Source organism: Mytilus trossulus, chromosome 5 (genome assembly GCF_036588685.1).
Source record: "Mytilus trossulus isolate FHL-02 chromosome 5, PNRI_Mtr1.1.1.hap1, whole genome shotgun sequence".
Classification (NCBI taxonomy): Eukaryota; Metazoa; Mollusca; class Bivalvia; order Mytilida; family Mytilidae; genus Mytilus; species Mytilus trossulus.
Genome location: NC_086377.1, coordinates 81919699 through 81991787, shown reverse-complemented (window position 1 = coordinate 81991787; position 72089 = coordinate 81919699). Strand labels below are relative to the sequence as shown.

Below are 72089 nucleotides of genomic sequence, written 5' to 3'. Positions count from 1 at the left end.
AAAAAAACAGTGTTCTTGAAAAGGGTAATTATAGACCAGTTAGTGTTTTACCTGCTATATCTAAAATTTTTGAAACAGCCATAGAAAATCAACTCACTAAATACTTTGATGATATTTTCGACCATTTTCTTGCGGCATTTCGAGCTGGTTATGGCTGCCAGTCAACATTACTCAAAATTTTGGAAGATTGGAAAAAGGCACTGGATAACAATAAATATTTAGCGGCTATATTAATGGACCTAAGTAAAGCCTTTGACTGTCTTCCACATGATTTACTTCTTTTGAAATTGGAAAAATATGGCCTTAGTCCATCTGCTCTGGAATTACTCAAAAGCTATCTGACTGCAAGAAAACAGTGTGTAAAAATAGGCCAGAGTATCAGTCAAATGCAAGATATATATAAAGGTGTTCCTCAGGGATCTATACTAGGCCCTGTATTATTTAATGTTTTTATAAATGATATTTTTCTTTTTGTCAAACACTGTGATTTATACAACTATGCTGATGATAACACCCTCTCAAAAACAGGTACTACTTAGGAATCAGTTATTAAACCCTTAGAGGAAGACAGTAATTCCCTAATCTCATGGTTCTCTTTCAACAAAATGCATGCAAACCCAGAAAAATTCCAGGCAATTTCCATAGGTAAAAAAACACACACTCAAAATATTACTTTCAACCTAAATGGATTCAACATAAAATGTGACGACGAAGTGAAACTTCTCGGTGTAACAATATACTTTAAACTGGATTTTAATACTCACATATCAAATATTTGCAAAAAAGCGGCACGACAACTAAACGTTCTAAAAAGAATTGGCACTCATCTCACCAGACTTTCAAAACTTACAATACACCACTCATTTATCATGTCAAACCTCAGCTACTGTCCTCTTACATGGCACTTCTGCAGTGAACAAAACACAAAGAAAATAGAAAAAAATACAAGAAAGAGCACTCAGATTTATTTATGACGACTACACAAATTCTTACGATACACTTCTTGAACAGTCTAAGCTACCAGCACTAAAAATCAGAAGATTGAGAACCATGGCATTAGAGACATATAAAATAATAAATAAAACAAGTCCAGAGTTCCTACATAATTTAGTAAATATTAAAGAAAATTCATATAACTTCAGGTACAAAGGCATAGCAGATATACCACGGCCAAAAACAACAAGGTATGGTAAGAAAAACTTTAGTTATGAGGCAGCAAAACTCTGGAACTCCTTGCCAAATGAGGCAAGGAGCTTATCAACTTTTGGCCAGTTCAAAATTTTTATCTCCACCTGGTGTTTTTCAGAAAAATGTACATGCAGTTCTTGTAAATAATGTACTTACTTGCTGCCCCATAACTTGATCTCGAAGCCTGCTGTTTGTTTGGGTTTTTTTTTAATGTTTTATTTTTTTTTTGCAGTTATTTTTATTTTTTATTTAGCCATTTATTTCTTTTGCTTATGCATTACCTTTGCTATAGCTGCATGCAGTCTTTCATTTGTGCTTAAAGTGTTTAAGTTTGCATGTGCTACTGTTATATAAATACTATGTGCTACTGTATATGTGCTGATATTAGACATCTGTTTTAATCTATCTTGCTTAGCTTTTATTCTGCATGTGCTATCTATGTATTTATATATATATGTGCTGTCTGTTTGCATGTTTGTGTTGTATGTGTGTCTGATGTTATTACATGTATGTTTTGTTTATTAATATCAGTCGGTTAAAGAGCTCGCAAGAGCTCATGTTCATTGTTATTATGTATATATATGCAACCCGACTTTAAATAAAGATTACTTTACTTTACTATCATGTAATTGTTAACTCTGAAGACAGAGTCAGTCAATCGGGTGTTATTCCAATTGGACTTAGTGATCATTTTATTACATATTTTACTAGAAAATTTGAGAGAAAAACAATTTCAGATAGTGGAGAAAATTTAATCAAAATAAGATCCACCAAAAATTATAATAAAGAGGACTTCTGTAAAAAATTAAATGATGCTAATTGGTCTGAATTATATTTATGTAGAGAAGTGAATGGAACTCGGGCAAAAAAGATATTTTTACTTCTATTTTAAATGAAGCAGCTCCTAAAAGAGATATTAAAATAAAAAAAAACATACAGAGCCATGGATGACTTCTGAAATTATTGAACTTAATCAAAAAAAGATCTGCTTTTGAATATATATATAAAAACAAATAGTAAACATTTTTATTACGATTATTGTAAATGTAGAAATAAAACCCAGAGAGAGGTAAACAAAGCTAAGTCTTCATATTTTGAAAGAAAATAAAAATAATCCAAAAAATATCTGGAAACAGTTTAAAAGTATGGGTTACAGTACAAAACAGAAGGAGAAAAGTAAAGTTGTACTTAATATAGATATTGAGAACTGTCATGACTCAAATACAGTGGCTAACGATTTAAATAACTTTTTTACAACTATAGCTGATAACTTAGTATCAAAATTACCACCAGTTCCAAAAGTGTTTGATATTAAAACAGATATTCCTCATTAAAATTTGTATCATCTTTTGGCGTGGCTAGATTTTTATAATACTTGTCCAGGAATTCTCTTTGTTCATCTGGGCAAGTAATGTCTTTTTCTTCATGACTGATGACTAGGGTTACAGAAGTTTTGTTATTGCCTAGATTCCTTTTTATGAGTTGGAAAAAGGTTTTTGATGAGGGTTTCTGTTCTAATTGACTAAAAAAAGTTTTCCCTTTCCATAGCTCTTTCCTTCCGGAGCATTTTCCTGGCATTATATTTCGCTTCCTTAAGTTGTTTAAAGGAGTCATCTAAGCCTCTTTTTCGACCACCAATATCCCATATCCTGTGTTTTTGTTTACTGATGTTTAGCAAAATTTTGGTTTCGGCTGAGACCTTCAGTTTGGGGCCATTTAGTTTAATGATCCTTGACGGAATAGCAAATTTTTCTGCTTTTTTTAAACAGTATATTAAATTTCCAACCAGTTCAGTAGAGGTTAAATTTGGAGATTGGTTTTCTTGAAGTGTTTCTTTTAATTTTCCTTGGTACTTATTTAAATCTGCCCTATCCCATTCAATTTTAAACTTTTCCCCTGAATTAGAACTTTTTTTTAATGTTGTTAGATTGTATTTTAGCTGCCAGGACGCAGAAGACTGGAACATGAGTTGATAGATTGTTTCCACAAGTGTTTTCTATTATTTTATCTACTATATCCAAATCCTGAGTCAGTATATAGTCAATTGGAGATGAAGATAACCCATTGTGATGGAAAAAAGTATCGTTATCCAAATGATTGCCTGTATTTATCCATTTGCCTTGAGTTTTGAATGCTCTTAAAAGCTTATCATGGGGGGTTTTCCTTGATGTTTTGAGAGTTCCGTTCAAATCGCCACAGAGGATATGAGTAAGATCAGAATATTTTTCGGTTATATGTGACACTATGTCTAGATGTTCTCTATAGCCTATTTGTAAATTTTGTGCCAGGGTTGGCATGTATTCATTTATGAGATCTAGACATACTGTATGGTTTTCTAACTCTATCTTTATAGCTATTACTCTTGAATTACCATCTGGAAGTTTATGAATAAATTTATTAAGAGAAGAAGGCCACATGATTGCTGTACCTGCTTGTCCTCTGCGTGCTTTAAAATTAGGAATTGGATCATTGTCGTCATGGGAGCGTGAAAAAATGGTGTGTAGAGGAAAATGCTTTTCGAAGAAATTTGTTTCATATCCCCAAAGCCAGTGTTCTTGTAAACATATAATAAGATTATGGTCTTTAGCAAGGTCTTGGAGATAGTTAAAATTTGATTTTATCCCTTCAATGTTGAGAGTCATTATTCTAAGTCCCGGGTGCCTGTCCACTAGAACTGGTTTATATTTGGTGGTTTCTTCGATGGAGGAAGATATAAAAAAATGATGTGAAGGATCGGTATGAGCGACATCTTTCTCAGGAGACATATTTTGTATTGAATCATTAAGCAGATCTAATTCATTGACTGATTTTTGAATTACATTTGTTGTTATAGGATGACTGGTTGATGATTTGATTTGGTGGTAATTTTGGATATATTGGATATTGTGCTCTCAGTTGATGATTGAGTATGATGGTTAATTTGGGCCTCAGTCAGTTTAGCTTACCGTTATTCGTCTTTAACCTGCACCGTACGTGGAACACTACTCCAATATTTTTAGGAAAAACGACACATAAGAAACGTACAAATAAAACCACAGTGATCATAAAAATAACTATCAAACTTAAGAATAGTATGAACCAGGATTGAAAGCTATCGAACTAGCCATAGCAAAAAAAAAAATCAAAATCTTGTAGTTGGTTACTTATCAATTAAACATCGTCATCATACCACCATGAACCTGTACCAAGTGAACTTCATATAATATATATATAACCCCTCAATGCTTAATGCATTTTTGTGCTGCTCGTGATAAAAATAAGAAGATGCAGTATGAGTGACATGCAATTAGACAACTCTCAATCCAAGATAGTCTTAAGCAACTATAGTTTACGGTACTACCTTCAACACGGAGCTTTCGAGTGTGAACACAGTCATTCATTTCTGTAATTTATGAACTTCAAGGTTAAATAGTTAGAAATAATATTACGTTTGAAAAAAAAAAATCATTTGTATTTAATCGTTCATTCTGACAGGGACGTATATGTATTATAGGTCCCTGATTCTGATTATGATAATTTCTCACTCAGTTCAAGTTTCACCATGATCGAGTGCTTATTTTATAGAATCTGTAAGTTAATTTGTTATTTACTGAATTATCTCTTTAATTAAACGAGTGTATTACTTATCTAATGCATTTGATTAACTAGGGGGGCGAGGATGCAAATTAAAAAAAAGGCAGGACAGGAGTTTCGAGTGAAAAAAAAGGCAGGATGAGCAAATGGGCAGAAAAAAACCCCGGATAAAGTTGTAAGAAAAAGGCAGGACCAAACATAGTGAAAAATAAAAAAGGCAGGACCGAGATCACAACTAAAAAATATGCAGGACAAAATGTTTCATCCTAGCACTGAAACGACATATATGTCGCCTTGGCATTAAAGACCAAACAGCCTATTCATTTCTACCAGTGATTTTTCCTTAAAATTTTGTGTGAAGGTATTTTATGATTTGAGGAACAAAATATGATGAAAAAAATTGGGGGTCACCGACTTAGTTTTGTCACTATAGCAACCTCAGTTTCCTGTTTTCCCGAATATTAACATAATATTTGCTTGTTATCTAAACTCTCAAAAGCTGCTAAACTGATCTATGAATACGAGAAGTATTTTTTTTATCATAGGCTGTGTCGTGGACGTGGTTTGTTGATAGTTATTTCGTTCTTATTGACGATACTCTACTACATTTCTGGTTAAATATACCTTTTGTCTTGACAATACATCATTAGCGGATTTAGGGGGGTAGGGGGTTCAGAACCCCCCCCCCCCCCCCCCCCCCCGGTAGGAAATCTTAAAAATATTTTGACCAAAAATTTGTGAACTGACCGTATACCATCTTGGTCAAATATCAATTTCATTCAAATTTGATATCATGCAATAAATCTAATTCTAACATGACGTCCTTCAAACGCTTTGAGTACACACCCGTGGTAAAATATGAATATATTGGTTTGGCTGTTCCAATTGTACTCCCACGTCATGTGATTGTTTATGAATGAAGTACACGACGTCATAGAATGATGACGTAATAATTTAAGCATTTTACGGGAAAATACACGCTTCTAATACCGAAAATCATCACAACAAGGAAACGTAAACAAATGATGCTAAAATGTGGTATAAGCCCTTTTTTATATACATAGAAGATATATAAGTAAATTATCATTAAAATTAATCCAAATCTATCTAAACCTGTTATTGTAAATAGTTTTAGCATGTCACTTATTCTGTTTGCTCCGTTTTTTACTGCCAGTCTAAAAGTGCGTTATTTTATGGGAACGGCAAATGTTTGCCTCCACCTAGAGCGCTTCGATCCAAAAGAATTGCCGTATTTGTCTTATTAGAATCGAAATAATTCATGGGGGCTTGAATATATCTAGATTTTACCACGGGTTGTCCCTTTATGCCGATATTTTACCCCTCGCTATCGCTCAGGGTAAAATATTTGTCATAAAGGGCCAACCCGTGGTAAAATTACGATATATTCAAGCCCCCATGAATTATTTCTTAATTATCAAAGTGGCATGTTTTCACTAGACTCTGTTATATACACAAATATCATAATCACATTAAAAGAGGGACAGTCAAACTCGTAAATCTAAAACAAACTGACAACGCCATGGCTAAAAATGAAAAAGACAAACAGAAAACCCCGCTGTATACCTGTTTATCATTTTGGCTATCAGCCTGGCTACAAAGGACTAAATGAATATGTCATTATTCCGTTTTAGGTAATGAGGGTTTTTTTTAATACAAAGAAAAATAGGTAAAAATTTTTGTTAAAGTAAGTCAACATGATGAACAAATTGTGAAAATGTCTTTAAAGGGCAATAACTCCTTAAGGGGTCGATTGACAATTTTGGTCATTTGACTTATTTGTAGATCTTACTTTGCTTAACATTTTTGCTGTTATAGTTTATCTGTATCTATAATAATATTCAAGATAATAACCAAAAACTGCCAAATTTCTTTAAAATCATCAATTCAGGGGCAATAACTGAAAAACCAGTTACCCAATTTGGCTGAAAATTTCAGGAAAGGTAGACCTTGACCTAATTAATACTTTAACTTCTTGTCTTATTTGCTCTAAATGCTGGAGTTTTTGAGATATAAGCCAAAAACTGCATTTTACCCAGTGTTCTATTTTTAGCCATGACGGCCATGTTTTTTGACGAAATAAAAAACAAAATAAACAGTTTATTTTATACACCCTACTGATCATTCAGTTGAAGTTTGGTTGAATTTGGTTGAGTAGTTTCAGAGGAGAAAATTTTTGTAAGTTAGCAAATATGATGAACAAATTGTGCAAAATTGTCATTAAAGGACAATAACTCCTTAAGGGGTCAATTGACAATTTTGGTCATTTAACTTTTTTAAAGATCTTACTTTGCTGATCATTTTTGCTGTTTACAGTTTATCTTTATCTATAATAATATTCAAGATAATGACCAAAAACTGCAAAATTTCCTTAAAATTACCAATTAAGTGGCAGCAACCCAACAATGGGTTGTTTGATTCATCTGCAAATTTCAGGGCTAATAGACCTTAACCTAATGAACATGTTTACCTCATGTCAGATTTGCTCTAAATGCTTTAGTTTTTGAGATATAAGCCAAAAACTGCATTTTACCCCTATGTTCTATTTTTAGCCATGGCGGCCATGTTTTTTGACAAAATGGAAAGTAAAACACAAACTTTATTCTAGATACCCTATGGATCATTCAGCTAAAGTTTGGTTGTAATTGGTTCAGTAGTTTCAGAGGAGAAGATCTTTGAAATAATTTACGACGACGACGGACGCCAAGTGATGGCAAAAGCTCACATTTCCTTTTAGGAAAGGTGAGCTAAAAAGAGTAAACCAAAAGAAAGTTAAACATCAAATGCATGTTCATGTAACATAGGCAGGTGTTACCTGAAGAGCTCCCGAGGTTTTTTTTAAAAGAAACCTTTCATTCAACAATTGTCAATATTGTTAACAAAGGTTGGGAACAAATCCAGGGACAAACTACGTATCTTGGTGCGATTGAACCTTTGTGTCATAGTGCGAATTGCCAGAAGTGGTTTCTACAGTTAGTGAGTACATCCGGAATTGAAAAAAAAATCGTGTAAGTGCAGTAGCTACTTGACACTTTTTCCATAATATCCGGCTCCCTTTTGGAGCTTATGAACCTAGTATTGTCCTTACCACAATCCTCAGCTGGGCACAATAATTTACTTCTAATATAAGTTATAATTTTTATTTGTAAACACAAAACATGAAAAATATATAATACAGTATAAGGCACAATTCCCAAGAATTAAATAACACTTTTAAAGATGTATATATAACATAACAAGAGTGGATACACTGAAATGTCTTGCCTGTTCTAGTGTTCATAATATAATTTATGTTGAAAATTTAAAAAGAAGAATTATTTATGTTGAAAGTATATAAAAAAAGTTTATACCACAAACATTACAATAAATTAAATATAACATTAAATGACCAATGTACATGAGGTCAAGGTGAGATAATCCCTTTCAGACAGACAGTTAACCTATTGCTAAAAGTATCTCCAAAATCAACCTCATAAAAAAATTAACTTGACCAATGAACCATTAAGATTAGGTCAAGATCAACTACAAATTGTTAAACAGACATACACCTCATCCTACATTTATTCCCTACATCAAATGTAATTCTACTATCCCTAAAGTATCTGAAAATATACCAAATCAGAGAAATTTATTTTTGACCAATAACCATGAAAATGAGGTCAAGTTCAGATTATTATTACCAGACAGACATTTTCACCTAACAAACATTCCATATACTAAATATAATTGACTGGATGCTTATAGTATCTGAGAAATAGACCAAAACACAAAAAATTAACTTTGACCAATGAACTATGAATATGAGGTCAAGATCAGTTGATTATTGCCAGACAGACATGTACACCTTAAAACATTTCATACACCAAATATAATTGACTGGATGCTTATAGTTTCTGAGAAATAAAGCAAAACACAAAAACTACTTTGACCACTGAACCAGGGATATGAGGTCAAGGTCAAATGACACCTGTTGGGCAAGTACACCTTACAATCATTCCATACATCAAATATGGAAGACTTATTGCTTATAATTTCAGAGATATGGACCTAACCCTGTAAACTTAACCTTGTTCACTGATCCATGAAATGAGGTTGAGGTCAAGTGAAAACTGACAGACTGACATGAGGGCCTTGCAACATACGCACATACCAAATATAGCTATCTTATTACTTATAATAAGTGAGAAATTAACATTGCAAAAAAATTGAACTTTTTTGAAAATGAAGTCAAGGAAAATGGTCATATGACAGACGGAAAGTTCATAACAAAATGCATCTATATACAAAGTATGAGGTATCTGGGTCTTCTACCTTCTAAAATTTTAAGCTTTTAAGTCAAGAGCTAACACCGCCATCAACGCCTTCACCGCCTGATCACTATCTCTAAGTCTCGCTTTCTGCAACAGAAGTCCCAGGCGAGACAAATACTTACAGAACGCAAGAAAACATATTTAATTTGACTCTAGTAAATATAAACTAGAGGCTCATGAGAGCTTGAATCACTCACCTGGCTTTGATAAGATTAATTGAACATTTGTATGTATTAATTACCCTTAGGGTCCTATGTTAAACAAACTTCCCCTGCTGGCAGCCATCTTGTATGATGGATCGGCTACAAAGTAACAACACTTAGTCAGCACCTTATAATGATCATTCATGCCATGTTTGGTTTCCATTTAGTGGCTCTCTAAAAGAAGACAATTGTAATTTATTCCCATAGGGTCATATGATAAGCTTAGTCCCCTGCTGGTCACCATCTTGGGTGATGGATCAACAACAAAGTAGCAACACTTGGTCAGCAACTCATAAAAACATTCATTTCATGTTTGGTTTCAATTCCTGAAGCGGTTTTCTAAAAGAAGAAATTTGTAAGTATTTCCTATAGGTTCCTATGTTAAACTAAGTCACCCGCTGGATGCCATATTGGAGTATGGAATAGGCTACAAAGTAACAACACGTATTCAGCACTTTATAAGGAACAATCATGACATGTTTGGTTTCATTCCATTTAGTGGTTCTCTAAAAGAAGAATGTATGTATTTTCCATGGGATCCTATGTTAAACTAGGTTCCTGATGGCGGCCATATTGGGTGATGGATCAGATACAAATTAACACTTGGTCAGCACTTCATAAAGAACATTCATGCCATGTTTGGTTTCATTCCATTTGGTGCTTCTCTAAAAAGGAGATTTGCATGTATTTCCTATAGGTTCCTTTGTTAAACTAATTCCCATGCTGGCGGCCATCTTGGATTATGGAATCGACTACAAAGTAACAATACTTAGTCAGCACCTTATAAGGAACATTCATTATATGTTAGGTTTCATTCCATTTAGTGGTTCTGTAAAAGAAGACTGTATGCATTTTCCATGGGATCCTATGTTAAACTAGGTCCCTGATGGCGGCCAAATTGGGTGATCGATCAGATACAAAGTAACAACACTTGGTCAGCACCTCATAAGATAATTCATGTCATGTTTGGTTTCATTCAATTTGGTTGTTCTCTAACAGAAGACATTTGTATTTCCCATAGGGTCCTATGTTAAACTAAGCCCCCTCTGGTGGCCATCTTTGATGATGGATTGGCTACAAAGTAACAACACTTGGAACATTTATGCCATATTTGGTGTCATTCCATTCAGTGGTTCTCTAGAAGAAGTTAAAAATGAAAAAAAGTTAACGGAGGATGCACGCAAATTGATGAGAAAAGCTCACTTGACCTTTTAGGTCAGATGAGCTAAAATATAAAAATATATATGCAGGAAAGGATTCAAATGAACAAGTTTCAGACAACTTACTAAATTCTGGCTAATGACGCTAACAGCATAAGGAAAAAAACATCCGAAAATTTTTATTCAACCTTTTTTCATTAACTTAGAAAACTTATCTTTCTGACATTAAATTAATTTTTAGTAATAAAATCAAAACCATTTCTTGAATCTCAATCAAAATGAGTTCTGGTGTTACTTTCCACATTCTGGCTAATGACGCTAACAGCATGAGGAAAATTACATCCGAAATCATTCATAATATAAGAAAACTTATCTTTCTGACATTAAATCAATTTATAGTAAAAAAAATCAAAACCATTTCTTGAATTCAATCAAAATGATTCCTTGCCATGCATTATTATATCTATATTTAATCTTATTATGCAGTAGCATATTTTTTTCGTTGAATTTACAGAAAGTCAGTTCTGTGTATTTCTAGCTGTTTTGTTCTTCCTTCTTTTTGTAATTACCTAAAACAAACAAGAACAGATCTTACATAAATTGGGTATTAAAAAAAAACCAGAAAACATAGCCCAAACAATTTAAAACATGTAACATTTAAATCAAAAACAGGAATTAAGTGATTAAAATATGGGCACACCTCTTATATTATATGGTCCATGACATATTTGAATTCAACAATGATTAAGTTACATTTAAAGTAAAGAAAAATATCAGCTATTCACTATCAGTATTCATAAAAAAATATATGAAGATGTGGTATAATTGCCAATGAAACCACAATGAACAGACAGACAATCTGTTGGCATGAACAATACTATATAATATATATACCCTCTCATTCTAGTTACCTACAGGGATAATAATGAACCATCACTATCATTTACTATCAATATGTGGAAATATAAATGTTAAATTTTGATTGTGCTACTTGAATTAAAATCCATACCATATTGAATAAACACAACCATAACTTGTACCTTTACTTATTCCTATTAATATTGGAATTAAACTAGAGGCTCATGAGAGCCGGAATCGCTCACCTGGCTTTGATAAGATTATTTGAACAATTGTATGTATAACCCATAGTGTACTATGTTAAACAAAGTCCCACTGACAGCCATGGATGATGGATCTGCTACAAAGTAACAACACTTAGTCAGCACCTTCTAAGGATTATTCATGCCATATTTGGTTTCATTCTATTCAGTGATTCTCTAGAAGAAGACATTTGTATTTAATTCCCATCTTAATTTCTGCAAATAGGTGAAACATTTCTTTGTGTTAAAAGTTTTTTGACTATGAAGATTAGTCTCAGGCTAAAGCTGGAAAGTCAAACGCCGAGGAATTAGTTTGGCGCTGAAATTTAATTAGCGCTATAATTTAAAGTTTACCGCTGGGGTTGTATAGTATTGCTCTGAATATGTTGGGATCAGCGCTGAAGGATTATATAGTCTAGCTCTGACGATATTGAGATCAGAACTGACGATTTAATGTCCAGCGCTGATGATGGTAAGTCTTGCGCTGAAGATAAAACTGAAAACTCAAGCGCTGCAAATATAAAGTTGATCGCTGTAGATATATTTAAAATTCTGCAATGGATACGGATCGAAAGACTGGCGCTACAGATGTGAAATGCGCGGTGGAGATAAAGTTCAGCGTTAAAAATATAAACCCAAGGGCTGAAAATGTAAAGTATAGTACTGTAGATTTAAAAGTCTAGAGCTCGAAATAGGAGTATGGTGCTCTAAATGAAACGCAGTGGTGGATCCAAAGGGGGGGTCGGGAGTTGGACCCCCTTTTTTTTGGTACGATCATTGCATTTGAATGGGGACGTATGGTTGAAACCCCCTTTATCCTGTTGGGAACTTGGGACCCCCATCCCCCTTTTTAAAAAATACTGGATGACTGCCCCTGTAACTTCTAGCGCTCGGTGTTTAACTTTATGTTTTTTTAAACTGCAATGTATATTTAGTAATTATATAAAATCCACAGTGCTGTTTCGCCGATGTACAACCCACAAATTCTTTTATTTATATCTGCATTATGAACTAAATTGAAAGAAGTATTTTTATTATTCTAAAAAGGTCCTGTGTATGAGAGGTCACCTTTAACAAACAAGTTAATAAAGAAATGCAATTTTTAAAATACTTTAATTGTCAGATCAAGAGATTTAGTTATATAACGTGTTTTTGGATGGCATTTCCCAATACAAAGTCTTGTGTAAAACCCATATCTTTTACACCAACACGAAATTGTTCTCCCAATTATATTCACGTATACAAACACCTTGTTTTATTTTTAGACTAAGCGGGAAATATAACTGCTTTAACCCAACTAACATTATTTAGATGGTGTCGAAAATCGTTAAACGAGCGGGAAATATAACTGTAAGCTATATACATAATGCTGATTATGCATTTCTCACGGATATTTGATACAGCGAAGGTCGTTGTTTTATCATCACTCCTACATCATGTACATTCCATCCTCTAGTTTCCGCCGTAATTTATAATTTATCTGACAGTGCTCGACATCATTTTAAAGTCACTGCTACACCGACAAAGTAGTTTGTTGCATTTTAGATATGACATAAAAAAAAACATTTTGTCAATATGATATTTTATATATTAACTATTCTGAGACAACGACAATGGGACCATGACGTTTCTTAAAAATAAAAAAATCATATTTCTGAAGTGAATTGAAATAAATATAAATTGTTTCTATTAGAAACATAAATTGTTTCTATTAGAAACAAGAACATTGATTTAAAAAAAGTTTCATCCTGTGTGTTTTGGAAAAAGAAAGGTTTTTCCTTTATTTTTAATAGGAAAATAATGTTTGTCCCATGCAAGGATAACCATACCCCCTTAAACAGATGAACTGCCGGCCCAAAATTGTATTTGGCTTTCATTTATTTAATTTTAATCATGCCTTATGAAAAGGTGATTCAGCTTTTAGGCTCGGAGAAGATTAGCTCATAAATATTATTCCGTACTACAATCAGTATCTTCTAAGGAGGCTAATTAGCACCACACATTTTTTTTTTAAATTTCTTCCTAGGTTTGCGTTTCAATTCTTAATTTATTTTTGTATATGTTATTATCAGACACTATAATATTGGATTTACATTTACATTCATGATATAATTTTAAATTTTATAAATTTAACAAGACAATAGATATGGTACAGCCAATTCTTATTGAAAGAGACAAAATAACAAAAAGGACGCGGGTATAGTAGATTAGAGCAAAAATAATGACACTATAAGTCAAATAGAAACAATGATGTTTTTACTTTAAAATGAATTATTTAGAACAAAGATTTTTTTTAATTTTGATGTTAGAAAAAGTTTGTTGAAATTTCAGAATACGACAGATTCTTTGTTATTTCGAAAATGTCTGCGTTATTCCGCAAAAGTTTGCGTTATATCGCAAAGTTCTACGTTATATCTCGAATGTTTGCGTTATTTCACAAAGGTTTGCCGTTTAGCGCAAAGGTTTGCGTTCAAACGCAAACATACATGTAGGAAGAAATGTGAGGCGCTGATAGGCTTCTGTAATCTTCCGCCTATACATTAAATCTTTATTATAGGGAAATGAGTAGGTCCGGTAAGGGCCAGATTTGGCCTCAAATTTCAAGTTCATCTGACGAAAGATGTTGGACACTTTTTAAACACTTAAATGTCTATTTCAATTGATTCAATTATTTTTTTGTGAAAGATTTCAACTGATTCACTCATTAAAAACGCTCCTATTCAAGCTTAAATATGAAAATTCTATCAAATATGCCAAAACTGTCACTTTTCATATGGTTTTTGTCAAAAATTAAAGTGGCCGCATCTGTGTTCATCCTCGACCTTTATACATGTTAAGTATTATCATCAAACACAACTTCTATTTCAATATCTAGAATGAACACGAACGCGGCCAATTTCATTTAAGACGGAAACTGTCTAAAATTTAACTAAAATGCTGAAATTGTGAAGATTTCAGTAATTTAGTATGACTTAATGATGCAAGTACCCGTTATATGTGAATTGTCAAAAAAACAGCCCATATTTATGTAGCAGAGGCATTATACCTTCCCAAAAATAACTCAATGTTTACATTTAAACAATTTTGTAAAACTGCTATATTTTGGGGCCGAAAAGGGGTCTTACTGAACCTACTCCTTTCTCAACTGGACATTCAGTTTGATTTATTCCACTCCCAATTATTTTATTACCTTTTAGAATAAATAAATGTAGATTGTGCGCTTATCCCAGAGATTCGGACACAGATCCAGAGTAACCAACAGTTATAAATAATATAACGCTGCAATATACCAAAGTCGAAATATAAGGCGTGCCGAGCGACTTTAGAAAAAGAGTTCTTATATTCAGTCATTGGCTGAAAAAGTTCAACCCCGCTGATACTTTTTTTGCTCTACATATTTAAGCTTTGGTCTAAAGCATAAAATATTAGTAACACAAGCTTTACAAAATTAATTATTTTCATGACAGTATCGAATCGTTAATAAAAGGAGGACTTCTGTTCTATAATCCCTGAGAGTATCAAAACACATGTGTTTCGGTACTGACATACTTTTCACAATTTCGCCGATGATAAAACTTCGAAATTATTTTAATAGAAACTAGTGTTCTAACTCCATAAGGGATAGCTGAACTTACGTATATTTTTCTATTCTTTGTATGTTCCTTTTGGTCATAACGCTTAGCATATACCAATATATCTATACATTATAAAATTGAGAATGGTAATGGGGAACATGTCAAATAGATAACAACCAGACCAAAGAGCAGACATCAAAAGTGGCTTTGAACTAGCTGTCAGTAACTGTGAGTACTCTCAGATCTGTACTCAGTGTCTTTTTGTTGTTGGAATGTAAAAGTACACAGCAAAGTTCACTTGTATGTATAGTATTTGTATTTTTATCCATCTGATGAGTTAATAGATATAGGAAGACGTGGTGTGAGTGCCAATGAGACAACTCTCCATCCAAATAACAATTTATAAAAGTAAACCATGTTAGGCAATGTACGGCCTTCAATGCGTCCTAGCTTTGGCTCACACCGAACAAAAAGCTATAAAAGGCTCCAAAATTACTAGTGTACAACCATTTTACAGGGAAAACCAACGGTCTAATCTATATAAAAAACGAGAAACGAGAAACAAGTATAAATTCATTTACATAAATACACGACAACTACTGTACATCAGTAATCCATTTATAATTTTCAACTGATTTTTTATATTTGTTCTTATGTTGTACTGTTACACCACTGTCCCAGGTTAGGGGGATGGATGGGATCCCGCTAACATGTTTAACCCCGCCACATTCTCTATGTATGTGCCTGTTCTAAGCAAGGAGCCTGCAATTCAGTGATTGTCGTTTGTTTATGTGTTACATATTTGTTTTTCGTTCAATTATAGTACATAAATTAGCCGTTAGTTCTCTCGTTTGAATTATTTTACATTGTCATTTCGGGGTCTGTTATATATATAGCTGACTATGCGGTATGGGCTTTGTTCATTGTTGAAGGCCGTACGGTAACATAAAGTTGTTAATTTCTGTGTCATTTTGGTCTCTGGTGGAAATTTGTTTCATTGGCAATCATTCCACATCTGCTCTTTAATATCAGCCGAAGACCACCAATAGGTCTTAGTTTGCTTTCAAAGTTCTGGTTCTGGCCGTTCCTGATAAAAGTCATTGAAGTAAGGTGCTTCAGATGTAGACTTCTATTACCCTCTAGAAGACTTTTAGTTTAATGTGTTGCTGGATTGGTATCTCATCTACCGTGGTATGTCCCTCATCGCCTGTTATATGCCTGTTATACGTGTTTAAGCTAAATAATATTACACTATTAATTATAATATCAAAAAAATACAAAAACGGTAGTAGACATCGTTTTTGCATGAACATGCAGGTACGATGGTAAAGCCTTTCTTAACTTGATCGAATTCGAAATAATTTTAAATCAACGGACAATCGTTATACTTTTAATAAAATCGTTTCACTTTAATATATTTCAATAATCAAGATAATAAGAGAAAAGAGACAATAGCGTAGTCAGGGGCGGATCCAGCTATGTTTCAACCACATGTCCCCATTGGAAATGCATTGATTCACCAAAAAAGGAAAGTTCCAAACCCCGCCCGCCCCCTATTTTGGAATAATCCACTAGTACTACACTTAAACCTATCGCCATTCGTATTTACTTGTTAGTTTTCAGTTACAAGGGTTGATTTCAATATCGTAGCAGCTACACGTAGTGCTACGTAGATTTTGACTATTGAACGTGTAGCTATAGACTAGTTGGTACAGAGATATTGATAGCAGCTACGTAGCCGATACGATATTGAACTCAACCCAGGGTTGACTTCAATATCGTAGCTTGTACGTAGCGGCCACGTAGCTGCTATCAATATCTATGTGGCAACTAGTCTATTTAATAATCAAAATCTACGTAGCACTACGTAGCTGCTATATGATATTGAACTCAACCCAGTAGTTTATATTAGATAGACTTCTAAGTACAATTAACCCCAACTTTGTAAGGGGTATAGAAATATGGTTTCACCTGAGCCGCGTTCAATATAGTAGCTGCTACATAGTGCTACGCAGTGCTACGTAGATTTTGACTATTGAACGTGTAGCTATAGACTAGCTGCTACGTAGCTTCTATGATATTGATCTCAACCCAGGCTTTCACATTTCTTGATCGATGTAAGAGAAATATTTCCCATCACTTGTGAAATAGCCCTGGTTTGTGATCAATATCATAGCAGCTAGCATAGCCACTAACTATGTCTTGGATATCTATCTATGTTGAACGATCAGGGTTGGGTTAGATATCGTAGCAGCTATGTAGTGCTAGGTAGATTTTGTCTATTGAACGTGTAGCTATATACTAGCTGGGTTATGTTCCATATTCGTAGCAGCTACGTAGCGGCTACGTAGCTGCTATCAAAATATTTGTTACAACTAGTATATAGCTACACGTTCAATAGTCAAAATCTACGTAGCACTACGTAGTCGCTACGATATTGAACGCAACCCTACTACATAAATATTGATAGCAGGGTTGAATACAATATAGTAGCAGCTACGTAGCGGCTACGTAGCTGCTATCAATTGTAGCAGCTAGTCTATGATCAGTCTATAGCAACTCGTTCAATAGTCAAAACCTACGTAGCAGCTACGATATTGAACGCAGCCTAGTTACGTAGCCGTTAGTAGCAGCTACGATATTGAACGCAGCCCAGTTACGTAGCCGCTAGTAGCAGCTACGATATTGAACTCAACAATGCTATGTAGCTAGCAAAATGGCGTCATTAGTAATAACCTTCCCGACGCCATTTTGTATTCGCTAAATAGAATGATTGATTAATTGGGCCAGGGTTCAGTTTAATATCGTATCAGCTACGTAGCGGCTACATAGTTGCTATCAACATCTATGTAACAACTAGCTATAGGTAGCTACAAGCTCAATAGTCAAAATCTACGTAGCACTATGTAGCCGCTACGATATTGAACTCAACCCAGCAGTTTATATTGGATAGACTTCAAAGTACAAATGACCATAACTTTGTAAGGGGTATAGAAATCTACTTAGCGGCTAGGCTAGATATACGTGCAATAGCCAATTTCTAGGTAAATTTAGCGCTTCGTAGCAGCTACGATATTGATCGCAACCTGGGCGAATTGTGAAAAATGCCGGGTTGGGTTCAATATCATAGAAACTAAGTAATGCTACGAAGATTTGACTATTGAATGTGTAGCTATGGACTAGCTGGGTTGAGTTCAATATCGTAGCATCTATCAATATCTACGTAACTGAAAGTCTATAGCTAATACTCACACTATTCACTGATTAATCTTCTTTTTGTCAAATTTGATTGAATTCTCAAGGGTACAAATAGTCTTAAAATGTCTGATGTTGATGTTCGACGACAAAGGCTCGTTAATCATTATATTGAATTAAACAAGTGAATCTGTGAGTTGTAGACTTCTCACTTTAAGGACACCTCCGTCCACTAAAAGTATATTTAGGTAAACAGGAAGTTGTTGTGTGATGAATCTGAAAACATATCCGACTCATATAAACTTTAAAACCGAATTTCAGAAATCTTTGTAATGTAGTTCCTGAGAAAGATGCGACGAAATATATTCATTGGACGGACGGACAGACCGAGGTAAAAAAGTATACCCCCATTTTTTTTTAAAGCGGAGTATAATTACTCGAGGTGATAGCAAGCGATAACATAAATATTTATATATTCATATTTTATATATCAATATGTATAGAACACGGTGATACATAGCTGGAACCTAGTCTACGTCCGGTCGGAATGGGAACGTTATCTCCGAAAAGTTTCCCAGGCTCCTTACGTTAAAGAACATTTGCAAGAACTCTTTGAGAGCTGAAAAAAGTTATGACTATTTTATATTTTTCTTATAGTATTTGTTATGACATATTGTATAACAATTGCATTATGAATTTATGTTCTTGTATTTTCAAATTTGCAAAAGTATCACCTCCTCCAAAACATCTTAATATATAGTCTTATAAAATATGAATGTTGTTTAAATTTCAATATTGTATGTTTGTAATGATTGTCATGTTATCCAATATTTGGATTTTACACAAGTAAAATGATTTGAATCATAATGAAACTTCTCTGTTTATATGATACAATGTATACATGAAAGTCATGAAGTGTGTGTGTACACATGTTTGCATTCTTTCACTTTCAAATGTCAGAAGGTGCATTTTAAATGACAGATTTTATTAGCTTGGCAAGAAATAATTACAAATCCAGTAGTTCATTACTGATAAAAAATTTTTAGTTGTAACGGGCTGTGTGTTAGAGTGTATTTATTATAATATATGCATTAAGGACTCAACAACCAATTTTGTTAATTAAAACAGTTGTATTTGTATTACACGTACAAATTATCTACTTAGGATTTATACAGTTTGGATTAATCGGCTGTGCATTGATATTAATCTATTTATGAAATAATAATTCACTTTTGAATCAATGATTGATCAATTTTTGGTTGCTTAACCACGTCCTGAACATGCATGAAATATTTGCGACTGGACGTTAAGCAACCAAAAATCGATCAATCATTGATTCAAAAGTGAATTATTATTTCATAAATAGATTAATATCAATGCACAGCCGATTAATTTAAAGGGTTGGGTTCCAACTCCCGGACCCCACCCCACCCCCTGGATTGTGGCGATTGATTGATTGTTAAGACAGAATGCTAAAATGCTTGGTTAAGATTTTTGTCATGAAATATACTATATATACAGTCCTACATCTAGTAATAATTCTATTTCTACGGGTTTTTTTTCGAAGTACATTCGACTTGATCTAACAAAAAAAATCATTCCAAACCTGTAGCGTTATCTATTGTTCATTAATATAACTGAATTCTTATTAAGAGGATGTTGATTTATAAGTAACAGGTGGGATTATCGTGTGTTAAATCTAAGACTAGACATTCTAGAATTTCGGGCCCATTTTAATATTACATGATTATACAATCATTGACATTTGATTGAGGTTGATACATACAGATTAATAGAAAATGATAATGCTTAGATTATCAAGTTACTGTAAAACTAATGTGTAAAATTGAAGTTCCTTTTCTATGTCTTTTATTCTTTTAAATGTATAATGTGTATAAATAATCTATTGAAGTTGTCCCATCATCACATATAAAAAAAGAAGATGTGGTATATGATTGCCAATGACAGACATTAACAACTATAGGTCACCATACGGCCTTCAACAATGTACAAAGCCCTTACCACATGTATATTATTTTCTTTCTTTGGATGGTTATCAGAAAAAACTTAAAACCTCTATTATTATTACGTTTACTGTTTTAATAAAATGAACGGTACTAATTTTCTTGCACCAGATGCGCATTTCGACAATACATGTCTCTTCAGTGATGCTCGTGGCCAAAATATTTGAAATCCAATTATGCATGTTACTATCTACATGCCATAACAGATTTATAGCTCTACTTTCCCATTTCAAAACTGAGAAAATATATGAATTGTAAGCTGTAACATGTAGATTTTGTTTTCACTCTCAACGGCTTAAATTCAAGACTGTATACCATTGAAAGTAAAGTTTTTCAAAATACTTGACAAGTCACCATTCTAAATTACATCACTTCGCTCCTTTGATGAAACTGTTGCATATAAACTTTTACCAATACTGAAATGTTACTAATATTATCTTTGGCGTTTTTCTGATGATATAAGTGCGAGAAATACTATAGACAGTGCATCATTTAACTGAATTGACCTGCGTAGGCGTAAACGGACAATAAAGCTGCCATTTCACTTATCAAGCATTTAACCACTTAATCATTTCACCATGCTTGCATGATGTTGAACACGCGCGTCTTATCGATCAGCCCCTTTAACAAATACCGCTGCTTTAAAAGAAATAAAGCTTCTTTCAGCTATCATTCTTATTAATTTTAACTAAAATATTTATTTCTTCCGAATTATTATTAACAAGAATGTGTCCACAGTACACGGATGCCCCACTCGCACTATCATTTTCTATGTTTACTGGACCGTGAAATTGGAATAAATTCTCTAATTTGGCATTAAAATTAGAATGATCTTATCAAAGGGAACATGTATACTAAGTTTCAAGTTGATTGGAATTCAGTCAACTTCATCAAAAACTACCTTGACCAAAAACTTTAACCTGAAGTGTAACAGACGGACGAACGGACGGTACGACAAACGAACGGACGAACGGACGTAAGACCAGAAAACATAATGCCCCTCTACTATCGTAGGTAGGGCATAAAAATGCTTTGTTATGTATACATTGAATTTATGTTATCAATAGGTTTTTGTCGGACTATAGTTAAACTCAACATTTTGATTGCATCAGGCGATACACGTATTAATTAATAAACGTCTCTTAATATAAGATAAGATAAGATATATTTTATTTCCAATAGTGGACCCATTACAGGCATAATCAGTACATTGATTTTTTATCACACAATTGCAATAGACAATAAACAAAAATAAAAATAGAAATACGTTTGACAAAAACATGAAATATAAATTGAGTTAATAGTACATGTATAGTCACATGTATATCAAAATCTATATATTTAGTGATTACTGACCATGCACTAGAACCAGCATGACATCCATTATAGAAAAGAAAAACACTTTGAGTTAAGTCCTTCCTCGTGGCTGGTGCAAATTAGCAAATAGTATTGTTGTTCATATTATATGGAATGTGATATAACTATTGTTTCTGCCCTTTCTACATATAGTTTCTTCGTATATTGCATCAACCCGTTTAAGAGCATTGTAAATGGTATATTTTCGATCTAATTTTCTTAGATGAATGTTTAATTATTTTGAGAACAAATGTTATTTTGAGGGTGACAAACAAATTCTGTCGCACATGTAATTTTCCGTATATCGTCAAGTTATACGGAATTCCTATGACCGGCACTAAGTGTGCACCGCTTATTGGGGACCTGCTTCTGTATTGGTACAATTTATTACGAAAATAAGCAAAGACCTTTAAGAAATTTATCCTGCCGAACTGACTTTAAATAAAGATAATGCTGTTGTCTGTTCTATGGTCGGGTTGTGTTCTCTTTGATACATTCCCCATTTCCATTCTCACTTTTAACAATGAACACTACACCCTTTCCTGGATCATGATATCTTTAACGGGAAGCTCAGTCATACCAAAATTTATGATAAAAGAGATGATTTTTCATTTCCCATTGTTAATTGTCCATTGTTACCATTGTACCTTTGTCACCATCTTTGTTCGATTCGCTCGTGTAGCGTATTTAATTTCAACGAAAGAAATCTCTGTATTACTGAAAAGTTATTACACCAAGGATTTTCGATATCACAAACTAGTCTACATTAGTGTATACGTAGAGTAGTATGCTGATCGGAACTGGAACCGCATGGCCTCTGGCCTTCGATAGTCTTGTATATTTTTAATTTTACTACATTTATATATTTTGGAGTTTAGTGTGACGTCCATTTTCACTGAACTAGTACACAATTGTATTAAGGGCCAGTCGAGGACCACCTCCGGGTGCACCGGGAAATTTCTCGCTGACGGTTGAAGACCCATTGGTGGCCTTCGGCTGTTCTCTGCTTGTTGTCTCTTCGAAATATTCCCTAATTTCCATTCTCAATTTTATCATAATATTAGAAGAGTTATCTGTTTATTTATGATTAAATTAAAATTAAAAAAAAAATCTAGTTTATACCCTCAACATATTCCTGTGACAGTCCTTACCTCGTCAGTTTTTGTCTTAATAAGATATTTAATCCGGAGAATATGGTAATGATGATAGATATTTGATGTTAAATTATGTTTAATTATAACCTTCATATACTTGAGGTAATTTGCATGTGTATGATTGTTTAAAATCCTACATTGATAAAAGCTGACTGACGACCTATGTCGTGTATTCTTTTAAATAAAATTGAGAATGGAAATGGGGAATGTATCAAAGAGACAACAACCCGACCATAGAAAAACAACAGCAGAAGGTCACCAACCTTCAATGTAACGAGAAATTATTAAAGTATTTTGTTGAAACACTATAAATCAAACACGGCTTATCATATTTTCCGAAACCAAACCATTATGTTATACATTTATCTTTTTTAAATCGTGAACAACAGAAGTCTTTTTTTTTAAATCTCTGATAACCAATTTCTCTTACACCCCATTTACACTTGCAACGAAATTGGAGCGATCTTTATTTGAATTGATCTTAAAATGACCAGTTCGCGTTTACATTGCACAAGCAAGATCGGCTTAGTTAATCCAGTGCGTTTACACTATAACATAAAAAGCACCGATCTGACCTTTATTTCCATATCTAACTATAACATTCACCGTCGCAATCAATCTAAACGTTTACACCAAAAAATAATCGATTCAAATAAGAATCTTTTTCAAACCACCTCAAGAGGTACAGTCGGTATATAGGTATAAACCTTTTCCGTTAATTTTTCCTTGCGACCTGTCATTCATTCATTCATTCATTTCTTTATTTCCTCTATCAAGAGATTCAATGAACAACATATATGTTAACAAATTAATTTACAAAAGTTTACATAACAGACAACACAATACAACATTATAATATTACACTATTTACAATAACTAAAGCAAATTATCAAAAGACCATTTTAAGACAATTGCTCTCACTAACGACAGTTCATGTACTTAGCAAGCTACTGTATTATCCTTCTCGTTACTCTACTATACTCAGCAACACAGAGTGCAACGTGTACGTGGCACAAACTAAGAAAACTGTCAGTATCGATATTTACTGTTGATATGTGCTTGCCCAAAAGAATGCAATATAACTGTTCATCGTCATATGAATACAGTTCGACAAATAATTCCAATGGAAACCTTTCAATAATGAAATCCCACCATGCATCTCTGATTGATTGAGTACCACAACAACTACAACACGCATGTACGTACACATCTAGAAATGGTCTGTCGCATAGCTCGCAAGTACTTCCCGTGTTGTTAGGGATGTCAGTTAGTAATTTTGTTATAAAGTATGCGTTTATGATTTCTCTTGATGATCTAGCGCATTTCCAGAAATCAGGGACTTTGACTGAGAGGTGAATATTTCTAAAACGAGAAAAGTTATTGTCACTCTGTATTCGACGAGTCCATTCATCAGTTTGTACTTTGTCTACCGTATTATTTACTATAATTTTCCAAGATTGTTTTGAAGGGAAAACTCCATCACGCATAAAGATAATCACATATTCATGAAGATAATATTTATATAAGATATCCATAATTTCTTGAATGAACCCATAATGTTTACGTTCGGTGTCAATAAAGTAAGAGTACAGGCGCACAAGAAATAGTTTTTTCGTCAAGAATTTACCATTAAGGCTACAAAGTTTTTGTAAGAAATATAACTTCTTTATCTCTATAGTTGAAGTAATGGGATGCAATCCAAGTATACTTTGACACATATCCGACCTAGTGGAAGTTCTCAGGTCTAAAATACGCTTGACTATAAAGTGCTGAAAACAATTCAACGTTGCTATATCGTTTGACTTTAAATTAGTCCACATTTCACAACCATACAGTACAGTAGGTAACACAATAGATTTATACAGTTTAAGTAGAACGCAAGGATTTGCTGACTTGAGACATACACCGTTAAGAGCGAAAAATGAGTTTTTGCCTCTTCTACATGAGTTAGAGGTCCTTTCTGCCGATCTAAATTTATAGTTTAGTTCAATACCCAAGTGAGTATAATCCTCTGCTAACGGGAGAACACTGTTTGCACTATATGCCAATCGTATTGTAACCGAACTTCTCGTGGATTAAGGGAAAATTGCATTACACAAGATTTCTTCGCATTGAAGCAAAATCGCCATCTATTAGCATATTCAGTACATGCGTCTAACATTCACTGTAAACCTGACGGGGTTGTGCCAATACATGAAATGTCGTCAGCGAGAGCTGGAGAGCAACTGGCTATATGATATACACCTGTTTTCTGGTTACATTTTTCAAGTTCAACCAACATTTCGTTTATTAATACTAAATATAATAAACCAGACAATACTCCTCCCTGCCTTACACCTTGTAATACAGGAAAAAAATCAGAATGACATTGGTTAACAACTACAGAACTCATGGTACCAATATGACAGTCATTTATAACTGACCACATTTTACCTGTTACCCCTATATTATACAATTTATACATTAACCCAATTCTCCATACAGTATCAAAAGCTTTTTTACTATCTAAAAATGCAACAAATATTTTACTGAATAATTCAAGGTTATGATAAATAGTCTCATGTAGGTTAAATGATGCTGTTAAGCAACTAAGGTACTTTTGAAATCCTTGCTGTTGGAGATTCGGAATGTTTTTATCAAGTAGCACAAAATTTATTAACCGAGCTTTAATAACGCTTTCAAATAGTTTCAAAATACAGGACAGTAAACTAACTGGTCTGTAGTTATCCGGTGAAGTCTTGGACTTGGTTCCACCTTTGAAGATAGGAACAAGGAGACCTAGCTTCCAGTTCTGCGGTATTCGCCCTTTTTTGACGATGATATTGAATATAGCAGTTACACACTTCACAACAGAAATACCTCCGTGACGTAAATGTTCGTTTTGGACTCTGTCATGTCCGGCGGCTTTTCTATACTTTAACTGTCCTATTAATTCAGTAACTTCTTTTTCAGTTACTAACCCACCAGGTAAGTATTCACCTTCAACACCACATGTTTTAATAATGTCATTGTATGTACTCTCGATAGAACATTTAAAGTCATTGTCAAAATTATTCTCATCCTTTGGTTGGTATATATCATGGAAATATTCGGCGAAACAGTTTGCTACAGACTCAGGAGTATTACACACTTTGTTTTCGTACACAATCTCAGGATAAACTTTAGACGAACGACCTTTAAAACGCTTTATTTGTTTCCAAAACAGACGAACATCACATTCGGCAGTTTCATTGAGATCATCATAACAGCTCTGTATATACTGTTCATTAGTCACTTGTTGTACACGTCTAAACTCGGACTTGGCCCTTTTATACATTCGATAAGAGTCAAAATGCATGCCTCGAGGCCGACCTTCTAGTACCCACTAGCCTATGTCTTCCGAAACATAGATGTAATAGTCGAAACAATTAATAAAAAGGAGATAATACTTTCTACTCGTCTATATTACAAATATTCGTAATAAAGGTCAAATTACTTGTTTAAGTAATAGTACCCATCCAAATAATATTACACGAATACTTTATATCACGAACTATAAATGAGGATACACAAAATAAAAAAACTAAGCGAAATTGTGAATCCCGCATTGCACGAAAAAATGTGTTGTATTTCAGTAAATAACACGTGTTTTGGTTGATTGTAAACACGTAGTTGTCCATCATGCATTGTGACTCATTTACTGGATTGGTAAAAAAAACTAGGTAAAAATAAATTGCGACTCATGTAAATAAACAATTTCATGCGCGAGAACATAAGTATGCTAATTTATGCATTTCCATATACATTGTAAGGTAGTGGTCCCGACCTGTTTAAAGTGTTTACGATGATTTAAACGTGTCTCTTCGAAAAGTTTTATGCACAATAGCTTAGGGAGCTACCATTTGATTTTTATGGGGGGGGGGGGGGGGGGGGGGGGGGGGGGGGGGGGCTAGGATGAAATTTAAAAAAAAAAAAGGCAGGACAGGATTTTGAGTAAAAAAAAAGGCAGGATGAGTAACTTGGCCAAAAAAAAAGGCAGGATGACAATTGTTGTAAAAAAGTCAGGATAATTAAGCTAAGAAAAAAAGGCAGGACCGAATAGACTGAAAAATAAAAAGGCAGGACAGAGATTACAAATAAAAAAAAGGCAGGACACAATTTTTCATCCTAGCCCCCCCCCCCCCCCCCCCCCCCATAAAAATCAAATGGTAGCTCCCTTAAACTGGTTTGTGACAACTCTTCGGGTGCTCCCAGAAAGGAGGAAAATATGACTCAATAGAAAAAAGGCAGTTGCTATTTGTCCGGCTAGCCGGACGAATAGTACCAGGACTATTTGTCCGGCCAATACTATGCGCATGTCACTTTTTGTGTATGCGTGTATTATTATCTTCAGCAGCACCAGAGCCGGTAGCAAATGTTTATCTTTATTGTTAGGACATAATCTTGTTACTGGTAATTGAAATTGTTGATTTCTTCATTCTAGTATATAGTCTAATGTGGATAACGAATAATTAGAAACAAATCATATAGATTCCATATTTTTTATATAAGAAGAGAGAAAAAATTATTTGTAAAATAAACTTGGGTAGTGTTTGACGTGCATTTTAAGTTAACGTAAACATGGTAAAGGATTTTGTCTAGCTGAAAAAGGTACAACTTTTTTTTTATGTCTGTAGCTGTGAAGAGAATTATAGACCCCTCTTGACATAAAGTAATCTATATTTTGAGTAAGAGGTGGGAGATTTTTCTATAATCCCCTCCCCCAACAAAAAAAAAAAAAGAGTACACAACACTGTTAAAATCTTATTCCAAAATTCTAGGTGGGATTTTATTTTATTTACGTGATGAGGTTGAGGTGACACGGTGTGCTCCTTTTCCCAAATGCCTTTTTTCTTTTTTTCTCCTGATCCCATTTTATTGTCCCGTGTATTCCATTACCCCACTTTTTATAATCGTATATCCAAGGAGGTTATATCCAACATCCCCCACTTCAAGTTTGTAACCTCAATCTACCCCCTCCCCTATATACCACTTCGAGGGCTACTTGCAAGATTCACTTTCGGAATATAACTACGCTAAATTTTATTCAGTTAGACATGCAATTGTAAAGGCCTTTCTCAACTACTCTTGCTTTGAAATCTTTTCCCATGACCACTTACACAGCTGTATCGAGTCGAATAATGTTGTAAATCTAATGGTTCTCCGATCAATTATCTGTTATTTCCCGTTTTCTGTGTGATTTCATTTTTTGGAGTCCCTTTAATAAGATTTTATCATTCTTTCGTGTTCCATTGTCAAAATTCCGAAAACTGCAAAAATCACAAATATTGACAGTTTCATCCATGATCTTAAAATTGAAAATCAGTGATCAGATTACACGCATCCCCTTATATTGGTGCTACTGAAGATACTGTTACACGCACTTCCGATCGCACATCAAATGACATGCGCATTGCAATGGCCGGACAAATAGCCCTGGCACTATTCGTCCGGCTAGCCGGACAAATAGCCACTCCGTAGAAAAAAACTGGCGCAAAAATAGTTACTTCCGTCTGACTTTATCTGTGTATACATTTACCAAAGTGGCTAAATTACAAAATTTATCCTTTTTTTACCATTAATAGGATTGAAGACTGCAAGCTGTTCTTTAGAGAGGTAATACGACCTTTTAAGTACAGGTCCGTGTAAGAGGCAAATCAAATAAAAACTGATAAGTCCATAAACACGGAATATGGTGAAATTTTGGGAACTTTGTAATCATTTATAAAAGTGACAAAACCATAGTATTACATCGATGTATGCCATATTTGTCTTGAAAAAAATAGGTTGAAGAATGCATTCGCCGTCTGTGACAACTCTTCGGGTGCTCCCAGAAAGGAGGAAAATATGACTCAATAGAAAAAAACTGGCGCAAAAATAGTTACTTCCGTCTGACTTTATCTGTGTATACATTTACCAAAGTGGCTAAATTACAAAATGTATCCTTTTTTTTTACCATTAATAGGATTGAAGACTGCAAGATGTTCTTTAGAGAGGTAATACGACCTTTTAAGTACAGGTCCGTGTAAGAGGCAAATCAAATAAAAACTGATAAGTCCATAAACACGGAATATGGTGAAATTTTGGGAACTTTGTAATCATTTATAAAAGTGACAAAACCATAGTATTACATCGATGTATGCCATATTTGTCTTGAAAAAAATAGGTTGAATGCATTCGCCGTCCGCATATATACAACAGTGTAATGGCATTGAAAGTACATGAAGTACATATAAATGATATACTAGATACTCTGAAACTCATTTAGCGTAAGTTTGGCTGAAATTGATTCAGCAGTTTCAAAGGAGAAGATTTTTTAAAGTAAGTGTAGGTCAACATCGATAATTTGATTTTCTGTAAACAGCAGATGCCTAGCACACATTTTTTTTTATATTTGTAATCAGTTGATACATATCTTCTCTTTCAATGAATAAAAATTTCGGAAATTTTTATTTGAAAAATGTTATTCACTAAAGTAAAGTCATCGAAACGCGTCATTCACCGTATTGTTTATCTCCCTTGCTTGGTTACCTCTTTTTTAAAAAAGGCGCGTAGTCTGCACAACAACAATAACAAATGGCAGACGAGATGGTCCCGCCAGACATGAAGGGCAGTATAAGTCTGTCTTAACCCATTCATGTGGGATTTAATCCTGTATGTAATCAGGATAAAAGTGTACGAAAGCTCGCTGAATGTAATGAAGACATAACGACGCGGCATTGACAGACCTCAGACTGCATGGAAGTTGCCAGACTATCCACGAACCAGCCGTGGACAATGCCAAAAAAGGAGAGTTGATTATGATATCACTGAGATGTGTTTTTTTCAGGTAAATCAATATGCTGTCTCTGTCCCCACACTCTGTTTGCACAATAAGTAATACCAACTGGAGTCTTCAACAAAGAGCCTTGGCTCACACCGAATAACAAGCTATGAAGGGCCCCAAAATTACTAGTGTAAAATCATTCAAACGGGAAAACCAAAATATGCTTATTTGTAAATCATGTGTGGTAGACTGTATTTTATAGGTTTTACAGTAATTGTGTATATTTTTATATTTAGTTTATTGTGTTATATTTTGTATATTATATGACTTATATTGGGTATAGTATACTAATTACAGATTGTAATTAGTTGATTAGTCTATATATATGCTTTGTTCATTTTATTTACGTATTTGACAGTTGGACTTATTGACATACGACATTTTCTACTGGTTTGGGTAACTTTGGTTTGACTGTAGTTTACTTCAAAGGTTTTCTTTTTATGCTTCGGTGGACCGCACACTTTCTTTATTTCTATTGGTCATTATATTTTGGCGCTATATTTCTTTTGTTCTTTTATGCTGGTCATCACTTTTCTATATACTGGTGGACATGTTGATATGTGCTGGATGAAATTCTAAGTTTGAACCTATATTCGTTCTAAGTTTTCTCTATATTCTATATTGAGGTCAGTTATATTTCTCTACTACTAATTACACGTTAATAGTCCAGATATTTATTATTTTACCTAGAATGACTGTTTAGAATGAAAAGGTCGATGCGTAAATGTTGAATGCGAGATGAATGCTTTAAAACGATATAAAATAGATAAATTGCAGTAAAGTAGTATTTGTTTTCTTAAATTGTTTAAGAGACGTTATTTTCATATTTTCATAAATAAAGTACTTTTAACTAATTTGGTAAATTATTAATCTAATACACATTGTATGAGAATTCGAGTGTTCCGGAATGAATGTGTTAAATACTTTTAAAGGTAAAGATATAAACATAATAATAGTTACGTGTATTGATTGATTATTTTAGCTAAGAGTACAAATCGTAAACAGGTACCTTATTACAGTAAAACATGGATTACAATTTGTTTATTTGTTATACAGGTATATTTAATGTAATCCTGGGATGATGTAAATCAATTTCCATAGATATAAATCAGGAGGCCTTTGCACCTCATGCGAGGTAAGCTAAGTGTTATTTTTGTAATGTTCGTATTTCTGTTTGTTGCTATTTTATGCTTACGGCATTCATACAGCATGCAGCTATTGCTTTTAGTTTTCTTAATTTGCTTTGTTAAAGTTTGTGTTAACCGCTTTAGTTAATTTTCGTATATTTGACTTGTTTATTTAATACGAGTCGTTAAGGGCATTTGTACTAGACTTTGTCAGTTACGCTCAACAATATAAGCATATTGTTGTAAATACATGCAGAACAGTTTTATTTATATTTTCTGATAGTAAAACATTTGTTTATCATATTACATGGATAGAAACCTATGTAACAGATTATTATTTGATGAACGGTCAGAGTCTTACTATTGTATTTATTTTTTAGGGTACGTTTTATGTATATTTGTTATTATCCTGAAAACTAGTCCAGAAATAAAAGGAACCATCTTAAAGAAAGTATTGTGTTTATTTAAGCCCTAGAAAGTGCTACTACACATGTATAAGGTTGTTCTGAGTTTGAAACTGTTTAGCAATTTTTTTATATATATAAAACATGATCAATTGGAACTTTATATTATTTTTCATTGTGTTCTTACATTGTACATGTATCACACTAACTATAAAAAAACAAAAAATTCCTTGATTTAAGATTCTAATGGAATAGATTCTTATGAAATGAATATAAATAAATGTACATGTAGTCTTTTATTTGGAATGAATTCAGTATCAATTTACATCTATAAAAATTGTCTTGTGCATTTCTTTTTCAGCATACAATTTTCACCCATGTTTTAGAATCTGTGAAACAGGATTGGTCGTGTGTGGCTTCACTTCTTGAGAATTTTATAATGACTATAAATATCAACTTCTTTAAAGTAAGACGTTGTTCTTCTATCAGATAATGCAGCATGCTACATGTGCCACTGTGGACATATCTGGTTATGCTTACAAGAAGTAAGAGAAGTAAAAGAACAGGTAACATACAATGTATATTATAGAAAAAATTGTGCTAAGTAAACATATGATTTAAAATTTTAGTTTCTTGTGTATAATTCGAACATCCATTATCACTGTACTAGTATGCATATTTTTAGGGGCCAGCTGAAGGACACCTACGGGTGCGGGAATTCTCGCTACATTGAATACACATTGGTTACCTTCAGCTGTTGTCTGCTCTATGGTCGGGTGGTCGTCGCTTTGATATATTCACCATTTCCTTTCTCAATTTTATATGGTAAAAGCAGAAGACAACAATTGAGAATTAGCATGATTAGGGTTGAAATCAAAAGTTCAATGTAGGATAAACACTGACCCCCTTACTCTCCTCTTAACTTAATTTGGGAAAAATAGATTGACCACAGGAAAGTATAAAATCATTTCAATTAAAGAAAAATTGCATCAATTTTTACCCCCACCCCAAACTATTTAAATTAAGTTTATTATCCTTCATTAATTTTTTTTATGTTTTCCCTAAGCATGCTAAGTGACAGTAGTTTAATGTTCATCTTACAGTTAATTTCTTGTAGAGTAGAATTTTGATTTTGAAACGTTTACCCAAGCTTTGTACAACGTAAGACTGACATCTTCATACAATAAATATAGGCAAACCTAAACCTGTAAATATAATGGTTAAAAGCAATTGGATGTTATCTAAATTACTATTGTACAATATACAAACAAAGTAAAAAAAGTCTTGCCCTTCATCATTTGTTCATGCATTAGGAAATTAGGTATAATCTTTATTTTTATTAAAGCACATATGTTTCTTGAGACATTGCTTTGGAAAAAACAACCTAGAGATATTATTTAAGTTATATCTATAAAATAATATAATTATAGATTTGGGAAAACTAAAGTAGTAAAATTGTTCACCATGTCAAAAGCTTTCAAACAAGAAATTTATTCAGACAACACTTGAAGGGTTATTGCTCTTTTTCTAAAGAAAATTTGGGTGCATTTTGTTATAACCTTGATATAATTCTAGATGTACAAATGTACAAATGTTACGTACATGTATGTATACTCATAAACTTATTTTATGTCCCATGCCATAGTGGAGGTGCTTTTAAGTTTAACCCTTGTTTATTAAAAAAAAGAAGATGTGGTATGATTGCCAATAAGACAACTCTCCACAAGGGACCAAATGACACATAAAGTAACAACTATAGGTGACAGTACAGCCTTCAAGAATGAGCAAAGTCCAAACCGCACAGTCAGCTATAAAAAGCCTGGAAATGGCGAGGTAAATCAATTCAAAAGAGAAAACTTACAGCCTGATAAATGAACCAATAATGAGAGAAAAACAAATATGTAACACATAAACAGTCTGCGACGTTAAGCGGTAGCCTGAAGCCCGTGTCTAGTTTAATTAAGCTCGGACTAGTAAAAAGTACACTGCCGATAGTCCGACCGGTCTAGTGCATATCTGTGTGCACTTTTTTAATCGTTACCGTAAGTTAACTGCCGAATGTGTCAATACAACGCCATTGAGATCAATAAACTGATACTCACTTCCTTGCAAAAGTAGCGTAAACTAGTTTTTACGGTCTCCCTAATAACCGATTGTTCAAAATAAATAAAAAAAAGCGCAAAAACGATCAGTACCACGTGTTTTCAAAATTTCAAATTTCGGTAGTTATTGATTAATTTGTGTTGCATAAACTAAATAAAATATAATCATAACAGAAAATAAAAAAAAAATGTTCATTTTTGCATCGGAAGACATTAATTCGTAACTGTCCGCTTGACATCTTGTGTATTTAGACGATTGGTTATTAAGGACGACCTCGGTGACTGGTTACCGTTAATTTTATGAAGAAGTGGTGCCAGTTTTGTTTTCATATCGAAAGATAAAAGTACACACATAATTTTACATCGTTACATGGCTTCATTGTTGAGGTGGTCAGATAGTGCGAGACCTGGAAAGGCACCAAAAAGACTGTCTCGCACTTCCGACCAAGTTACAGAAGCAAAGAAAAAATACGAGGACAAGCGCGTCAGAGAGTTCAAAACCCATTGGATGGACGGTCGTCCCTGGCTCAAGTATGATAATGAGAATTCCGTTATGTATTGTACATACTGTAAGGAGCAGGGAAAGGGATGGAAATTCTTATCTGGGTGTACGAATTTTAGGATTGACACCATCCAAAATCATGAAGTCAGTTCGCCTCACATCAGTGCAACATCTGTTGCCGAGAGGCCATTTCCTCAGAATTCACTGGCTGCAAAGGCCATTAACTCTATAAAACAAACTGAATATGACAGACTTAGCATTCTCTTTCGTAATGCCCATGCTGTTGCTAAACATCATCTAAGCTTTAAAACTTATATGTTATATGTAAACTGGATCAAGCTAAAGGTCTTGATGTTGGCAATAGCTACCTGAATGACAAAAAGGCCTGTGAATTTGTCAAAAATATAGCCAGTGTTTCCAGAAATGAGACCAGAGACCTTTTGAAAAAAACACCATTTCTGAGCCTCACCTTTGATGGGTCATCTGACTTCATGGGGGATGAATATGAGTCATTGTGGGTAAGAAGTGCCCAAAATGGAAAGATAATTGAAAAGTTTTTAGATTTGGGTACTGCTGAATCTGCAGGATCTCAGGACATATTTAATTACATGAAAGCTGTTTGCTTTGAAAATTCAGAGGACAATACCAACCAACTGTGGAGTAAACTTATTGGCTTTTGCTCAGACGGTGCATCAAACATGCAAGGTAAATTTATTTTTTAATTTATTTATTATGTAATATACAATGTGGATGGGGTTGGAATGGGCTTTGCTCATTGTTGAAGGCTGTACGGTGTCCTATAGTTGTTAATGACTGTCAGTGTCATTTTGGTCTTTTGTAGATAGTTGTCCTATTGGCTATCATACCGCATGTTCTTTTTTATATTTACAGTAGAAAAAATGGTATCCATGTTGTAGACTGTACTACATGTATGACTTATAATGGTTTACTTTTACAATTTGTGACTTGGATTGAGAGTTGTCTCATTGACACTCTGACTCATGCCACATTTTCTTATCCATATAGATAAAATAATGAGGTGTAGATACAGTTATTTATTTTCACATGTGCTTGGTGCGTAGCAAATGTGTATATGTTCTCTGTAGCTATATGTGTGACAGTGTATGTACGTACTAGTTTATAAACATGAAATTCTTCATTCATCATGTTCATATAATATAAAGAATACAAAATAATGGGTATAAAGAAAAGACAAATGACCTAAAAAATTAAAAGAATATTATACTGAAACATGTGTAATGAAAGAACCTCAATCTAGACCTTCATATTGATTTAAAGTAAACATGGACCGTGGTAAACATATAGAATTTGAAAAAATTCTAAACATGTTAAAGGAATTAAAACATTTTTACAGTATATGATTAAAATTAATTTAATGTACAATGTCAATGTAATGTTACAAAAATAGTTTGTTTTAAAGACATATTTTTTTCAGGTATAAGAAATGGTGTGGCTGCTTTGATGAAAAGAGAAAACCCAGAAATAGTTGTTACTCATTGCTTGGCTTACAGAGTTGAGTTAAGCTTTAAGGATGCTATTAAGTCATCTAAATTGTATGATAAAACCATAACTCTTCTTCTTGGTAAGTTATTATGTTTGGCAATAAAACAATTAATAATTATCATGATTAAAAAGTCCTAGTTCATTCAATTCAAATGCATTTAGCTGATTATATTTTACATGTATGCATATGCAATGTATGTCATGCATTAATGTATAGCAATTTAATGTCAAAAATTTATACATATACACCATGGCATACATTGTACCCTTATTTATTAATCATGTAAATTTATTTACATAAATTTGTCTTACAGAAGATGTCTTAAGTCAAATTTTCAAATAACTATTTTACAGGTCTTTACTACTTGTACCGCAGAGGTCCCAAACAGAGAAGAAAGCCTTAAAACGAGCTTTCAGTGCACTTAACATGACGAAAATACTTCCAACCCGTGTAGGAGGAACTCGTTGGATGCCACACATGCTTAGAGCAATAAATGTTATTATCAAAGGTTACAGGGGATTTAAAGCTCACCTAGAAAGTGCTTCACATGAAAATCCAAAAGCTGAAGGACTTGCCAAAATTCTAACTGATGTAGCGGTTGTCACATTCATGTTGAATTTAAAGGTATACATGTAGAATAATAAATCATTATTAAAAACATACATTTAGAAGTCAAAATATTTTTAAGATTGCTTTATTGATTTTTGGTTTTCTTTATCTTGACATGTCTGTTTTGATTTTTGACAATTGTTACTACTCTTATATGTACAATGTAATTACTGCTTTACAAATAATGAATGTGAATATGAACTGCATATTTAAATTTCCATGTATATGACGAACTTATATATGTATTGAATTTTAATTAATTGCATTTCATTTAGGAAATCATATCACCTTTGAACAGACTATCCTTGATTCTGCAGAAACAGAACCTAACATTGTATAATGGACATGCACAGATCAAAGCAACTACAGAAGTTCTAAAAATATGCAAACCAAGTAAGTTATCTTGTAACTGCATATATGTCATAGCATAACTGTCTCTGATTGTACAGGTTATAATATTAAAGTAATTAAATAAATACCTGTAATCATCAATATCTCAGTCTATAAGCAAATTGTGTTTTATGGTGCAAGCAAAAATATGTTTCTCATTTTTTAACATGTTTAATGAATAAGTTTTTTTGTCATTTTAGAGTATGGGGACCATGAGATTCATCTTGTAAAGAAAAATCTCAAGTCCACCTTAATAAGGTCAGGCATGGATATAGAGGAAGTTAACACAGAGTGGGCCATTTTGAAATCTTTAATATATCAAAGGTAATTAATGTTTCTGCTCATTGTTTGGGTTGTTGTCTTTTTGGCACAATGTTTCCATTCTCTAGTCTATAAAAACCTAATTTTAGCTTAATGTTACCTACAGGGTAAACAACTCCTAACTCTGTATTCATTTACTCCAATTTTTTGCCTTGAACATCTTAATATTTTTAAAAATAAAATATCCATATATGTCTGATATTGAATATTTACAATTTTGTGTATTAACTTTTTAGGTACAGTAACAGACTTATAGATGGTGCCTTGACATGGGGATCTGTGTTTGAAACATTCAGGGATGGCCTTGACAATATAAAGCTTGTTATAGATGCTCTGCTCAGTCTACCACCAACAAGTGTCAATAACGAAACTACATTCAGCAGAACCAAACTCAGCAAAGGCAAGAGGCGGGGTCATTTGAAGACGGACACATTGAAGGACTTTATCCAAGTCGAAATTGAGACTGCTAATGTTGAGCAGTTTGACCCAAAGCTGGATGGTAATTGTTCATTCAAAATTATTTTTTTGTCTGCATGACAGAAAAAATTGGATAATATTAGCTCAAAGTTGAATTTATTCCTGTTTACTTATTTTCAATACTTACTGTCCTCAGTTCACTGTATCATTGTATGCCTTTTAAAAACACATACTTAATGTCTTATGTATTTTCTCCCATGCTGGTAAGCTCTTTCAAGACAAAGTTTTAATAAGTTTAAGTTTCCTCTTTGATTACATATTAGTCTGAATAATTGTAAACTTAATTAAAATTTCTGACAAACACTGTTTATTTTTTTTAAATAATTTGTACTGTTTCAGATTACCCCTTCAGACAGAAGAAGGAGAGTTGGCTATTCCAGACCATCACGGTTAACCGAGACACTCCAAACAAACACAGTCGACCAAGAAACTGTTGTGGTTGGTCATGATGAGATTGATACACCAGCTGCTGGTCAAGACATCCAGGTATTTATTGTATTTAAAATACATCACATAGTTCATAAAAGCATTCAAATATTTGTAATTTAAAAAAAAAAACATAAATACTTTTAAGAATGAGAACCAGCAAAGATATAAATTTCTGCAATATCTTAATTCTAATACACAACACAGCATAAATTATTTTTCTTTGTAGAGAACTAATTACTATATATCATGCAAATTATTATAGTCCAAAGTTGTTGTAATTATTATCCCCCCTGCTTTAAATTATACCCCCGCTTTAAAAAAGGACCCCCTCTTTAAAAAAGGGGGGGTATACTGTTTTACCGCTGTCTGTCCATCCGTCAGTCCGTCCGTCCCACGAAACTTTCGTCACATTTTTCTCAGGAACTACAATACAAGGATTTCTGAAATTTGGTTTCAGGGTTTATCTAAGTCAGCTATACCGTGTGATGCATTTTCAGATTGATCACTTGACAACTTCCTGTTTACCGAACACTTGTATGATTTTACACATGATAGCCAAGTTGAAAATTTCGTCACATTTTTCTCAGGAACTACAATACAAGGAATTCTGAAATTTGGCTTCAGGGTTTATCTAAGTCAGCTTTACCGTGTGATGCGTTTTCAGATTGATCACTTGACAACTTCCTGTTTACCGAACACTTGTATGATTTTACACATGATAGCCAAGTTGAAAATTTTCGTCACATTTTTCTCAGGAACTACAATACAAGGATTTCTGTAATTTGGTTTCAGGGTTTATCTAAGTCAGCTATACTGTGTGATGCGTTTTCAGATTGATCACTTGACAACTTCCTGTTTACCGAACACTTGTATGATTTTACACATGATAGCCAAGTTGAAAATTTTCGTCACATTTTTCTCAGGAACTACAATACAAGGATTTCTGTAATTTGGTTTCAGGGTTTATCTAAGTCAGCTATACTGTATGATGCGTTTTCAGATTGATCACTTGACAACTTCCTGTTAACCGAACACTTGTACGATTTTACACATGATAGCCAAGTTGAAAATTTTCGTCACATTTTTCTCAGGAAATACAATACAAGGATTTCTGAAATTTGGTTTCAGGATTAATATAAGTCAGCTATACCGTGTGATGCGTTTTCAGATTCATCACTCGACAACTTCCTGTTTACCGAACACTTGCATATTTTTACACTATTAATATTATCCACTTGCGGCGGGGTATCATCAGTGAGCAGTAGCTCGCAGTTTACTTGTATTCAACCATGATGTACACCCACATCAAATTGAAATGATTAATATTACAAGGTTTTAATATATATTTTTTTCAGATGATTGTTATCAACCAAGAAGAATATTGCAGTACAGATGAGGATGAGGACAGTGGTGAAGAAAGTGAAGATGAAAATGAACTTGCTGAACAGGAGTTGTTCAGCAAATTGAAAAAAATCATGAAAAATTATGAAGAATAAATATATAATCAATTGATATAAGCTTTCTTCTATTTTTGGTCTGCATCAGAAAGGGTGATCTCTTTAACTTTCCTAAGTCAAATTTGAATAAACAATATGTGATGGCAAGGGGTTTATATCTACATGTATACATTTAATTTACATTTACATGTTTGTCTTCAATTCAAAGAATGGAGTCAGTTTTGTCAACAGTTTTGAGAAGGTTTTTATTGAAAGAAAGTAGAATTTTTATTTTTTTTATAATATGGAGAAAAAACTCTACATTTTTGACAGGATTTATACACAAAAATGTAACCTCAGAATGCAGGATTTTACATCTAATATTCCAAAATTTTCTTTGGGGGGGGGGGGGGCATGCCCCCAAACCTCCCTAGCTGGTTCGGATCACTTCGTGATCCTCACCGGGGACACAGATTTTATCCGGTCCAGTACATATAAATTCAGGCTAGTATTTTTTTTTTTTACTACCCCATAGGGCTAGTTATTCAAATAGTTTTTGGCACAGACTGTAAACAAACAACAACCACTGTATGTCTGTACTCTAACTATTTATACGGAAAAGAAGATGTGGTATGATTGCCAATGAGATAACTCGCCACAAGAGACCAAATTGACACAGAAATTAACAACTATAGTTAACTTTAGATTGCCTTAACCAAATGTTAGTAAACTGTTATACAATGCTTATTACCACTAAACACAATCAAGTTTGAATATTTGGGGGCGTCACTTTAGTCGTTCTAAAGTTATGCCCCTTTACAAATGGTAAAATGCTATTTTTTTTAGTTTTCTTCCTATTTCTGTAGTTTGCCTTAATCTAATGTGATGGAACTTTTATACAATACTTTTTAGTTATTTTGTGTATATATTTAAATTGCAGAGTAATGAATATCTTATATTTCATAGGGATCAATATACAGGGATATTGCTACTCTGAGGCCCATGCAGGAAAGTCATATTGTGATTCAAAGATGGCAAATAAGCGCAAAAAGATAAAAAGTTGGGTTGCAAGTTGAAAAAAAACCCATTGTAACAGCAGCTGATATGAAAACTGTCCTTGACTCTAGAACAGGTAAATTAACAAAATGTACATTGTTCAAACAGAAAACATAATTACAACACAAACTCACCGTGATCTAAATGTGACCTGTTAAAATAAGCAAATCTGGTTCTATACACAATTTCAGAGACAGTCTGATTCTCTTAAGTAAATTTCATTTCACAAATAAATCTGACATGATAATGACAAAATGTTAGACGAGTCACAGACTGAGGCTCACATACACATCAGGGGCGGATCCAGCCATATTAAAAAGGGGGGTTTCAACTATATGTCCCCATTAAAATGCATTGATCGGCCAAAAAAAAAGGGGGGATTGCAACCCCAAGACTCCCCCCCCCCCCTGGATCCGCCAATGCACATGTTACATAACCCATATTTAACAGAAAAAATTAAAGCATTGGATAAAATGATCCATGGCATGTTGTTTGAAGCCCCATGTGTGATATTATATTAAGATAATTTTTCTGGTCTGTGTATCCATCTGCTTGACTGTTTGTCTGTATGTTCCTTATTATACCTACCCCCACAACAGAATTTTATGATACTTGGTAGATAATAAGGACAAACTATGTAGATGTGCATATCAACAGGAAATTACGATTCAATTTTTTTCTATGAGTTACTCCCCTTTGAACTTATTTGCTTTAACCCTTTCATGCCGAATGTATCCTTTTGGCACACCGGTGTAGATGCCGAATGTATCCTTTTGGCACACCGGTGTAGATGCCGAATATTTCTATTTTTAGACGGTCAACAGTAAAAATAATGTTTAAACATGTTTCTTGGCCCCGTTGCTTCATGGATGTTATGATAAACATCAAATGCATTCGATATTTTAGTATCGGGCGTAAAAACACTGTTGAAATATGTTTTTTTAAAGATTGTTGAGGGGAAAAAAAACTCGGGGAAAAACAAAATGGCGGAATCATGGTCAAGAGTTTCATTTCGAGTTGAAACATTTAGAAAACTTGACCTGCGGTCATGAAAGTGGCTTAACTTGAACAAAAGTAGTTATTGTACGTATATTTTGGAGTTGTGAGAAGGATATTTGTAAAACAATCTGAAATCGAGACTTTGATTGTCGCCATCAGGTGCACGACTGTAAATTATAATTTCTCGTTGCCGTTTGACAGTCAACCTTTCATTACCGATTGAGTCAGAGTCTTTTGTCATCGTTTCAGACACTCTCATGAGTCTGTAGTGCTACGGGTTTTCTGTCTTTTTATTGAAAGGCTGTACTGCAGTATGTACTACGGTCGACAAAGCGAAAGTCCAATTTCATTTAAAATAGAACCGGATATTGACAAAATTGACAGCTGAGTCTATAAATAGTGTGGTTCGTGTTCAAAAAGTGACTTTAAATGGTATATAAATTGCTTCTTCTCTCAGATGCCAAGTCATATACATGTAGTAGTAAAAAGTAAGAGAAAAAAGTAATCAAATTTGAAATGGGATAATGTACCACATCAGGGTCTTGTAGCTGTCACCTTGTAAGTCAGCTTCTTTAAAAATTTACACTGTTAATGGGACTAGCACACATGATAAGCAGGGTATCTTCATACCACATTAATATATAGGCTTATATTGTAAGTTACACTTGCTGCTGGATGCAATAGATTAATTAATAGACTGGTTTAATACAATGGTTATATTCTAATAACAACCTCACTCAAGTAATTTTTATTCACTTTTTGACAAATCATTCCATTAAATAACCCAACAATATAAACAGAAATAAAAAAAAAAAACAGTTTCCATTGTCCTCACTCAGGGGTTAAAAAATCCACTAGCCCGACGCCCGGGACTACAGCATTTAGGCCTCGGGCAACCAAATTTGTAACCCAATAAGCCTGACGGACTAGTGAGAAAAAATTATTGGCGTTTCTAAAATAGAACGGGACAACTCCCCTCATCACTTTTCTATCTAAGCCAATCAGATTCGACTACGTCATCAGAATGTTAACATATTTTGTACAAGTTTTAAAATAGAACAAATAACTCTGAATGGATCCCGAACTTTCAATATCGATGTATCAGTACAGGCTTTATATGAAACCTGATTGCACCTCCTTCTGAATAATTTATTGCAATATAAATGTGAATCCTTTTTGGCAGCAGAAACCTGACTTTTGTCAGATATAGCTTTTAAAACTTGTTATGGACGTCATTTTGTTATTGGTTACATACTGTAAAGAAGCCTCCAGAACCATGATCTAATCATGAACAGTCTCGGAAAACTTTAATAAAGACAACAGTAGTATACCGCTGTACAAAACTCGAAAATCCATGGACAACAAACAAAATCTGGATAAAAAACTAAAACCGAGGGAAACGCATTAAATATAACAGGAGAACAAGTACACAACACCAAAAATGTAACACACACAGAAACGGACTAAGCATCAGACAAAATCCCACGAGAATAACAAATATAACATCTAAACCAAAAACATGAATTTGAGATAGACAAGTACCGTGACACGTATTGTCGCAATGTGAATTTACACTAAAAATAAAAGAAAACAAACGACGCAACGTTAAAATGTAACACACTAAAACGAACAATATTATAGCAATGGCCATTTTCCTGACTTGGTACAAGACATTTTAAAGCAAAAAATGGTGTGTTGAACCTGGTTTTGAGGCATGCCAAGCCTAACACTTTAATGGCAATGTTAAATATAACATTAAAATGACAACATACAGGACTACAATACAAATAAAAAGGAGAACATATTAGACAAAAAAAACCACACATGATTAATAGATAACAAAAGGCAAGTCCAAGTGTTCCCGAGCATATTCCAAGATAGCCTCTATTGTATCAACCTACCTATTGTATTTATTGTGAACATGTTCTCGTCCTGATAATGCATGAAATATTTGCCACTGGACGTTAAGCAACCAACAATCAATCAATCGATGTTTAAAGAAATTGTTTCTTTTTTACAAATACAATTTCAGTTCAGTTAAAAGGCCGTGCTTAGGTTGTAATCTATTAAAGGCCACAATTAGCTTACCTGTAATAAATGTAAATATGGACATTACTGAACTTTGTTTATAAAACAATTATAGAAGATAAAAGCTATAGATGGTGATATTTATTCACATAAATATTAGTGGTTATGATTTTATAAACAGATAACCAATATGAGCATTACGTAATTAATCAGCTGATAATTCTTTTAAACAAACGCGATAATGTATCTGGTAAAAACCCTCCAGTACTTGAAGACTTGTATCATGTCGGGATTTTAGCAACTCATTATTAAAGAATATTCAGTGAATATTCAATTATCAATTACTTATATATATCTCCTAATGCCAGTAATTGGATAGTTTTGAGTATTTAATTTGCACAAATCTACTGTAAAATGGATAACAATTGTTAACTTTATATAATTCATTGTTTTTGCAGCAAACTCTGAATTTGTGAGGCATACTAGGGCTAGTGGTTCTTCCAACAGGGCTAGTAAAATCATGCTACCAATTAGCCGTGGGCTAGTGAGCTAATACAAAATTTCTTAACCCCTGACTCACTCAATTTCAAAATCAAAATTTATGATATGAATCCTCCTTTTCAATGAGTACACAGCAATATAAACTACGGTAAAACAAATTTCATAGCTTCCAAATGTTATTACAAACTATATCCGCTCCCTGATGTAGCTTTCCATCAATGAATTTTAAAACTGAATTTTGCAGTAAAACATGTACATGATTTATTAATTTAATCTCTTTTGGCAATTGTTTTCAACGACTTGCATCTGTGTGTACATACCATGAGTTTAAATAAAACAGTACCCAGTAGTTGTCTGCATATTTTCTATCCTTTTCCTCTACTGCATGTGATTAATAAATTTAACTATGATGAAAATAAATTTATAAAATATTAGTTATCAGCTTTTGGTATTTATTTGTGCTGCTTTAACAAACATCAGTTGATGTATTTGTCAATTTCATGTTATCTTATACATCCTTAATTTTGACTACTTAGTTTCAACAATTTTCAAAAAAATAAATAATTCAGTAGGCTCTTTATCTTGAGATCTATACAGCTGAATATTTGCTTATTTCTTGTACATTTATTTATGCTTAAATATTTTTTATATATTATAAAACCACCATGACCCAAATCAATTTTTTTGGAAATTTCATGGATTTAGAACTTTGAAAAAAATCACTTAATGGGTTTATTTACTAACTTTTATTTATTGGAAAGCTTTATCTCATTCACATGTGGAAGAATTAAGGCATTACTGGGATTAAGTCATAAAGTAAAGAAGTCCCATCGATTATTATTGCAGTTAAACAATATTTTTAACTAGTTCAGTAATCGCACATCAACGCTGGGGGTATTATACAACTCGTCTGGAAGAGTTATTGTCCGTTATCGAACCCGAGTTATCTTTCTTCTTTCGAAACCGTAAACAAATGGCAGCCAAAAATCTACGTGAACGACAGTCTCCATTTACAAGTATTTTTGCCAAGAAAACGAAAACGGAAACAGGTTTTGAAAGAAAATAATTCAGTAGCTCATAGAATTAGAATTTCGAAATCACACGTGTGCTTAAGAAATGTTGCCGAATGGAAGTGAAAGTGATATACGGTCATGACGGTAGGCAATGACAAAAATTATCTTCTGACTCAATCAATCTACGTTTTCAACACGCCTTTTTAAGGTAAACTAATTTTCACTATGAAAAGGTTACGGACGATCAACCTATGATATTTATCTACATTTTATCAAAATTTGACCGCATAACTCGCTACGGTTGCCGAGTTTTCAATGACCTAAACTACGAGGTCGTTTTTGCTGAAGCACATGTCAAATTAATCCCGGTCAGGCAAATGGCTCGTGCAAATATATTTCGGCCAGGAAATCCCGCGAAAAAAATAAATTCAGTAGCGAAAGTGTTAATGTACTTCTGCAAAAGTGTCATTGCAACTCCTCTGTTACTACACAACAGAACTTCATGAAACTTTGTAGATAATAAGGACATACTATGCAGATGTGCATATCAACAGGAAATTATGATTCAATATTTTTTCTTGCACAATTTTTTTTTACTTACACTTACATGTGACTTGCTATATTTCTTAAATATAATTTGGGGATGTGGGGTATGTCAAGGATTTTGGCCAACCAACCAAGATGGCCGCCATGGCTAAAAATAGATGATAGGGGTAAAATGCAGTTTTTGGCTTGTAACTCAAAAACCAAAGCATTTAGAGCAAATCTGACATGGGGGTAAAATTGTTTATTAGGTCATGATTTATCTGCCCTGAAATTTTCAGATGAATCAGACAACCTGTTTTGAATTGGTAATTTTAAGGAAATTTTGCTGTTTTTTGGTTATTATCTTGAATATTATTATAGATAGAGATATTAATAACTATAAACAGCAATCATGTTCGGCAAAGTAAGATTTACAAATAAGTCAACATGACTGTAATGGTCAATTGACCCCCTAAGGAGTTATTGTCCTTTATAGTCAATTTTTAACAATTTTCATAAAATTTGTAAATTTTTACTAACATTTTCCACTGAAACTACTGGTACAAGTTCATTATAGATAGAGATAATTGTAAGCAGCAAGAATTTTCGGTAAAGTTAGATGTACAAACACATCACCATCACCAAAACACAATTTTGTCATGAATCCATCTGCTTCCTTCACATAGACCAAGGTGAGCGACACTGGCTCTTTAGAGCCTCTAGTTTGAATAATGTTATAGATAGAGATAAACTGTAAACAGCAATAACGTTCAGCAAAGTGAGCTCTACAAATCAGTGAACAGGATCAAAATTGACAATTGACTTCATAAGGAGTTATTGCACTTTAAAGTCAAATTTTACAATTTTTCGTAAATTTTTGCAATCTTTTTCAAAAATCTTTCCTGAAACAACTGAGACAAATTTAAATGTACTTGGACCCAAATAAACATTATGGTTTTATTTTTTTTTTAAATGTAAAATGTGGCCAGTGACCCTGTCTGCCTAAAACATGGCAGACATGGCTAAAAATAGAACATAGGTAAAAAATGCAGTTTTTGACTTTTCCATACATGTATCTCTGAAACTAGAGCAAAAGTATAAAGGTTGCATTATTCCATGCATCAATTGTAAATAAAAATATCATGTGAGCAACACAGGCTCCTTGGAGCCTCTAGTTTAAAATGTTTTTCTTTTCTTCAAAATATCATGTTGATCTATGCTGTAATGTACACACATTTTGTTGAAGTTGAAAACATGACCTTTGAAACGGTTTATAATTCCCCTCATTATTATTTCTGTTCACAGGTGTTGCTGGATGTCAAGTCTCTAAATGTGCTAACAACACCTCATAACACAAACTGATAACACACAAGTTAGAAGGAATAAATGATTTTAATGAGTTGTGAGTTGAAAAAGATGGTATACTACTGAGGAAAGCCTACAACATCGGCAAGGTAAAATTTATTCCTAATAAATCCATAGACCAAATGGATTTTGGTAAACGACAGGAAAATAAAACAGAATAATGTGTGATAATATCAGGATTTGATTTACCTGTTAATGTAACTGGAAAAATCAAAATGCCTAAAACAGTTGGTGCAGTTAATCTCCATGAAGGACCAGAAATAAAAAACAGAAAATGGTGAAGACTCATCCAGTTAACCTCTCGTCACTCAGAAAGTTCTGATTATATGCTGTTCTTTTGCTCAAAAGTTGGCTGTGTCATTAGATTTGCTACCTTAAATTGACTTGAAAACCATCTATTGAAGCCTAAATTAAAATATTGTTTGTTTGCCCTTTTCCGACCCTAAGTTTTGAAACAGGGTAGGTAGGTAGGTAAAATATTTTAATAACCACTTGTTTGTATTTTACCAATAACCATGATAACCATGAGAAATTGTTCAGCATTTATTACTGTTTATGTCTGATCAGTCCATAGGTGGATTTTTGAAAGGTCAAATTTCTGATCATATGGGCTATCCAATTTACCAGCCAGTGATCATGGTGATAGTCCAAATTTCCTCCTCATCAAGTCCTATTACAGGACCTACCTGTTGTCTATTTATTTGTTCTTGTCTTGAAAGTGCATGAATTAGTTGCCACTGTACATTAAACAACCAACAATCAATTAAACTTAAGGTTAACAGGGGTAATGCCATCTGCGGTGTTAAAATACATGTAACTACGCTAAAGTCTATTTTTCTTTGCAATATAATGTTTTTTCAAATGCTAAAATTTTATCTTTGTATACATGTTTGCTAAAATTTTATCAATTTTCTGCAAAGCTAAAATTTTATCTAAGTTGTGGATGCTAAAATTTTAGCTTTTGGTCTGAAAAAGAACCAGCTAAAATTTTAGCTCTCCTTTACATTACTTACTGATTTAAGCTAAAATTTTATTTTTTGCTTCAGGACTGATGAAGATTGCACAGCAGAATAAAAATGATTGCTCATTTGGGATTATCTCTTGTCCTTGATATATAGTTAAACAAGTGCAGAGATATTTTTGCCTGAGCTTTTGTTCTTTTTCATCAATGTTCAGAAAGAAGAAATATAGAAGAATAAAGAAAAAATTGGTAAGTTTTTGAATATTGATAAAGTTATAAAATTTTGAGGTAAAATTTTAGTTTTTTGCAATTTTCTTTAAAAAATCTACTCTTGAGAAAATGAGACAGTCTCAAAATATAAAATCCTCCCTTACAGTTGATTTACAGTCGTTTCATGTGTTAAAGGTTTTGAATTTGTAATTTGATAAAAAAAACTTTCCGTGTTGAATTTTCCTATGAGTTCAGTAGTTTAATTATTTTATATTTTGACAGTTCGGGTGAATACGTACAAAGACTGTTTACAACTGTAACCATATTAAATTTTCTTTTTTAAATACCTAAGGTAAAATATAACCAAGGACATTGTATGTTTGTTCAAGCGGATATCTTTTAAATAAAAAGACAAGTAGCGTGTGTTTTATCTTTACTTAGTGTCTACACGCAACGTTATGTAGTATGAAGTTTAAATTTTAAAATGGGATATAAGTGAACAGTTTGATAGTGAATAACTCGCATATTGATATTGACGGATATTTGAGACAATTTGAGGTAAGAACATTTTTTTTTCTGTCTTCAGACAATAGTTTGTCTTTAACAATTAACTTCTGAATATTTAACAATTGAAAGTCATCTATATTTAAATGAGATATGTATTTGTTTTTCTTCGAAAAGTAAAAGGTCAGGTTTATGAAAACTTCGCTATTATACACTCTTTAAAAGAGGGACGAACGATACCAAAGGGACAGTCAAACTCATAAATCTAAAACATGGCTAAAATTATAAAGACAAAAAGACAAACAATAGTAAACATGACACACCATAGAAAACTAAAGAATAAACAACACGAACCCCACAAAAAACTAGGGGTGATCTCAGGTGCTCCGGAAGGGTATGCAGATCCTGTTCCACATAAGTTTCATAACATCATTCGGTCAGTCAGATTTTTTTGCTGATCGTCGATTGTTCTCTTTTTATAGAAAACATTTTATAATTTCTTAGTTTTTAAGGTTCTATGTAAAAAAAAAACATGAGTCATTCTTGCATCCTCAGTGTATGTCTATTTATGTCGAAAAATCAGTCCCACAACGACACCTTCTTTTCCCCTCAAGTCTAGAATACGTATACGTAGGAATTCCGCAACGCATATTGGAGGTTTAACACAGAACCTAAATGTCGAAATACGTGTGAACATTAAGAAATATCTTATTTTGAATATTGGAAGGCATATTTTGAAAAATGGAAAGGACTGCTGCTTCCGTCAGCCCCCTAATTACATAATACCGTATACCTCATTCGAAAGCTTATTTATAGAAAACAACTCGCAGTAATAAAAAATAACATTTTAAGTGTACAGAAAATATTTCGATTGAAATCATTTAAAGTTTTGTGAAATGTTTACGTAACCCAATACTTCTTTTAAATACTTACGGTGTAATATAACTGAGGCTTTTATGTTTATTCATGCGGGGACTTTTAACAAAAATCACACAAAGTGTACTTGGTCGATAATTTAGTAACGACACTATTGTTAGGCTAGGATATAATATTTCAAAATCGGGTTTTGTTGAAAAGTTTCATATCTTGTTTTTCGTATTAATTATTGAAATATGTTATAAAAGTTCTAACTATTATAAAAACACAATAGTAGGAATAATGTGTTTAATGATTATCAAATAAGCTTCTATACATGGATATTTACTCTAATTAAATATGGAATGCAGTTTAGTTACTATATTATAAAATCATTGTGATTTCTTTTCATTTTTTCAACCCTGGAAAATATCATATTACCTGTTTTTGGAAAACAAACCTTGCAGGATTTCGTGCCCTCTTTTTGACCTTTTAATCTTGCAGATACGAGGTTCACTTATGATACTTTTTGTAGACCAGCACCTCTTCTGAGGTTTTTATAAATCTGCATAATCTACTGCACAATTACAATTTCAAGAAATATAAATGACTATAGACACGTTTTAATTTTCTCGTACAGAACAGTAAAATAGTCTACTTACTAGTTACTAGTTATTGTCATTTCGGGTCATCTTATAGCGGTATGGACTTTGCTCATTGTTGAAGACCCTACATGGACACGTAGTTGTTAATTTCCGCGTTATATGGTCTTTTGTGGAAAGTTGTCTCTTTGGCAATCAAACCACATCTTCTTTTTTATATGACATGGAACATACTGCTGATAGTCAGTTGTATTCTGTTACATGCCATTCAATCCTTATAAATACGATAAATATTCTGTGTTATACGTTTTGTAGATATCAAAATGAATAAAACGTTGTCGTAAACACTCAAGTTTGAATTATTTAACATATACTCGAAATGAATATGTCACGTTAGACTACAGTTTACAAAACATTATATCGTAGCTCTTATTATAAGTTGATGTTTGTATATTCTTACCTCTAACCTTTCATTTCACCCTTCTCTTGATTTTGAAATGAATCAAAGATCACAAAGGTAACACATGGCCAGCGAAAGCTCTTTTTTTGAGAGCCCAGGTGGTCGTGTGGTCTAGCGGGACGGCTGCAGTTCAGGCGATTTGGTGTCACGATATCACAGTAGCATGGGTTCGAATCCCGGCGAGGGAAGAACCAAAAAATTGCGATCTAACATTGTTGGGTTGATGTTAAGACGAGTTGTATAAAGATCACAATTATATATACAACATGCTAAATCTGCATCATGCTTTTCAATATAATTGCCCCCTTTTTTTATTATGAAACCTGACCAAAAGCATAAGATAAAATTACCAACGCACTGGACCAGTTAATGGGTTATTTTTATATATTATTTTCACATTTTCAATTGTGTCGAATAATAAACTTCATGATTCAGGTCTGTCGTTATAACGACTCTGTATAGTGTTAATAAACGTGAATACAGAGAGAGGATACTACAGACCTAGCCTAAGCCAAGTTTCTGAATTTGGTTAATATGGCATATTTGTTTTTCTCTTTGAATGGTTCCTCACTTTTAAGAATTTGGAAATTTATTAGTTTGAAACATAACGTTGCCATATATCTATTGTTGAAGAATGTTTAATTAATCTAGACATATTGTTGCTTCTGTCGGCGATTTTGTTCCTCATTAATGTACACTCAACTTTTAGTTAATTACATGTCACTCTTAACAGTTAAACTGAATAAAGGATTGACAGATGCATTGCAATGCTAATCCATATGATCGATAAAGAAAGCAAAATTTCGAAATTACTGACATTTCCAATTACTGACCAAATAGTATTTACAAAATGATTGCCGACAAAAGTTATGAAGTAAGCTCCTCAAATTGCTAAAACTTGTAATCTCTAGCATATAATAAAAAACAATATAACAAAGATCCTGTTTGTTTATCTAAGAGTAAAATTTTGAATAAATAGACACATCGCGTGTTTTTCCTTGATTGCGTGGTAAATAGACGCTACATTGGGTACAATAAATGGAATGTAAATGAAAGATAAAATAATGTATTACACACATATTCATATACAAAACATGTAATTGAGAGCTTGAGGTAAGCATATGTTCTATCTCTCTTCGTCACATAGTTTGTCTTTACACATGTAATACTGAATATGTAACAATGACGTGATATAATGTGAAGGTAATATGGTATTGTCCCAAAATGATAACAAAAGGAAAGAAAAATTAATGCTTTGCCATTGCACAAGAGTTACCTTTTCTTTAAATTCAATTGCCCTTTTTTATTGAAGATCTTTGATTTAGATCTTTTTTTCGGAATGGAAATCTGAATTTGGTTTGCTTTTCGAATTCCTTTCTATCGACTTAGAATTCAGACAATACGGTCCCCAAAGACTCCCGGATTAAAGTTAAACGGACCGTAAAGCATGTGTACAAGATAAAAAAAAAATACATTAATACAAGGGTTAACGTCATATTTGCGCGGATCATGAAGAGTTAATAGTCACGTAAAATTGAATCTAAGAATACTGACCTCCTTGCCGAAACAAATTATTAGGAAACGACATGATTTTATAGGATTTTGTGAGCATATTTATTTTAACTTACTTTTAGTCTGTACACAAGAGGAGTATCCGCAAAAATGGAGATTTGAAACATGCAAATGTACAAAGTAAAATAAATCTGCAATGAAACCATAGACTGCCGTAAAAAGTAGCCTGTGAATGTATTGCACCTCGAAGAAGTTACGAAGATAAAATTTTGTATAAGATTATTGAATAATGCACAGTGATACCCCAATGGGATAGAAGGCATAGATAACTCAACAAAATAAGTTTACAAGCTATAAGTATACAGGAAATATTTAGTGTGAACAAAGATTAAAGTATTTGCCATTGTTTTCGACACCAAATAATTCTGTTAAATACACCAGGTACAATATAACAGAGCCATACAAGTGTATCCATGTGTGGAAATTTTAAATGTTTATACAACAGACAAATTGTTCGAGCGTAATAGATGGTTCAATGACTAATAACACTAGAATCTCACATTTTATATTCGAATGTCATTTAAAGTTATACATTTAAGACATGGCAAAGAGAGCTCGTTTTTTGTCTCTCTTTATCACATAGTTTGTATTTAGCCATGTGTTGTTGACGATTATTAATTTATTAGGTGCGAGTAAATATTTTAAGTTTGTATTTAAAGTTTGTATAGTTTTTACCACTAAATGATAATACAATCTTAGTGATCTTTAAATTTGTCAAGCAACTCATAATATTGTATTACTTTCAACATTACATATTTAATATTCCGGCTTTTCTATTGATAACGTACATTATAAATATAAAGCTAAACGCACTATCATATCGAAAAAATGTTTTGTCAACTGTTCCCTTTTAAAACCTCTAATAAAACTTGATAAACGAAGATCAATAATAAGACATCTGTGTTTATCAGTATCATTATTTTCATAATATTTGATTAGATTTGATTTTTGGTGTTTTAACGCCACTCTTAAGCACCGCATTTGGCTTTTTCGTGGAGGTCAGTTTTTATTGGTTGAGGGGACCGGAGTGCCCGGAGAAAACCATCAACCTTCGATTGGAAAACTGATAACTCGAGTCAATTAAGATTGGAGTCGAATTGTGCAATTGAGAAAAATTTCAAAAGACTAGTTGTAGGGTGTCATACGTGTATTTCATTACTATGGGATCACTGTTGAAACTCTATAAACCTTTTGTCACCATGTACTTTTTGTACAATAGAAAGAAATAATTGTCAATGTATCTTGTACCAATGTATTCCTGAATATGTTACAGTGACGTGATATGAATGTTAAGGTAATATTGTATTTTCTCAAAATGAGAACAAAAGGAAAGAATAATTTATGCTATGCAATTGCAAAAAAGTGTATGTTTTCTTTAAATTCCATTGCCCTTTTTATTGAATCATTTAGCTCTTTTTCGGAAGGAAAATCTGATTTTTGTTTTGCTTTTCGAATTCCTCTCTATCGACTAAGAATTCAGACTATGCGGTACCCAAAGTCCCCCGGCTTGAAGTTAAACGGACCATAAAGCATGTGTACTAGATAAAAAAACAATACACTAATACAAGGGTGAACGTCATATTTGCGCGGATCACGAAGAATTAATAGTCACGAAAAATTGAATCTAAGAATACTAACCTCCTTGCCGAAACTTATAATTAGGAAAAGACATGATTTTATAGGATTTTGTGAACATATGTATTTTGACTTACTTTTAGTCTCTACAGAAAAGGAGTATCCGAAAAAAAAAATGGAGATTTGAAACATGCAAATGTACGAAGAAAAAAATAATCTGCAATGAAACCATAAAAAGTAGCCTGTGAATGTGTTACATCTCGCAGAAGTAACGAAGTTAAAATTTTGTGTTTTGACAATATCCATATAGTGTCTTGAAATATGAAATGTATTTGTATGAGGCTTAGAAACGGTTGAAATGCGAGGTTGTGCGAGCATATTCCCGTTTTGTGCCGAATACAAATAATTTTCATATTTCAAGACACCATACGTATATTGTCTTTATACTGAAATCTATAAAAAAAATAAGAAAAATAAAAAGATATGTAACAAATTGTTGTTAAAAAAAGTGTTTTGAATTTCCCTCATGGGGTACCATTGTGGGGTATTTCCCTATGAGCGTAGTCCCGGCTGTAAGACATTGACATTTTAAGAAATTAGAGAGGGAAAATGAACTTAATTAATAACATTAAATAAACATGGTATATAAATTACCAATTTGAAGACATAACAAGTTTAAATTCATAAAAGTTTGACAATTGTTACTACACGTAGTAATGGCTGTGACGTGACGTTGTTGATGAAATACAATAGTTCTGATAAGTAGGCGGGACTTATAGGTTAGTTGAGGTCATTGACGTATAAAGCTAACGTTTATACGTATAGCTTTATCTGTATAGTAAAATAGCTGATTGTAGTATACAAGTTTATTGAATAATGCACAATTATACCCCAATGGGGTAGAAGGCATAGATAAATCAACAAAATAAGTTTATAAGTTATAAGTGTTCAGGAAATATTTCGAGTAAACAAATATTAAAGTCTTTGTCATTGTTTTCTACACCAAATAATTCTGTTAAATAAACCAGGTGCAATATAACAAAGAGCCATACAAGTTTATCCATGTGTGGAAATTTTAAATGTTTATACAACAAACACATTGTTAAAGCGTAATAGATAGTTCAATGACTAATAACACTAGAATCTCACATTTTATATTCGGATGTCATTTAAAGTTATTAATTTAAGATATGGCAAAGAGAGCTCGTTTTTTGTCTCTCTTTATCACATATTTGTATTTAGCCATGTGTTATTGACGATTATTGATTTATTAGGTTTGAGAATGTATTTTAAGTTTGTATTTAAAGTTTGTATTTAAAGTTTGTATAGTTTTTCTCACTACGTGATAATGCAATCTTTGAGATTTTTAAGTTTGTGAAGCAATTCATAATATCTTATTCCTTTCAACATTTACATATTTGATATTCCGGCTTTTCTATTGATAAAGTATTATATAAATATATATCTAAACACATTATCATACCGAAAAAAATATTTCGTCAACTGCTCCCTTTTAAAACCTCGAATAAAACTTGATAAACGTAGATTAATAATAAGACATCTGTGTTTATCAAAACAATATTTTCACTTTTTGTCACAAAATATTTTATTTGATTTGATTGTTGGTGTTTAAACGCCACTTTTAAGAGCCGCATTTAGGCTATTTTGTGGTGGCCAGTTTTTATTCGTTGAGGAGACCAGAGTGCCCGGAGAAAACCACCGACCTTTGATAGGAAAACTGACAATTCTAGTCAATTAAGATTGAAGTCGAGTGCACGCATTGTGCAACTGAGAAAGATTTCAAAAGACTAATTATAGTGTGTCATAAGTGTATCTCATTACTATGGGATCACTATTGAAACTCTATAAACCTTCAATGTAGTTATCGGTCACCATGTACTTTATGTACAATAGAAGGAAATAATTGTCAATGTACCTTCAATAACTAAAGTCCATATTGATTTTAAAAAAAAATTGATAAGTAATATAGTTTTTTAACATGGTATAGTAATGTTGTTGTTTTTTTCTTTTATATTCTGCAAAACTCAAGTAAACCAGTTAAAATGATTGATGAAATATAACTGACAGGTCAGTATACATGTAAGATTCAAGTATATGCTGCGTAAAATATAAGATTCATTAACAGGGACCTGTTAGTCGCTTCCTCTTGTCGAATATACCTTTCTAAATGTGTCGAACTGTAAGCTTCAGGGTTGTGATCGAAATCTGTCTTTGTATGGTCTCTACAAAATGTAAATGGACACGAATTCAGAGAGAGGCTACTGAACACCTTCCAAAAGTAATCTTTTGGAAAATTGGGATGTAATAGTATATATTTAATTCTTTCTTTTCTATTAGGTCATAACTTGCTAAGAATCGGCACGATTGCATATATCGCACATTTAGAAGCCATCTGTCGGTTAGTAAAGACTGCATAATGCTTTAATACTCACTGGTTTGTGTTGATTTGTATAGTCTTTGTATAGATATAAGAAGATGTGGCATGAGTGCCAATGAAACAATTCTCTTAACCAAGTCACAATTTGTAAAAGTAATACATTAAAAATCAAAGTACGGTTGAGCTATATTTACGAATGATGTCTTTATACCGATGATAAAATTTTGTAAAAGTTTTGACTAGTTTGTGATATCGAAAACCCTGGTGTAATAATTTTTCAGTAATACATAAATTTCTCTCGTTAAAATCTAAAACATTGTTACAAACACGAGCGAATCGTACAAGTTGAGATATATAAATACCGTAAGATGGTGACAAGGGAACGTCACCATCTAAAAACGGATAATTAACGATAGGAAATGAAAAATCATCCCTTTTATCATAAATTTTAGTATTCAGCTTTCCGTTAGTGATATAGATATATATTACAGTTAATTGCTATTAATAAGTATTGCAATATGCATTTTGTTTAAATGAATTATCAGTATTTAGTTCTAAATCAATCCTAATTCTATCTCATTTTTGAATGATAGTTTTTCATATGTGACGTCATGCTGTTTCTAAATTTCATAAATTCAAATGGGGCATAACGTTTCTGCCTTTTCGCCATCGTATGTGACGTCACAATTTTTTTAATTACGTTGACGCCTGGACTGATTCGGATGTGTGTCTATTTTGTGATAAACTTGGGTTTAGTTTTCTGTAATTAGTTAATATTTCAGTTTCATTATGTATATCTCTTTCATATTCATTTGTTAAAATTTACTGTTTGCAATAGCATTAAGTATTCTATATAATAAGGATGTTCTTATCCCGTGCATAAAAACAATGCCGTATTTGTCAAAACCTTTTCAACTTTTGATCTTCAGTGTTGTACAACTTTGTATCTTTTTCACGTTCGATCTTTTATATCTAGGCGTTATGTATTCAGGTTTAGTTTTCTGTAATTAGTTAATACTTTAGTTTCTTTGTGTATATCTCTTTCATATTCATTTGATAAAATTTACTGTTTGCAATAGCATGAATTGTTCTATATAATAAGAATGTTCTTATCCCGGGCATAAAAACAATGCCGTATTTTGCGAAACCTTTTTAACTTTGTACTTTTTTCACTTTCGATCTTTTATATCTGGGCGTCACTGGTGAGTCTTGTGTGGACAAGGCGCGTTTTTGGCGTATTGAATTTTAAACCTGATGCTTTTTGTTATCTATTAATCATGTTTTTTTGTGTCTATTATGTTCTCCTATTTATTTGTATTGTAGTCCTGTAATATAATGTTGTCATTTCAATGTTATATTTAACTTTGCCATTAAAGTGCGAGGTTTGGCATGCCTTAAAACCAGGTTCAACCCACCACTTTTATTCCCCTTTAAAAGTGTCCTGTACCAAGTCAGGAAGATGGTCATTGTTATAATATTGTTCGTTTCTCTTTGTGTTGCATTTTAACGTTGAGTCGTTTGTGTTTTCTCTTATTTTTGAGATATTGAGATAAGACGTGGCACGGTACTTGTCTATCCCAAATTCATGTATTTGGTTTTCATGTTACATTTGTTATTCTCGTGGTGTTTTGTCTGATGATTGGTCTGTTTCTGTGTGTGCTGCGTTTCGGTGTTGTGTCGTTGTTCTCCTCTTATATTTAATGCGTTTCGCTCGGTTTTGGTTTGTTACCCCGATTTTGTTTTTTGTCCATGGATTTATGAGTTTTGAACAGCGGTATACTACTGTTGCCTTTATAGATATCAAGATCGAGGAAAGGGCAGTGGTCATTATTAGTATTAGCTTTATTTAAAGTCAGTTCAGCAGGATAAATTTCATTAATATACATACTGAAGTCATCATTATTGAGAGCCAAAATATCATCCAAATATCTAAAAGTATTATTAGATTTGTTTATCAGATGTTGTTTTGATGGGTCTTTGCTTATTTTTGTCATAAATTGTAACTCATAACAATACAAAAAGAGGTCCGCAATAAGTGGTGCACAGTTAGTCCCAATTGGAATTCCGATAATCTGACGATATACGGAATCCCCAAAGCGAACAAAAATGTTATCTAGTAAAAATTCAAGGGCATATATAGTATCAAAGCATGTCCAATTAACATAGTTTTTTTGTTTATTGCTACTAAAAAATGACCTAAAAGAGTTTGAACATATATATTCACATTCTGATTTTTTGAATGCCCATTTAATTAGGTGTGTGAATTTTTTCTTAATGACAATGTCAGGTAATGTGGTATACAGGGTAGAAAAATCAAAACTTTGAACAGATTCAAAATCACCAATATGAGCATGCAATTTATCAAGTACTTCCAACGAGTTCCTGACACTCCAAAAGTAATTTATTCCACTTTTTTCGAAGGCCTTATTTGAACAATTGATTATAAGGTTTTTAATTGTACCAAGTGTGCTGGTAAGAAGAATAGACAATTTAGTAGTTGAACAATGGCTTGAAGACGAAATAAATCTATATTTGTAAGGGGTTTTGTGTAGCTTTGGAAGCCAATACATAGTTGGGACTTTCATTGTATTTGGCTCTGCTTGTAAAGCGGTGGCTAAAAGTTTATGTTTGTTACAGATTTCGTTTTCTGAAAATGGAGTCAGTTGGAATGTTGGTGAATTGGTGATTTCCTTTTTCAGAACCTCAATGTAAAATTTACGTCAAACAATAATAATAGTATTAGCAGCTTTATCGGCCGGGACAAAAACAAATTCCTTGGCTAGTTCTTTTAGTTTATGTTTGATACGAGAAATAGGTTTATTGTGGTTATTGTTAATAGTAAAATGTTCTTTAAAATGTTGAATACGTATATCAAATATCTTCATTACTGAATTATTAAAAGAGTCCAAAGATTTTTTGTCAGCTTTTTCCCGTTGTATCCATTTCATACAGTAAGTATGGAGTGAGTCGTGGATGATATTACGACACTCATTCCAATTAATAATTGACGGGGGACGATATTTAGGTCCTTTACTGAGGAATGATTTTAACTCTCGGTCTTGAACGATGTTAAGATCTCCTGTTTTAACATGGGAAATGGGTCCATAAATATATGCGGAATTACTGCAATTACATGAAGTAGGTGTATTTTCACTGATATTAACATCTTTACACAATTGACTATAATTAAACACAAATTTCCGGGTAGATTTCTTGTAAATATAACAAATAAGAGGTAGCTCAGTATTGTCAAAATAACCAGGAATTTGTTCTTTAACAGAATGGTCGTTAAATATACCGGCAATATTTACAAAATCAAAGCCTTTATTGACATACTTAATTTTAATAAAAATGTTTTTTTATGATCTTCAGGGCGATCAATTTTGGGAAATAATTTAGAATAACAATATGCCATAATAATTTGAACAATTTCATACTTAGGACTGCTATATGAAATTGTGTTGCAATCCTCCAAAATTTTATTTAACTTATTAACCGGTAATGAACAGAGTTTTGTTAACAGATAATGTCTGCCGTTGTTTTTTGAAATAGAAATTAGGTCCGAAATATTGGTATGATTGGCCCGAAATTTTCTTTGATTGCGATTTGTTCTACGACCTTGAGAACGGTTTTAACGAACAGTTTTAGAAACCATATCCAAAATGTTAACGGAATTGGTTCTAGATATATTACCAATTCCCATGATATTATCATTTTGACCGAGAGGGTAAACTGTCTGTAATTTTTTAATCCAATTTAATTCAATTATTTTCCGTGATCGTACAAACTTTGAATGCGATTCACCAGGCTGCTTATTTACTACTTCTAAAGGTTGAACTGCTAAATATTTAAACGGATGGTTGTGCTTCTTAAGGTGTTGGTAAATGATACTTTTGATTTTTTTTTGTCTTTTAAAACGATACAGATGTTCTTGAGTGCGTTAAGATAAATATCGTCCAGTTTCTCCTACGAACAATGTACTGAATACCACACCCCGGTTTGTTTCATGTGAGTAAATAAATAATACTGTTTGTTTTTCAAGTTATATCAGTTTCAAAATTTAAAGAAAATGTGCGACCATTAAACGTGGACCTTACCGTATTGTTGGTGGAAAGACGGGGACATGTAAGTAATTTTTTGGCATGACACTTATCGATAGAAGGGTAACCACGATTTTTATTGTTAAAAATGTTAGCGATGGTAGTATTTTTAGATAACCGATTTTGAAGATTTAGACGTGTAGATACCCTTCGAACAAGTTTAGTTTTTAGTATTTTTCCGTTTCTAAGCTTCATAATTGTTTTGTTAGTGAATTACACAATAAAGGAGCAAAGATTGGCGTCCAGAATATGAACCAGCATACAATAATTAAAGTTATGTAAAATTGATAAATTTTTGTTCGGCTGAAAATGTCAAACGCTATCAGTATAAATTACCCGAAAAAGATATTGTATATCAGGGTAGGACTGATGGCTGACTAAAAATTAGAATGGGGCTGAATATTGAAATACTACTTTTTGATAAATATTTCTAAAGTAATGAACTAGAGCAGTTCTCGCTCAGACACACACTCCATAATATAGTATATTATAAAAGCATAAACCTGAAGCACGGGGAGGCACTCTACTGCCTCCACACGGCACTAAAGACAAACTCTGTAAAAAATAAAATTGAGAATGGAAATGGGGAATGTGTCAAAGAGACAACAACCCGACCAAATAAAAAACAACAGCAGAAGGTCACCAACAGGTCTTCAATGTAGCGAGAAATTCCCGCACCCGGAGGCGTCCTTCAGCTGGCCCCTAAACAAATATATACTAGTTCAGTGATAATGAACGCCATACTAATTTCCAAATTGTACACAAGAAACTAATATAAAAATAATACAAGACTAACAAAGGCCAGAGGCTCCTGACTTGGGACAGGCGCAAAAATGCGGCGGGGTTAAACATGTTTGTGAGATCTCAACCCTCCCCCTATACCTCTAACCAATGTAGAAAAATAAACGCATAACAATACGCACATTAAAATTCAGTTCAAGAGAAGTCCGATTCTGATGTCAGAAGATGTAACCAAAGAAAATAAACAAAATGACAATAATACATAAATAACATTAGACTACTAGCAGTTAACTGACATGCCAGCTCCAGACTTCAATTAAACTGACTGAAAGATTATGATTTCATCATATGAACATCAGGCACAATCCTTCCCGTTAGAGGTTTAGTAGCATACCATCATAACATATATGAGAAGCACATAACCCGTGTCATGCCAACAACTGTTTTTAGAATAAATGTGTTTAGTTCCGACGCAAAGACCTTATCAGTGACTCAATATTAACGCCAAAATATGCAATCTTTAATGACTTGACAACAGTATCGTAATTATATCCCTTCTTAATCAGTCTATTTAAAGGTTTTGTAAGTTTCTGAGGTGAATACTGACACCTTTGTGTTTTATAAAGAATATTTCCATAAAAAATTGGATGTGAAATACCTGAACGTATAAAAAGTCTGCATGTTGAGCTATATTTACGAATGATGTCTTTATACCGATGATTAAATTTAGTAAAAGTTTTGACTAGTTTGTGATATCGAAAACCCTGGTGTAATAATTTTTCAGTAATACATAAATTTCTCTCGTTAAAATCTAAAACATTGTTACAAACACGAGCGAATCGTACAAGTTGAGATATATAAACACCGTAAGATGGTGACAAGGGAACGTCACCATCTAAAAACGGATAATTAACGATAGGAAATGAAAAATCATCCCTTTTATCATAAATTTTAGTATTCAGCTTTCCGTTAGTGATATAGATATCAAGATCGAGGAAAGGGCAGTGGTCATTATTAGTATTAGCTTTATTTAAAGTAAGTTCAGCAGGATAAATTTCATTAATATACATACTGAAGTCATCATTATTGAGAGCCAAAATATCATCCAAATATCTAAAAGTATTATTAAATTTGTTTATCAGATGTTGTTTTGATGGGTCTTTGCTTATTTTTGTCATAAATTGTAACTCATAACAATACAAAAAGAGGTCCGCAATAAGTGGTGCACAGTTAGTCCCAATTGGAATTCCGATAATCTGACGATATACGGAATTCCCAAAGCGAACAAAAATGTTATCTAGTAAAAATTCAAGGGCATTTATAGTATCAAAGCATGTCCAATTAACATAGTTTTTTTGTTTTTTGCTACTAAAAAATGACCTAAAAGAGTTTGAACATATATATTCACATTCTGATTTTTTGAATGCCCATTTAATTAGGTGTGTGAATTTTTTCTTAATGAGAATGTGAGGCAATGTGGTATACAGGGTAGAAAAATCAAAACTTTGAACAGATTCAAAATCACCAATATGAGCATGCAATTTATCAAGTACTTCCAACGAGTTCTTGACACTCCAAAAGTAATTTATTCCACTTTTTTCGAAGGCCTTATTTGAACAATTTATTATAAGGTTTTTAATTGTACCAAGTGGACTGGTAAGAAGAATAGACAATTAAGTAGTTGAACAATGGCTTGAAGACGAAATAAATCTATATGTGTAAGGGGTTTTGTGTAGCTTTGGAAGCCAATACATAGTTGGGACTTTCATTGTATTTGGCTCTGCTTGTAAAGCGGTGGCTAAAAGTTTATGTTTGTGACAGATTTCGTTTTCTGAAAATGGAGTCAGTTGGAATGTTGGTGAATTGGTGATTTCCTTTTTCAGAACCTCAATGTAAAATTTACGTCAAACAATAATAATATTATTAGCAGCTTTATCGGCCGGGACAAAAACAAATTCCTTGGCTAGTTCTTTTAGTTTATGTTTGATACGAGAAATAGGTTTATTGTGGTTATTGTTAATAGTAAAATGTTCTTTAAAATGTTGAATACGTATATCAACTATCTTCATTACTGAATTATAAAAAGAGTCCACAGATGTTTTGTCAGCTTTTTCCCGTTTTATCCATTTCATACAGTTAGTATGGAGTGAGTCGTGGATGATATTACGACACTCATTCCAATTAATAATTGACGGGGGACGATATTTAGGTCCTTTACTGAGGAATGATTTTAACTCTCGGTCTTGAACGATGTTAAGATCTCCTGTTATAACATGGGAAATGGGTCCATAAATATATGCGGAATTACTGCAATTACACGAAGTAGGTGTATTTTCACTGATATTAACATCTTTACACAATTGACTATAATTAAACACAAATTTCCGGGTAGATTTCTTGTAAATATAACAAATAAGAGGTAGCTCAGTATTGTCAAAATAACCAGGAATTTGTTCTTTAACAGAATGGTCGTTAAATATACCGGCAATATTTACAAAATCAAAGCCTTTATTGACATACTTAATTTTAATAAAATGTTTTTTATGATCTTCAGGGCGATCAATTTTGGGAAATAATTTAGAATAACAATATGCCATAATAATTTGAACAATTTCATACTTAGGACTGCTATATGAAATTGTGTTGCAATCCTCCAAAATGTTATTTAACTTATTAACCGGTAATGAACAGAGTTTTGTTAACAGATACTGTCTGCCGTTGTTTTTTGAAATAGAAATTAGGTCCGAAATATTGGTATGATTGGCCCGAAATTTTCTTTGATTGCAATTTGTTCTACGATTGTGAGAACGGTTGTTACGAACAGTTTTAGAAACTATATCCAAAATGTTAACGGAATTGGTTCTAGATATATTACCAATTCCCATGATATTATCATTTAGACCGAGCGGGTAAACTGTCTGTAATTTTTTAATTCAATTTAATTCAATTATTTTCCGTGATCGTACAAACTTTGAATGCGATTCACCAGGCTGCTTATTTACTACTTCTAAAGGCTGAACTGCTAAATATTTAAACGGATGGTTGTGCTTCTTAAGGTGTTGGTAAATAATACTTTTGATTTTTTTTGGTCTTTGAAAACGATACAGATGTTCTTGAGTGCGTTTAGATAAATATCGTCCAGTTTCTCCTACGTACTGAATACCACACCCCGGTTTGTTTCATGTGAGTAAATAAATAATACTGTTTGTATTTCAAGTTATATCAGTTTCAAAATTTAAAGAAAATGTGCGACCATTAAACGTGGACCTTACCGTATTGTTGGTGGAAAGAAGGGGACATGTAAGTCATTTTTTGGCATGACACTTATCGATAGAAGGGTAACCACGATTTTTATTGTTAAAAATGTTAGCGATGGTAGTATTTTTAGATAACCGATTTTGAAGATTTAGACGTGTAGATACCCTTTGAACCAGTTTAGTTTTTAGTATTTTTCCGTTTCTAAGCTTCATAATTGTTTTGTTAGTGAATTACATAATAAAGGAGCAAAGATTGGCGTCCAGAATATGAACCAGCATACAATAATTAAAGTTATGTAAAATTGATAAATTTTTGTTCGGCTGAAAATGTCAAACGCTATCAGTATAAATTACCCGAAAAAGATAGTGTATATCAGGGTAGGACTGATGGCTGACTAAATAGTAGAATGGGGCTGAATATTGAAATACTACTTTTTGATAAATATTTCTAAAGTAATGAACTAGAGCAGTTCTCGCTCAGACACACACTCCATAATCTAGTATGTTATAAGAGCATAAACCTGAAGCACGGGGAGGCACTCTACTGCCTCCACACGGCACTAAAGACAAACTCTGTAAAAAATAAAATTGAGAATGGAAATGGGGAATGTGTCAAAGAGACAACAACCCGACCAAATAAAAAACAACAGCAGAAAGTCACCAACAGGTCTTCAATGTAGCGAGAAATTCCCGCACCCGGAGGCGTCCTTCAGCTGGCCTCTAAACAAATATATACTAGTTCAGTGATATGAACGCCATACTAATTTCAAAATTGTACACAAGAAACTGATATAAAAATAATACAAGACTAACAAAGGCCAGAGGCTCCTTACTTGGGACAGGCGCAAAAATGCGGCGGGGTTAAACATGTTTGTGAGATCTCAACCCTCCCCCTATACCTCTAACCAATGTAGAAAAATAAACGCACCGTTTATCTGTCTCATTGGCACTCATACCACATCTCCTTATTGTTATACCAAGTACTGTTTATCTGTCTCATTGGCAATCATAACACATCTCCTTATTTTTATACTAAGAACTGTTTATCTGTCTAATTGGCAATCATACCACATCTCTTTTTTTTATACCAAGTTATGTTTGTTTGTTTCATTGGCAATAATACCACATCTCCTTATTTTTATACTAAGTACTGTTTATCTGTTTTATTGCCAATCATACCACATCTCCTTATTTTTATATTAAGTACTGTATTTGTCTCATTGACAATCGTACCACATCTCCTTATTTGTATACCAAGTACTGTTTATCTGTTTCATTGGCAATCATACCACATCTCCTTATTTTTGAATTAAGTACTGTTGATCTGTGTCATTGACAATCGTACCACATTTCCTTATTTTTATATTAAGTACTGTATCTGTCTCATTGAAAATCATACCACATCTCCTTATTTTTATACCAAGTACTGTTTATCTGTCTCATTGAAAATCATACCACATCTCCTTATTTTTATACTTAGTACTTTTTATCTGTCTCATTGGGATTCATACCACATCTCCTTATTTTTATACCAAGTACTGTTTATCTGTCTGGTTGACAATCATACCACATCTCCTAATTTTTATACTAAGTATTGTTTATCTGTCTCATTGATAAACATACCACATCTCCTTATTTTTATACCAAGTACTGTTTATCTGTCTCATTGACAATCATACCACATCTCGTTATTTAAAAAAAATACTGTTTATCTGTCTCATTGACAATCATACCACATCATGTTATTTTTATACCAAGTACCGTTTATCTGTTTCATTGGCACTCATACGACATCTCCTTATTTTTATACCAAGTACTGTTTATCTTTCTCATTGGCATTCATACCACATCTCGTTATTTTTATACTAAGTGCTGTATATCTGTCTAATTGGCAATCATACCACATCTCCTTTTTTTATACCAAGTTCTGTTTGTTTGTATCATTGGCAATACTACCACATCTCCTTATTTTTATACTAAGTACTGTTTATCTGTCTCATTGGCAATCTAGCACATCTCCTTTTTTTATACCAAGTACTGTTTGTTCGTCACATGACATTTATACCACATTTTCTTATTTTTATACCAAGTACTGTATATCTGTCTCATTGACAATCATACCACATCTCCTTATTTTTATACTAAGTACTGTTTATCTGTTTCATTGGCAATCATACCACATCTCCTTATTTTTATATTAAGTACTGTATCTGTCTCATTGACAATCACACCACATCTCCTTATTTTTATACTAAGTACTGTTTATCTGTCTCATTGACAATCATACCACATCTCCTTATTTTCAAACCAAATACTGTTTATCTGTCTCATTGACAATCATACCACATCTCCTTATTTTTATACTAAGTACTGTTTATCTGTCTCATTGACAATCATACCAAATCTCCGTATTTTTATATTAAGTACTGTATCTGTCTCATTGAAAATCATACCACATCTCCTTATTTTTATACTAAGTACTGTGTATCTGTCTCGTCGAAATTCATACCACATCTCCTTATTTTTATACCAAGTACTGTTTATCTGTCTCGTTGACAATCATACCACATCTCCTAATTTTTATACTAAGTACTGTTTATCTGTCTCATTGACAATCATACCACATCTCCTTATTTTTATACTAAGTACTGTTTATCTGTCTCATTGGGATTCATACCACATCTCCTTATTTTTATACCAAGTACTGTTTATCTGTCTCGTTGACAGTCATACCATATCTCCTAATTTTTATACTAAGTACTGTTTATCTGTCTCATTGACAATCATACCACATCTCGTTATTTAAAAAAAATACTGTTTATCTGTCTCATTGACAATCATACCACATCATGTTATTTTTATACCAAGTACCGTTTATCTGTCGTATTGGCACTCATACCACATCTCCTTATTTTTATACCAAGTACTGTTTATCTGTCTCATTGGCATTCGTACCACATCTCGTTATTTTTAAACTAAGTGCTGTATATCTGTCTAATTGGCAATCATACCACATCTCCTTTTTTTATACCAAGTTCTGTTTGTTTGTTTCATTGGCAATAATACCACATCTCCTTATTTTTATACTAAGTACTGTTTATCTGTCTAATTGGCAATCATACCACATCTCCTTTTTTTATACCAAGTACTGTTTGTTCGTCACATGACAATTATACCACATTTCCTTATTTTTATACCAAGTACTGTATATCTGTCTCATTGACAATCATACCACATCTCCTTATTTTTATACTAAGTACTGTTTATCTGTTTCATTGGCAATCATACCACGTCTCCTTATTTTTATATTAAGTACTGTATCTGTCTCATTGACAATCACACCACATCTCCTTATTTTTATACTAAGTACTGTTTATCTGTCTCATTGACAATCATACCACATCTCCTTATTTTCAAGCCAATTACTGTTTATCTGTCTCATTGGGATTCATACCACATCTCCTTATTTTTATACCAAGTACTGTTCATCTGTCTCGTTGACAATCATACCACATCTCATAATGTTTATACTAAGTACTGTTTATCTGTCTCATTGACAATCATACCACATCTCCTTATTTTTATATTAAGTACTGTTTATCTGGCTCATTGACAATCATACCACATCTCCTAATTTGTATACTAAGTACTGTTTATCTGTTTTATTGGCAATCATACCACATCTCCTTATTTTTATATTAAGTACTGTATCTGTCTCATTGAAAATCATACCACATCTCCTTATTTTTATACCAAGTACTGTTTATCTGTCTCATTGACAATCATACCACATCTCTTAATTTGTATACTAAGTACAGTTGATCTGTCTCATTGACAATCATACCACATCATGTTATTTTTATACCAAGTACCGTTTATCTGTCTCATTGACAATCATACCACATTTTCTTATTTTTATACCAAGTACTGTTTATCTGTCTCATTGGCAATCATACCACATCTCCTTTTTTTTTATACCAAGTACTTGTTATCTGTCTCATTAACAATCATACCACATCTCCTTATTTGTATACTAAGTACTGTTTATGTGTCTTATTGGCAATCATACCACATCTCCTTATTTTTATACCAAGTACTGGTTTATCTGTCTCATCGACAATCATACCACATCTCCTTATTCTATATTAAGTACTGTTTATCTGGCTCATTGACAATCGTACCACATCTCGTTATTTTTATACCAAGTACTGTTTATCTGTCTCATTGACAATCGTACCATTTCTCGTTATTTTTATACCAAGTACTGTTTATCTGTCTCATTGACAATCATACCATATCTCGTTATTTTTATACTAAGTACTGTATATCTGTCTCATTGACAATCATACAATATCTCGTTATTTTTATACTAAGTACTGTTTATCTGTCTCATTGGGATTCATACCAATTCTCCTTATTTTTATACCAAGTACTGTTTATCTGTCTCGTTGACAATCATACCACATCTCCTAATTTTTATACTAAGTACTGTTTATCTGTCTCATTGACAATCATACCACATCTCGTTATTTAAAAAAAATACTGTTTATCTGTCTCATTGACAATCATACCACATCATGTTATTTTTATACCAAGTACCGTTTATCTGTCTAATTGGCACTCATACCACATCTCCTTATTTGTATACCAAGTACTGTTTATCTGTCTCATTGGCATTCATACCACATCTCGTTATTTTTATACTAAGTGCTGTATATCTGTCTAATTGGCAATCATACCACATCTCCTTTTTTTATACCAAGTTCTGTTTGTTTGTTTCATTGGCAATAATACTACATCTCCTTATTTTTATACTAAGTACTGTTTATCTGTCTCATTGGCAATCATACCACATCTCCTTTTTTTATACCAAGTACTGTTTGTTCGTCACATGACAATTATACCACATTTCCTTATTTTTATACCAAGTACTGTATATCTGTCTCATTGACAATCATACCACATCTCCTTATTTTTATACTAAGTACTGTTTATCTGTTTCATTGGCAATCATACCACATCTCCTTATTTTTATATTAAGTACTGTATCTGTCTCATTGACAATCACACCACATCTCCTTATTTTTATACTAAGTACTGTTTATCTGTCTCATTGACAATCATACCACATCTCCTTATTTTCAAACCAATTACTGTTTATCTGTCTCATTGGGATTCATACCACATCTCCTTATTTTTATACCAAGTACTGTTCATCTGTCTCGTTGACAATCATACCACATCTCATAATTTTTATACTAAGTACTGTTTATCTGTCTCATTGACAATCATACCACATCTCCTTATTTTCAAACCAATTACTGTTTATCTGTCTCATTGGGATTCATACCACATCTCCTTATTTTTATATTAAGTACTGTTTATCTGGCTCATTGACAATCATACCACATCTCCTAATTTGTATACTAAGTACTGTTTATCTGTTTTATTGGCAATCATACCACATCTCCTTATTTTTATATTAAGTACTGTATCTGTCTCATTGAAAATCATACCACATCTCCTTATTTGTATACCAAGTACTGTTTATCTGTCTCATTGACAATCATACCACATCTCCTAATTTGTATACTAAGTACAGTTGATCTGTCTCATTGACAATCATACCACATCATGTTATTTTTATACCAAGTACCGTTTATCTGTCTCATTGACAATCATACCACATTTTCTTATTTTTATACCAAGTCCTGTTTATCTGTCTCATTGGCAATCATACCACATCTCCTTATTTTTATACCAAGTACTTGTTATCTGTCTCATTAACAATCATACCACATCTCCTTATTTTTATACTAAGTACTGTTTATGTGTTTTATTGGCAATCATACCACATCTCCTTATTTTTATACCAAGTACTGGTTTATCTGTCTCATCGACAATCATACCACATCTCCTTATTCTATATTAAGTACTGTTTATCTGGCTCATTGACAATCGTACCATTTCGCGTTATTTTTATACCAAGTACTGTTTATCTGTCTCATTGAAAATCATACCATATCTCGTTATTTTTATATTAAGTACTGTATATCTGTCTCATTGACAATCATACCATATCTCGTTATTTTTATACTAAGTACTGTTTATCTGTCTCATTGACAATTATACAACATCTCCTTATTTTTATACCAAGTACTGTTTATCTGTTTCGTTGACAATCATACCACATCTCCTAATTTTTATACTAAGTACTGTTTATCTGTCTCATTGACAATCATACCACATCTCGTTATTTAAAAAAAATACTGTTTGTCTGTCTCATTGACAATCATACCACATCATGTTATTTTTATACCAAGTACCGTTTATCTGTCTCATTGGCACTCATACCACATCTCCTTATTTTTATACCAAGTACTGTTTATCTGTCTCATTGGCATTCATACCACATCTCGTTATTTTTATACTAAGTGCTGTATATCTGTCTAATTGGCAATCATACCACATCTCCTTTTTTTATACCAAGTTCTGTTTGTTTGTTTCATTGGCAATAATACCACATCTCCTTATTTTTATACTAAGTACTGTTTATCTGTCTCATTGGCAATCATACCACATCTCCTTTTTTTATACCAAGTACTGTTTGTTCGTCACATGACAATTATACCACATTTCCTTATTTTTATACCAAGTACTGTATATCTGTCTCATTGACAATCATACCACATCTCCTTATTTTTATACTAAGTACTGTTTATCTGTTTCATTGGCAATCATACCACATCTCCTTATTTTTATATTAAGTACTGTATCTGTCTCATTGACAATCACACCACATCTCCTTATTTTTATACTAAGTACTGTTTATCTGTCTCATTGACAATCATACCACATCTCCTTATTTTCAAACCAATTACTGTTTATCTGTCTCATTGGGATTCATACCACATCTCCTTATTTTTATACCAAGTACTGTTCATCTGTCTCGTTGACAATCATACCACATCTCATAATTTTTATACTAAGTACTGTTTATCTGTCTCATTGACAATCATACCACATCTCCTTATTTTCAAACCAATTACTGTTTATCTGTCTCATTGGGATTCATACCACATCTCCTTATTTTTATATTAAGTACTGTTTATTTGGCTCATTGACAATCATACCACATCTCCTAATTTGTATACTAAGTACTGTTTATCTGTTTTATTGGCAATCATACCACATCTCCTTATTTTTATATTAAGTACTGTATATGTCTCATTGAAAATCATACCACATCTCCTTATTTTTATACCAAGTACTGTTTATCTGTCTCATTGACAATCATACCACATCTCCTAATTTGTATCCTAAGTACAGTTGATCTGTCGCATTGACAATCATACCACATCATGTTATTTTTATACCAAGTACCGTTTATCTGTCTCATTGACAATCATACCACATTTTCTTATTTTTATACCAAGTACTGTTTATCTGTCTCATTGGCAATCATACCACATCTCCTTATTTTTATACCAAGTACTTGTTATCTGTCTCATCGACAATCATACCACATCTCCTTATTCTATATTAAGTACTGTTTATCTGGCTCATTGACAATCGTACCACATCTCGTTATTTTTATACCAAGTACTGTTTATGTGTCTCATTGACAATCGTAACATTTCTCGTTATTTTTATACCAAGTACTGTTTATCTGTCTCATTGACAATCATACCATATCTCGTTATTTTTATTTTAAGTACTGTATATCTGTCTCATTGACAATCATACCATATCTCGTTGTTTTTATACTAAGTACTGTTTATCTGTCTCATTGGGATTCATACCACATCTCCTTATTTTTATACCAAGTACTGTTTATCTGTCTCGTTGACAATCATACCACATCTCCTAATTTTTATACTAAGTACTGTTTATCTGTCTCATTGACAATCATACCACATCTCGTTATTTAAAAAAAATACTGTTTGTCTGTCTCATTGACAATCATACCACATCATGTTATTTTTATACCAAGTACCGTTTATCTGTCTCATTGGCACTCATACCACATCTCCTTATTTTTATACCAAGTACTGTTTATCTGTCTCATTGGCATTCATACCACATCTCGTTATTTTTATACTAAGTGCTGTATATCTGTCTAATTGGCAATCATACCACATCTCCTTTTTTATACCAAGTTCTGTTTGTTTGTTTCATTGGCAGTAATACCACATCTCCTTATTTTTATACTAAGTACTGTTTATCTGTCTCATTGGCAATCATACCACATCTCCTTTTTTTATACCAAGTACTGTTTGTTCGTCACATGACAATTATACCACATTTCCTTATTTTTATACCAAGTACTGTATATCTGTCTCATT

General features: G+C 32.9%; 2 protein-coding genes and 2 long non-coding RNA genes across 4 annotated transcripts; all 4 read left to right on the top strand.

The window, feature by feature from the left end:
* The first annotated feature begins 29903 nt into the window (after positions 1-29903).
* Positions 29904-31316, top strand: LOC134717500 (uncharacterized). Its single transcript, XR_010107349.1, has 3 exons — positions 29904-30326; positions 30757-30835; positions 31208-31316. It is a non-coding gene; the product is annotated as an uncharacterized LOC134717500 (long non-coding RNA).
* Positions 31317-34319: 3003 nt separating this feature from the next.
* LOC134718373 (protein FAM200C-like) lies at positions 34320-35763 on the top strand. The gene is made up of 3 exons (XM_063580870.1): positions 34320-34540; positions 35292-35438; positions 35714-35763. Exons 1-3 carry the CDS (start codon positions 34327-34329, stop codon positions 35761-35763), a joined length of 411 nt encoding a protein of 136 aa, XP_063436940.1. The 5' UTR covers positions 34320-34326.
* LOC134717501 (uncharacterized) lies at positions 35758-37698 on the top strand. The gene is made up of 5 exons (XM_063580006.1): positions 35758-35984; positions 36245-36362; positions 36560-36683; positions 36917-37179; positions 37497-37698. Exons 1-5 carry the CDS (start codon positions 35787-35789, stop codon positions 37604-37606), a joined length of 813 nt encoding a protein of 270 aa, XP_063436076.1. The 5' UTR covers positions 35758-35786; the 3' UTR covers positions 37607-37698.
* A 2369-nt stretch (positions 37699-40067) lies between these two features.
* On the top strand, positions 40068-46795 carry LOC134717502 (uncharacterized). Its single transcript, XR_010107350.1, has 2 exons — positions 40068-40154; positions 46450-46795. It is a non-coding gene; the product is annotated as an uncharacterized LOC134717502 (long non-coding RNA).
* The last annotated feature ends 25294 nt before the right edge of the window (positions 46796-72089 follow it).

Bases quoted from the DNA above. Each gene is read 5' to 3' on its own strand.
- LOC134717501 (XM_063580006.1), top strand. From the start codon at position 35,787: ATGACGAAAATACTTCCAACCCGTGTAGGAGGAACTCGTTGGATGCCA. The intron at 36,684-36,916 runs GTAATTAATGTT...TTAACTTTTTAG, and splicing joins AAATCTTTAATATATCAAAG to GTACAGTAACAGACTTATAG. The intron at 37,180-37,496 runs GTAATTGTTCAT...GTACTGTTTCAG, and splicing joins GTTTGACCCAAAGCTGGATG to ATTACCCCTTCAGACAGAAG.
- LOC134718373 (XM_063580870.1), top strand. From the start codon at position 34,327: ATGGGGGATGAATATGAGTCATTGTGGGTAAGAAGTGCCCAAAATGGA. The intron at 34,541-35,291 runs GTAAATTTATTT...TATTTTTTTCAG, and splicing joins CGGTGCATCAAACATGCAAG to GTATAAGAAATGGTGTGGCT. The intron at 35,439-35,713 runs GTAAGTTATTAT...ACTATTTTACAG, and splicing joins AACCATAACTCTTCTTCTTG to GTCTTTACTACTTGTACCGC.